The 72,089-nt window shown below is 41.0% G+C and overlaps 2 long non-coding RNA genes across 4 annotated transcripts; both read left to right on the forward strand.

The window, feature by feature from the left end:
* The first annotated feature begins 31,726 nt into the window (after positions 1–31,726).
* On the forward strand, positions 31,727–42,050 carry LOC116749970. Of its 3 annotated transcripts, none has more exons than XR_004348764.1 (3): positions 31,727–31,770; positions 37,144–37,196; positions 38,794–42,050. It is a non-coding gene; the product is annotated as an uncharacterized LOC116749970 (long non-coding RNA). The 3 variants fall into 3 exon arrangements; XR_004348763.1 differs by lacking the exon at positions 31,727–31,770 and adding an exon at positions 36,467–36,600 and having other exon boundaries at positions 37,144–40,146; positions 40,259–42,050; XR_004348762.1 differs by lacking the exon at positions 31,727–31,770 and adding an exon at positions 36,467–36,600.
* A 1,862-nt stretch (positions 42,051–43,912) lies between these two features.
* LOC116749263 lies at positions 43,913–58,480 on the forward strand. Its single transcript, XR_004348553.1, has 4 exons — positions 43,913–43,975; positions 44,744–44,842; positions 49,053–49,158; positions 58,445–58,480. It is a non-coding gene; the product is annotated as an uncharacterized LOC116749263 (long non-coding RNA).
* The last annotated feature ends 13,609 nt before the right edge of the window (positions 58,481–72,089 follow it).

A 72,089-nucleotide genomic window follows, 5' to 3' on the forward strand; every position in this document is an offset into this window, starting at 1 on the left:
CAATCTTGGGTGATTAGGAGAAGCTGATTCCAGGATCCAAAATAGGGAACATAGGAATTAGCAAGTACAGAAGGGAAGAGCATGGCACCTATCTCAGGTAGGTTCAGTCTGAGGTCGGACGTCTTAATCCACAGACAATTGGAAATGAGAGAAGTCAAACAGAGAAGGCATGACACCCATTCCCATGGAGTGAACTGCTGAGTTCCTGAAATGGAATGAGGTTACCAAAGAAGAGTGGAGAGAAAGAGGCAGAGGACAGAACTTCAACTAGGGGTAAGAATAACAACAAGGAAGGACAGTAGAACGAAAACAAGGTTCACTAAACTTAGAGTTAAAGAACAGGTCCCAGTCCCAGCATCATCGGCTAGACAAATGCAGTGGCTGATTACACTGGTGGTCCCCAGTGAGCCTCACTTCCCTTCCCCTTGAGCATGGCCTGGGTCCGTGACTGCTCTAACCAATGGAATATGGTGGAAGGCATACTGTGCCAGTTCTGGACTTAAACCTTAAGAAGGCTTTTGTTCTCTGGGGTGCTCTGAGCCACCATATAAGAAATCCAGTTACCCTTCTGGAGAACCCATAGAGAGAGTAGCCCTGAGACTACATGGGGAGAGAGAGAGAGACCCAGCTATTTCAGCATCCCAGCTGAGCCCAGCCTTTTAACTCTCCCCAGCCAGGTGCCAGACATGCAAGCGAGCCATCTAAGACGTTCCAGCCCCCATCTGATGCAGCTTCATGAGAAATCCCAAGAGAGACCAAAAAAAGAGCTGTCCAGCTGAGCCCCCATCCACGCACATAACTGTTTGAAATAATAAATTGGTTGTTTCATACCACTAAGTTTGAAATGGTTTGTTATACAGCCCTAGATAACTGAAACCACAAGTTAATCAAAACTTACCCTACCCTAAGTTTTCTTGCCTGCAAAACCAGTTAATAACTCTTATCACTCTGCTAATATGTTTACCATAATGGTCAAATGAGATAATGTGTCCAGTGATTCTAAAGTGTTTCCATTAAAGCACCCCGGTGGCAGAGGACAGCGAATGGCACACGTCTGGGATCTGGAAGGCGTGGCTGTTTCTTGAAAGATTTATGGTTTCATATTAAACATCATAGCCAGTTTTGCATTCTCCATGTATTTTCTCCAGTTCCATGCACCCTGGTTATCCTATGTCTTCACATCCTCCTACTGCATCATGGCGAAGTCTCGGGGTAAGAAAACCCAGTTTGAAAGATGTAGGTGCATGTGAGCTGTGAATGTGCAATGAAGGAGAATCACTGGTGAGGAGACAGACAAGGAGTGGCCAAGCAAGGCAGAGGAGAACCAAGAAATTCCCAGGCCTTGGAACGTGGAGGAGGTTTGTTTAACAATCAAATGCTGTTAAAAAGCTATCGGATTTGGCGACTGGTAAATTAATGATCTTCAAAACAATGGTTTCTTTGGTAAGGAGGTAGGAGCTGGGGGTAGAATAAAAGTAGACAGAATGGGTTCTTTGAGAACATTGGGAGGGACAGGAAGAGTATATAAGTTCAGGAAGGAGTGGGGATCTAGAGAGGAATTTTGTTCTGTTACGTCTTGTTTTGAAACACAAGAATGCTGCACATGCTTTTAATGATGGGGAGAAAAGCAATGAAGAGAGGAAGAACTTGAAGGCTACAGGGAGAGGACTGATAAATACGAGATAAGGTTCAAGAAGAGGCAGGAGGCTTAGGATGGCTAAATACAAGTAGAGGTAGAGGAGTCGACCTCAGGGAGGAGAAGGAAGAACCATCTCTGTAATGGGAGCAAAGGAGCAGAGGGCGGCAGGAGAAACAGACACTTAGACGTGGAAGAGAGAGGGAAAAAGTTCACGTTATGCGGCTTCAGTAGGACACCAGGTCACTTGCAGAGAAGGGAAGCCTGGAGGCTCGAAGAGAGTGGGAAAGATTTAATGTATTGGAGGAAAGACAGAGGGAATCAGTTGGAGACAAGTAAAACCCCAAGCAGCAGTGAGAGTCTGGCTCAGGGTAGAGAAAATGAATTTATTGTGGCATCAATCATTGACCTCATTCAATGAGAGAGAGAGAGAGAGAGAGTATTTGCAGCAGCGGGGATTGAAAAGTCAGCTGTCGGGAGGAAGTGTCAGAGAGAGGATGCCTGTGCTACCAGAGCACCAGTGGCCAGGTGGAGAGTGATCCAGGCTGAATGTGTATTTGGGGGACTAGGGCCCAGGGTTGGGACATGATGGACATGGAGAACATGCTCAGCTGAAGCGAGGGGTAGGCATTTCATATTTACAGTGGTACATTTTACAACTGTTAAAATTTGAACAGTTGCCAATAATGATGTGTTCCATCATTACTGTATAGCTGTTAAGTCTGAGGAACTGAAGTAAAGAGTACAGTGAATGGGTTGAGGAAATTAAGACTAGTGGATTTGATGTGTTGTCTTATTGCTAGTGTCACGGTCAGTTTTATGTGTGAACTTGGCTTGGCTACAGTCCCCAGTTACTCAGTCAAGCACTGATCTAGGTGGTGTTGTGAAGGTACTTTGTAGCTGTGATTAAAGTCCACAGTCAGTTAACTTTAACTGAGTAAGATTATCCTAGATGATCAGACGGGCTGGATTCAATCCGCTGAGAGGCCTGGAGCTGTTCTGTGCATTCACCCTTCCAGTGTTAAGGAGGATGTAAAGACCTGCTCCAGTGGAAATGTTTCTCTTTTGTTTAGTAGATATGAGAATGGTGGATTTGATTCAGGACTTGAGCTGGGATAAAGGAAACAAGAATACTTCCTACCTCTCTCCCTATCCCTTTCTCTCTTCCATGGGGCAATAAAATAGAACTCCGTTTGAGAAGCAAATGTTTCCTGAGTGGTTCCTGTGAGCAGTTGGGCCTGAGCGGTAATAGAAGGACTTGAAATACCTCACAGGAAAGGTGGAAATTGTTCCCCAGCATTCCATTGACCAAACCCTGGTTTGATCCTTGCCTTTAGGAGTGTTAAGGAAGCTTTTAAATTTTCAATTCAAAACTGTGCACGACCTTTCTGGAATTAGAAATATATTGCTTCCATCAGCACTTCTCTGATGGCCAAAGATGTGACAGGTCAGAGAAAGCAAATAACCATGAGAGAGATGGTCCTATGTTGTGTGTTGGGCCCCTGCCCCGGAGCCTCATGCAACATCCTCTCTGAGCATATGGTAGCACTTTCCTATATGAATATAAGAGGGAGCCTGATCCAGCCTCATATCTGCCCACTGCCAGTGCTCTGATTTGTCTGGGAATGACTGACTTCGTGCAGGATGACAAGGCAGAAGCTCTGTGCATGTGAGCTAGGGAGCCTCTTTGGAGAGAACTTATCCAAAGGGAAGAGGGAGCCAGGCATGCTGACGTGAGCCAGTAACATGACCAATTGGGGAGTGCAGTGACTCCAAGGACACGGTATTGTGTGTTGCTGGATTCTGATACCCTCAGAACCTAAGCAGAGAGGGAATTGTTGGTAAGAACTAGAACTGTTATATTAAAACTATAACTATTCAGATGTCAGAAAGTGTGGCTTTAGCAAACGTTACTGAAGTGGGAGGGAAGTTGTCCAGTTCAATTTGTCATAAACCACCCAACACACAGGCATCGTGGAAGGTCGGGGTGCTGGTGGTGGTGCAGTGAGTGGTGGCAGCAGACTCCGTGGAGTCCAGCTCTGAGCAGAGCAAGTGCAGGCCCAGCAGAAGGGAGCTTGTTCATGGGCACAGAACAGGCATTCCTGGGGACTCCCGGTGGTACTTGGAAGCTCTCTGCAGGGGAGTAGAGAACAGCCTGTGACACGTGAAGCATCACTAGTTCTATGACCCCAGCTCTACCCAGAGGTGGGTTGGGATGGGGAAGGTAAGGTCACATAAGGACTCAGAGAACCCAATGCTTGCATCTGATGATGGATTCTTCTGCCACGTAAAGCTTAGAGTGCCAACCAAGGATCAGAAGCATCACATTGTCCATCATAATTCTTGTGCTCAGACTCTCTGTTAATCCTATGTATTTGTAGGTATGGTTCAGTTAAGTGCCAGCCTTCCTGGATACACTTCTTACTGTAAGCTTGTCTTTTTGACCAGGAAACTGAGGCACAGCCACTTCCACTTTATTCTGCTGTTGGGTTGACTACATTCTGGTGACCTTAAATGCCCCTGTCTTTTTTCTTCCAAGTTTCTTGCTTATTATATTTATAATAACAGAGTTCATTGGGTATCACTCTGCTCTATGAAAGCCAATGCATCAATAATGCTCTTATGACCTGCTCTTATTATTATAAACATTGGCATTAAATGGGTGATGCCAACAGACGAGTGGAGAGGCAGGGAAGGAGGAGGTACTGTCACCATGCACAGGAAGGACTCATCATGCCTTTCAGCTTGACATCTACGAAGAAGCATCAGTTCCTTTCCCTTGTTCCAATGTATTCTCCACTTGCACGTAAGAAGTTATTCAGGGCTTCCCTGGTGGCGCAGTGGTTGAGAGTCTGCAGGGGACACGGGTTCGTACCCTGGTCCAGGAAGATCCCACATGCCGCGGAGCGGCTGGGCCCATAAGCCATGGCCGCTGAGCCTGCGCGTCCGGAGCCTGTGCTCTGCAACGGGAGAGGCCACAACAGTGAGAGGCCCGCGTAACGCAAAAAAAAAAAAAGTTATTCAAAGATGGTGACAGATTTCCCATGTGACCTTTACAGCTGCTAGTTTGATATGACTTTTGGCTGCTTGCTGGAAAAAAAAAAAAATTTCAGAGATGAATTGTCAGGACATTAGCTCCTCTTCCCAGCAGCTTTAGGAACATTCTGTACTTGATGTATGTGAGTGTGTAATACTGAAGAAATACAGTGTGAATATGCAGGAAAAAGTAATACACTTTGCTGGCTGTCACAGCTCAAGGCTGCTGTCACTGGTCATAATGATTGAGGAGCAGTTTCCTATTTCCTAACTCCTCAGACTCTGAGAGATATCCCTGCAAAGAAAGCACCTGGGGAAGATTTTCTCTGACGATGTTTTTCCATAATAAGGAGTAAAATGTTTTCCATGAAGGGCAGGAGTTGAAGAAGCAGTGCATTTGAAGACCTCCTGAAAGCAACGTGTGGTTGCTCTCTCTTCTCTGAGCTCTTGGGAATTGGGAATTGGGGGAACAAGTTCCGCTAGGGAACTTGTCCTCCTCCCATCCATCCAGGGACGTTGGCCCTTTGGTTCTAGGAGAGCAGGGCAGTGAGGGTAGAACCAAAACAGTGCTAAATGTTCACAGGAAAGGAACTCTTTCGAGGTAAGAGCTTTCAGGTTATTGCAGATGGTGGGGGGTAGTGCAGGTATGGTAACCAGAAGCTACTGAATTCCAACCTGCTGCCAGAACTTTCTCAGGGACTCTGACAAACTTAAAATCTAAATAACATATTGTGTTCTTTGCAACTGGAACGTTTTGATGACTTCTCCTCAGCTCACACAGGAAAAGAGTCTATCACTACTGGGTCTTTTGTAAAAAGAGATTCTTCTAGAGAGAGAATTCGTTAACTGGCCAGATTTTGGTGTTTTTTTTAAAAAAAAAGCCTGACACTGACACTGATCCTGGTTTGCTGAGAAACAAGAAATTCTGTCTGCATTCTTTTCAGTGGGAGCTGAAATGTTTAACCACCTACATAACTCTCTTTCACATAAAAATGTTAAAGTTGAGCAAATAAACAGTGATTTCTTTTATTATTATTTACAGAGAAGAATATGGCCACCAGGAAGCATATCTGCTAATGTGTTTGGCCAAGTTCTCCATAGAGACAGTGATTAATAGGAGAAATGAGTGGAAAATTAGTGTACACAAATAGCTATTGAGAAATGGGGTGAAATGCTAATGCAGTGACCTTTAAATCTTCATTTTTCTTTATTTCTCTGAATGCTAATTAACGGACGTGTTCGGCACCAGGGGATTTCGCGTCCAAGTCCATATCCCTGCTAAGTGGTATTCTGAGAATTTCTGGAGCTGAGTCTCAGAGGAGAGCTGACCCGAGGAGGCTCCCATCCCTGCTGGCGCACTGTGGCTTTTGCTCTGAGAGCAAAAAAATGCCATCGTCCAGCAGCTCATTAGCATGGCTGTACAGCCTCTGCAGTTAGCAAGGTAATTAGTTTCAGAGGTTAGTGGAGGCTGGGGAGGTTGGAGGCACAGCATGTTTATTGACTGCTGTCCCTGGACAGCAGAACCACTGCCTGCTTGTTAAAGAGACCTGAATTATTGCCTGCCTAGAGCTCTAGGACCTTAGGAAGAAGCAGTGTGGTAACTGGGGCCTTCCATGAAGCAAAGGACAAAGGTAAATTTGTAATTCAGGCAATAACCTTTAGAGTGATGCCAAGGGATGCTTTCTGGAAAACACTGCTGTCATGTAGAGAGGGCAATAGACTAAAAGTGTGTGCTGAGTTTGGGTTGGGAATTCTTATCATCTGGGAGGAAGAAGAAATAGCTCAGATTGAATGAAAATGAGTTGGAGTTGTTAGCAAAGAAGATCTTCGAGATTAACTTTTATAAGGAGAACTTTAAATTTCTGCAAGTACAGCCCTTCCATAATGGAACTGTCAGACAGTAAAAGTTCAAGCAGAGGGCTTCCCTGGTGGAGCAGTGGTTGAGAGTCCGCCTGCCGATGCAGAGGACATGGGTTCGTGCCCTGGTCCGGGAAGATCCCATGTGCTGTGGAGCGGCTAGGCCCGTGAGCCATGGCCACTGAGCCTGCGTGTCCAGAGCCTGTGCTCCTCAGCAGGAGAGGCCACAACAGTGAGAGGCCCGTGTACCGCAAAAAAAAAAAAAAAAGTTCAAGCAGAGGTTGGATGGTCATCTGTGCCTCGCTCTGTCTTTAGTTTTCCTCATATGTAAAATAGGACTATACTACTACTTACCTCACAAGGTTACTATGAAGATTAAGTAAATTAATATTAGAAAACACATATTAAACTCCACATAAGTGTTTGACATTATTATCACTGTTATTACTTATCTATAAAGGATATAATAGTAGGTTTGGGTAGGATATTGAACTAAGTGATCTCAAGATTTCTCCAAGCTCTTGGGTCCTATGACTCAGTGGTTTAGTGGTAGAAGTATTTTGCACCCCACCAATAGCTCCAGTAAGTTTTAATCTGGGGCACACTAATCCAATAGATGAGTCCCAATAGATGTCTTTAGAACAGTGATGATCCTTCTGTATGACTTTCTTGACCTATTTAGAGCCATATGTACTTATTTTTTATTTATTTATACCCTGCTTTGTTCCTAAAAGATTATAGGCAAGACATTTAAAGTAATTTTGAATGTGCTTTGGAAGATGTACTGAATTAAATTTTCTAGACTTGTCTCTTGTTAAAGCATAGCTTTAAAAAAAGAATTTAAAACCATCAAGTAAATTGGTAGACTGTGGGGACTAAATCTAATATTTTTTAAAGCATACCATATGGATGCACTGGGGACAGACAGTGGAATAGGAGGAGAGAGCGGTAGGAAGAGGAGAAGGGCATCAAAAATGTGACTTACAGTAGTTTCAAATTGTAGAAGAAAACAAAGGTCAAAGACAAGTGTCCAGCGGACAGAGGTTACCCAAGAGTCCCCAGAGCACCATTTCACTGATTTGTGTCCAAGCATGGACCTCCTGATCAGAGTCTAATTATTCTCCATTGGAACCATCAGATGCTACCATATGAGTGACATTTAAAAGATGACAGAGCTCCTGATGGAGAGGATGACAAAGAGAAGCCCTGCTGTGTGCCAGATGCTTTACAAACATCATCTTTTTAAATTGTCACTAGAATCCTGATGAGAAAAGTGAGATTCATAAAGATAGAGCAACTTGCCCCAAAGCTATCGATAGTTCATAAGTGATGGAGGTGGAATCCCTAACTCCAAAATCCATGTTCTTTCTAATACTCTCTTCCTCTCTGATGTAGACCTGTGAACAACCAAGATCCAGTAATACTGAAATTTGGGAGACAGAGGGCTCCTCCATGTCTGTAATTTATGAAGTTGTGTATCATTTAATCTTTCTAAACTCTCTCAACTCACATATAATCTGGGACAATTAAGGAAACCTGATCATATAGTTTCCATCTCTGGATCCAGAAACCTGTTGTCAAGGGTGATTTACATTTGAGAAGAAATTACTTTAGAAGGCTATAACTTGATACCAAATTGGAAAAGGGTCTCGTTTTTTTCATAGATGAGCCAGACCCTAAGTCTTTAGGAAATAATTTTATCATAATTGTATTACTAATATAAACCACGTAGAAAAGAATCTTTTTTTCAAAAAGCCTGGGATGGGATCTGGGATCACTTTTTGAAATCAAGTTGCAACCTAATAGTAGTAAGGCTTTTTCTATCCAATGTATTACTAATTTCTAGTGTGATGTCTAACTATGAATTGGGTTGTTTAAACCACAACTCAGGGAGTTAAAAAACCTCAGGTGCCAGCATACTATTCCAAATGCCCCATGATATTAGACTCCTCGAATTCCCCTAGTGTCAGGCCATTTTTCCAAAATTCTGCCTGATTCCAGAGGGAGATTTCATAGAACAGTAAGATTCTTTGGCTCTTCTTAGTAAAGGGATGGAGAAGGATATAAAAAATCAGTTAAGGACACATTGCATTAGCCAAGCAGTGACTGTGGTGACATCTGAGTGGATGGTGTTATTGTCAAACTCAAGCCTGTATTCCACAGGAATTCCATTTACTAGTCCTGAAAACTTATCCCCCTTGATAAGCCAGCCCTCTTCTCTGTTGATTCCTTCCTTCATGCATCTCATTCATCTACTTCCTGGAGTCATCAGATGATGCCACCAGCACTAGCAGCACTGGAGACTGGCCCAGAAGGGGGCTTTCAGGGTGGGGGCTTTGTGACAGCTCTTTCCTACTCAGATATAGAAGGGAAAGAAGTGAGCAATACCTCATTTTACCACATAGGGTTATTGGCCGCTGTCTCTGACAGCTTCTACCAGAGATGATATTCTAGATTCCTTACAGATCCCACTTTGTTTTGTGTTTTGACCTGGCTCTTTCCTGATGCCTGAACTTAAGGAGTTATTAACATTCTCAATCTGATAAAGGGAATCTACAAAAATATCTATAAACAATACTTAATAGTGAAAGACTGAATGCTTTCCCTTCAGAGCAGGAACAAGGCAAGGATGTCCACCTTCACCACTTTCATTCAAGATCATACTGGAGGTTGTAGTCAGTGCAATAAGAAAAAGGAATTAAAGGTAAACAAATTGGAAAAGAAGTAAAACTGTCTTTTTTTACAGACAAATGATCATGTATACAGAAGCTTCTAAAAAATCTATAAAACAACTACTGGAGCTAATAAGAAAGCTTAGGAAGTTTGCAGGATATGAAATTAACACAAAAATACCCATGTATTTTCATATACTCTCATTGAAAAATCTGAAAATGGAATTAAAGAAATAATTCCATTCAAAATGACATCAGAAATAGCAAGAATAAGTTTAACAAAAGAACCCGAAACCTCCATAACATAACATTTACAATGTTCAGAATACCATCTAAAATTATTTGACATATAAAGTGTGATCCAGTCTCAAGTAAAAAGGCAATCAATGGAAGATGGCCTAGATGTTGGAATTCTCAGACAAGGAGCTATTATAGCTATGCACTATAATGTAATGGAAAATATACTTGTAATAAATGAGATAGGAAAGCTCAGCAAAGAAAAATAAAATATTTTTAAAAATCAAACGAAAATTCTAGAATTGAATATTATGATAGCTAAAACAAAACAAAACATATACTGGATGGATTTAAGAGCAGAATAGACACAATGGAGAAGGATCAATGAACTTGAAGATAGATGAAGAGAGAGAAAAAAGATTGAAAGAATGAACAGAGCCTCAGAAATGTGAATTAATAGCAAAGGGTCTAATATATGTATAATTGGAGTCTCAGAAGGAGAGGAGAGAAAAAATAAGGCAGAAAAAAATGTTTGAAGAAATAATAGCCAAAAACTTCTCAGAATTGGTTAAAAAAACATAAATTTACAGGTCTAAGAAACTCAATGATCCCCAAGCAGGATATATAAGAAAATCATGATTAGACACATATTAAACGAGGCAGCCAGGGAAAACTGATATATTATATACAAGGGAACACTGCAGACTACAAAGGTCAGAAGATAGCAGAACAACATCCTTGCCATGCTTAAAAAATAAAGAAAAAACCTGTCAACCCTGAATTTTACATCCAGCAAAAATATTCTTCTAGAATGAATATACATTAAAGATATTTTGGGATAAAAGAAAGCTAAGAGAATTCATCATCAGCAGTCCTGCACTAAAGAAATGATGAAGGAAGTTCTCCCTGAGATAAAAGGAAATGATACTGGAGAGAAACTTGAAACTGGAGGGAACTTGAATCTTCAGGAAGGAGTGAGGCATGCTTAAGGTAGTAAATATATTGGTAAATATAAAAGACTAATTTACCTCTTAATTTCCTTAAAACAGAACTGTTTAAAACAAAACCTATAATGTTTACTGTAGAGCTTTTGATATATATATATATATATATATATATATATATATACATATATATATATATATGTAGATGAAATTCACGTGACAACTACAGAATAAAGGAATAGGGTATAGAATAAAGGAAAAGGGTTGGGGGAATATGTTCCAAGATCTCCAGTGGATGCCTGAAACTGAAGATTGTACCTAACCCTATACATACTGTGTTTATTTTCCTATACAGACATACCTATGATAAAGTTTAATTTATAAATTAGACACTAAGGGATTAACAACTAATAATAAAATAGAACAATATACTGTAATAAAAATTATGTGAATGTGGTCTTTCTCTCTCTCAGAATATCTTATTGTACCGTACTCACCTTTCTTCTTGGGAGATGTGAGATGATACAGTGCCTACATGATGAGATGAAGTGAGGTGAATGACACAAGCATTATGACATAGCATTAGGCTCTTCACCTTTTCACTTAAAGGAAGCACTTTACGGCTTCTATTTGGCATATGTGAATTGCCAGCATCACTACTCTTGTTCTTGGAGGCCATTATTAAGTAAAATAAGGGTTACTTGAATACAAGCAGGGCAATACCACGACAGCGGATCTGATAGCTGAGAGAGCTACTAAGTGACTAATGGGCAGGTAGGTAGCATATACAGCATGGATATTCTAGACAAAAAGACGATTCATGTCCCAGGTGGGATGGAGCAGGATGGCTCTTGCTACTCAGAATGGTGTGCAATTGAAAACGTATGAATTGTTTACAGGCATACCTCAGAGAATTGTGGGTTTGGTTCCAGACCACCACAATAATCACAATAAAGTGAGTCACATGAATTTTTTGGTTTCCCAGTACATACAAAAGTTATGTTTACACTATACTATAGTCTGTTAAGTGTGCAATAGCATTATGTCTTGAAAAAGTACGCATCTTAATTAAGAAATACTTTTTTTGCTAAAACATGCTAACCATCATCTGAGACTTAAGCAAGTCATAATCATTTTGCAATAGTAACATCAAAGATCACTGATCACAGATCACCATAACAAATGTAATAATAATGAACAAGTTTGAAATATTGCAAGGATTACCAAAATGTGACACAGTGACATGAAATGAGCAAATGCTATTGGAAAAATGGTGCCAGTAGACTTGCTCAATGTAGGGTTGCCACAGACCTTCATTTTGTAAAAAATGCAATATCTGCGAAACGCAATAAAGCAAAGCACAATAAAATGAGGTATGCCTGTATTTCTGGAATTTTCCATTTAATGTTTTTGGACCGTGATTGACCTTGGGTAATGGAAACCATGGAAAGCGAAACTGTGGATAATGGGGGAGTGGAAGGGGTGGGCAGGGAGACTACTGTAGTTGAATAAGTAGAACTACGAGAATTGCAAGATTCTTATATTTTATGTAAAGTGGTATAATAATAACTCTAACTAGAATGAAAACTTAGAGATGGATATCTTAATCACTGGAGCAAACATTAACAAGCAATGCAAAAGAGTACAGCTAAAGTGCCAATAAATAAAGCTAAAATGGAATTCGAAAACATGTTAAGATAATTCCAAAGAAGTCAGGAGAGAGAGAGAGAGCAGAACAAAAAACAAAACAGGGCTTCCCTGGTGGCGCAGTGGTTGAGAGTCCGCCTGCCGATGCAGGGGACACGGGTTCGTGCCCCGGTCTGGGAAGATCCCACATGCCGCGGAGCGGCTGGGCCTGTGAGCCATGGCCGCTGAGCCTGCGCGTCCGGAGCCTGTGCTCCGCAACGGGAGAGGCCACAACAGTGAGAGGCCCGTGTAACCAAAAAAAAAAAAAAAAAAAAAAAAAAAAAAAACAAAACAAACCAAAACCAAAACAAAACAAACAGAGGGGGCAAACAAGAAACAAATCATGAAAATGGTAAGCCTAAATCAAAACATATGAATAACTATGTTACATGTTAATGAATTAAACAGTTCAGTTCCAAGGCAAAGGTTATCAATATGGATTTTAAGAAGCAAGACCATACTTTAAAATTATGGATTTAAAAATGCTGTCTATAAGAGTTAAACTTTAAAAATAGACATGGAGGGACTTCCCTGGTGGGCCAGTGGTAAAGAATCCTTCCAATACAGGGGACATGGGTTCGATCCCTCGTCGGGGAACTAAGATCCCACATGCCACGGGGCAACTAAGCCTGCGCGTGCCACAACTATTGAGCTCTCACGCCTCAACGAGAGACCCCGCGTGCTGCAAACTGCAGAGCCCACTCACCCTGGAGCCCGTGCACCACAACTAGAAAGAGAAAATCCGCACGCCACGACAAGAGAGAAGCCCAAGCGCCACAAAGAAGAGACCAGAAGAGTCTGTGCGCCAGATCAAAAGATCCAGCATGCCTCAATGATTATCCTGTGTGCGGCAACTAAGACCCAATGCAGCCAAAAAAGAAAAAAGGGGAAAGAAGAAAATAATATAATAAATAAATATATAAAAAAAACAGACGTGGATAGGTTCAGAGTAAAAGACTGGATAACAGATACACCATGCAAACAGAAAGCATAAGAAGACTGGAGTGGCTATATTCATATCAGAAAAAATAGATAAAAAAGGACATTTCCAAATGATAAAAGGATCAGTTCATCAGGAAAACATAGTCATAAATGTGTATACGCCAAATAATAGAGCTTCAAAATACGTGAGGCAGAAAAGGGACAGAATTAAATGGATAAATGTCTCTACGTAACATTATAGCATTACGTAGATATGTTTCAGACTCCAAGTTTACAATTCAGGTTAGAAAGCATTTATATTAATAACATTTATATTAATGCTTACTATATATTGGCTTTAGGGAATACAGAATAATATGAAAAGGTCCGTATCTTCAATGAGTTTACAATCTTACTGGGACATGAAACTTGTGTTTAGAATACAATGGAAGAATAGGAAGTTTTAGAAATAGGAAAATAAGACTTTGTCTTCTGTTCCCTTAGTATTGATACATGGTACAAAATAGCCACATTGATGCATTGATACTAAACAGCCACTTCCGTGAAGGTGACAGCAAGTACGAACAGAACACACAAGGGAAGAACACAGATCTAGGACCTGGATCCTAGACTAAAAGTAAAGCAGAGTGTAATGGATATTGAGTTGACTTCCCAGTCATTCCTCTGTACTTCTAATGAAATGCCACATTTTTTGGTCAGATGGCATCGACACCATTCCCAGATTCAGAATGAGATTTGATTAGTCAGTGAGTATAATCTCATTGCCATTGCCACAGCAATGGTGTTGAGGTGACTACTGCCTGGCAGTGGCAGGGAAAATGCTTTTATTTCCTGCTGCCTGTGGTCAAGGGATTGTGCAGTTCTAATTGCTTTTATTGTGCCTCTGGATGAAACTTAGTAAACACATTTAAAGCACTTTAAACAGTTCCTGGTTTAAATGGTGCAAAGTAAATGCTTAACATGTTATCTGTCGTTGTTGCTGTACTTGTGTTAATTTTCATGGAAGGTAGAGCAGAGAGACAAAAAAGAATCACTGAATTTTGGTGGTGGCATGGTTGATTCTCCGGGTCATACCAGTCTTAAAGCCCTTCCAAACTCTCTAACCAGTTAGAGTTAGGTTTTGTTATTTATTTATTTATTTTTAATTGGAGTATGGTTACTTACAATGTTGTGTTAGTTTTCGGGTGTACAGCAAAGTGAATCAGTTATACATATACATATATCCACTCTAAATTTTTAGATTCTTTTCCCATAGAGTTAGGTTTCTTGATTTTTTTTTTTTTTTTCCACCTTGGGAGTTCCTAACTGGTACTCAGTCAGTGTGATTTAACTCTGTGTGAAGAAGGACAGTTTTATTTTTGCGGTACGCGGGCCTCTCACTGTTGTGGCCTCTCCCGTTGCGGAGCACAGGCTCTGGACGCGCAGGCTCAGCGGCCATGGCTCACGAGCCCAGCCGCTCCGCGGCATGTGGGATCTTCCCGGACCGGGGCACGGACCCGTGTCCCCTGCATCGGCAGGCGGGCTCTCAACCACTGCGCCACCAGGGAAGCCCAAGAAGGACAGTTTTAAAGGGATAATCTTCAGCATTCCCATGGTGATTGAATTTATTCCCCATATAATTGTATATACAAAGTGAAATTATAGACTAAACAGGACAGGTGACTCTCCCCAACTTCCACCGTCCTTTATCTTTTGCTAATTGGTTTTGCAACAGGCGCCTAACCAAAGTCTCAGGCTCCAGGCTTGTCCTGTCCCTTCTAATCCATCCTTCACACAGCTGCCAGAGCTATCTTTAAAATACAAATCTGATCGTTTTACACATTCACAGGCACTCACATCCATGCATTATCTGCTTAAAATCTTTCTGTAGTTCCTGATTGCCTACTGGATTTCGTTCAAACGTCTTAGCATGGCCCACGTGGTCCTTAAGACCTATTCAGCCTCCCTTTTCAGTTTTGTCTCCTAGCACCCTCTCTCACAAACTTGATGGTCACTATATCATGAACATATGATGCTCTTGAATGTCTTCAAGCCTTTGCATGTGCTATTTTCCACGCCTTCAAGGTCTTTCTCCTGTTTGCTGTATTGGGGAACTCTTCCTTATCTTTGAAGACCCTCAAGTCAAATAACATCTGGTTAAGGCTCATTTCTTTTTTTTTTTTTTTTTGCGGTACACGGGCCTCTCACTGTTGTGGCCTCTCCCGTTGCGGAGCACAGGCTCCGGACGCGCAGGCTCAGCGGCCATGGCTCACGGGCCCAGCCGCTCCGCGGCATGTGGGATCTTCCCGGACTGGGGCACGAACCCGTGTGCCCTGCATCGGCAGGCGGACTCTCAACCACTGCCCCACCAGGGAAGCCCAAGGCTCATTTCTTGATAACCCTGGCAGAACCATTAGGATATGACTTTTTATAGGAATTTGACTTTAAACAATTGTGGAAGCCAGTTGACTGGTAAAACAGCCTATGGGTGGTTGTCATGTGTGCCTTCAGGGCAGGCAGTTGGAAAGGGAAATGGGGAAGAAGGACAAATTGGAACCTGGATGGGACCTATGAGGGTGAATTGGAACCTGTGTTGTTGGTCTTTTGCCATCTTGAGGCCTCCAACTTTGATGCTGTAGGTGTCCGCTGCAGGAGAAGCCACTGCACTTTGTCATGATACTTGATATGTACTGAGCCAGGAGTCAGAGATGCTGAAGGAGGATGTAGCAGGAGTTGGAGTTGCTGTGAGCCCAGCTGCTGCCTGTCCCCCTTCCCTGACCAGGTAAGCCAGCAATAAGCAGCCACATCTGCTCCAAACCTCAGAGTGTAATAAGAATAAGGCTATTTCATTTTTCTGTCTTCCAAATTTCCCGTAAAATAGCTTTCATGGTCCATGCTAACCTGGAGCTTTAGAGTGAAGGGAATTCTGAGAAACATGTATCCAGCAAAACTTATCTGACACAGTATGAATCCATTACACCCCCATATCTTCCTTTTATTAGAGTAATGTTTTTTTTCAGATATGTTTCCACCATCAGCGTCTAAATTCTTTTGAGCAAGTAACAGGTCTTATTTATATTTGTATCTGAAGCACCTAGCTTAAGTGGAAGGTACTTAATCAATGTTCAATAAAATAAGTAATAAAAATATATTCTTACACATAACAACTTAACACAGTAAAATGCTTGTTTCATTAATATTATTTCTTATATGTGTTTCTTGGTGGTTGAAAAACCAGTGTTTGGCATTTGTTTGTATGACCACCTGAGTAGTATTCTGGAGAAGAGAGGTTTCTTAATATCCATGCCAGAATTGAATTCCAGAGGGGAATAAACCTACTTCATTGGTAAATTTTGGTGGGGTACTGACTGCCTCAAAGGATGACGGCAAAGTATTCCCTTTGGAATATATTGCAAAGCTTTCCAAAGAGGTGGGAAAGGTTAATTATTTTAAGCATTTGGAACTTGGCAGTAAGTAAGATGGAACAAGCATACTGACTAGACATATGCTATAGAATATTCCGTAAAGCTCTCTCTGGCTGTAGTGATTTACACAGAGAGCTGAACATATGGCAGGCTTTGTTTGGCTTTTTCTCTGGAATTATCTGTCAGGACATGAGCTGCCACCTAATTACCCACTCACATTATACTCAGCATTTCCATAATTTGGGTTGATTTCTCAAAGCCTTCAAACACTCAGTTTTTGAATTTATTTTTTAAAAATTAATTTTATCTGACCTACTAAAGAGTTGTGGGTGTTTCTGGGAGACATTTTTCGAGTGCAAGGAACGTGGACTCCATCTCCTGGCTCTTTGAGTCTACATCCTATCAAAGCCACTGTGTCTTAGAGAGGTAGTGATTTATCATCCTACAAAGAGAAGGGGCTCGGGGGGAATAGTGGGAATAACTAGGATCAAGCTTTTACGTTTTCTTCAGCACCTACTGTGTGTAAATATGTCTCAGCAGAGCAATGCTACTTTAAGTTCTTAAGGGTGAGTTGAAAACCAGTTCAAAATTACAAATGTTTCCTTCGGATCGTACATGTGAATGATGCATAAATTTATATTTTCATTTTTACTTATAACTAATGACCACTGTCTAGCATTCTATAAAACAAATTATTAAGGCTTATTGAAATTTGATATTTATAAATTGACACATTAAGAAACCTGACTAGGCATAATAGATATTCTACTAAAATGTCTTGATTTTAAAAAGTTTTTATTGAGCATATACCCTATAGATGATTAGAATTCTCGTCAATTTTGAGAAAGAATACATCTTTATCAGTACAGAGTGCGTGTTGCTTTGGGAGGGTCATGGCTTTCCATTGCCATTCTAGTAGTAATCAACTTTTATCTGTAGCTCTTACTTCTGTTAAAAGCTTATTTGTGTGAGTGTGTAATACTGCACAGTTAGTTTTTTGGTTTCTGTTTAGTTGCTCTCCAATTTGTGTGATCATCCAGTTCTTTCTCTACTGAAAAGTAGGGATACGTGGTGTTGGTGTCCAGCACAGATTTTTGTCCTGCTTAAGAAGGCCTCACTCCAGTAAGTTAGTTGTCCACTGGTACAGAGAGACAACGACGTTACAGAATAATCAGAGGATGGAGAGCCGGAGACTTAGCGCTGTCAGTTTACTTTCATGGTAATCATCTGTGCTGATGCTTTTCCATCTAGTTGTTATTTTTAAAACCAACATTGGTAACAAAATTGTTTTCCCGATGAGGCAGTATTCAGCATCCACACTCAGCTCTGGGGGAAGCAGGGAATGGACTGGCCTTCAGTGTCTTGTCTCACACCCGCAGAGAGAGCTGAGTGAGTGGCCCAGAGCAATAAATGCTCTGTCACGCCTTGCTGCTGAAACATTTTATAACTTTTAAACTCTATTAAAGGAAGTGATGTCAAGAGTATTTAGTGGAGATAGCTTCTAGCGATGGCTTTTTATTAAGAAAGATGACACCAATCATCCAGCTAATGATGGAGTGAGAAAAGATATTACCCCGATGAAGATGGGCTCATTATCTCCATCCCTGGAATGGTTGACTGTTGTTAGAAATGGTTGGGCCAAAGAGGGCAGGAAAATTGACTGGCTTGACTCAACCAAAATGCTTGTGTCTGGGTTTCTTTAGTGGAGAGACATGGTTGTAGGAAATGATCTGTGACTAACACAGTTTTTATTTTAGTAAATGCTCATCTTTACTGTGTCTAAAGAGGATTCACTACTCAGAGAACAAAGTGCATTCTCTGCCCTCCCTCCTCAACTATTTTGTGTGTTGGCTAAGGGTGAGAACATCTTCACAGTTTTTCAGTGTCCTTTCCATGATTGCCTTCCATGCCTTGAATCTGTCACATGCAGGACTGACTTATGGGCCCACAAGACGTTTAGGGCCCTTGAAAATATTTTGATTTCATTGAAATCAGAAGAAAAAAATGAACTTTTGGGTCAAAGAAAATGTTTTAATATTAATATATTCATATTTATACCAACACAGTTGTTAAATATAATTTTTAAATAATTTTTTATGAAGGAGTAGGCCCACAAAGACAGAAGTGCTTGGGACCCCCATGAAAGTCACAATGCATTCCTAAGTGGGCACGCCATAAACGCTTATTGATTAATTGAAAAATAATGTTTGGATGCTTCAGTGTATCTCTCTGAGAACTCGATTATGTTCATGCTACTCTGCAAGAAGGTTGATGTAGCAGGCAAGAGCACTGGACGGTGATCCAGGAAACCTGAACTTGGACTCACTTCTGTCATGTCTATTTTTTTAACATTGGGAAAGTCACTTAGGATCCTGGACTGTTTTTCCTCACGCCTAAAAAAGGGTTTAAATTCTAATTCTAGGCTCTCTCTAGTTTAGAAATACTATTATGCTAACCTAGAACAAGTAGCTGAGGTTCCTTCATGAAAAATTCTAGACAGATAGTAAGAGTAACATTTTTTGGTTATTTCCTGAGCTCATAGTAGGTGCTCAATAAACAGTTATTGAATAAAGGACTTTGATGCTGCTGGGTTCCTGTGAAAACGTCTGCTCTCTCAGTCTCTGACCGTAGGGTAGGTAGATACTTAATTGTCTAGGAAGAGATGTGGAAGGTGATAATCAGGCCATGAATCCCCTGATGCTCGTTTCCAAACCTGTGATTCCTTCCTGGCCGGGCTTAAAGATGTCTGTAAAATGACAGCATGTGTCTTTAGATTCAAAATTGAATTGGCAACAGGATGGACTGTCCAAGAGCCCCCTGGGTTCAGGTTGGCCTCCCTCAGATGACAATATCCAAAGTAGAGGTGCTCACCTGCTCATCTCACTCTCCCTTTGCCTGCATATGCTTACAAGCCTGAGCCCCAGTGAACCTTCTGCTAGTGGGAGTTGTGGCTTGGGTAGGGCTGAAGGTCAGCTGATCCACTGAAGGGAAGATGGCCACAGTGAGTGACAGAAGCTCCCCTATTCCCAGCAGCTCTCTAGCCACCTTTGCCACCCACTGAGGCTATAAAAAATGATTGCCAATAGAACCTCAGATACCCTTCCTTCCACATTCCTGAAAATGAATCTTAAAGAACCTAAGAATGAGCAGGAGTTGTTAAATTATTGTCTTTATTACCTAGCAATGATGAGTGCATGGTGAGTGAAATGGACATAGACCCTGCTATCTAAGGCCATAAAAATCCCAAAGGAAAACACCAACTAGGAAAGAAAGCTAATGAGCAGTATTTCATTAAAATATTGTTCTAATGTTGCCTTAGAAGAAAGTAACAGCATGGAAACTCTGGACCTTCTTCAGAAAACATTTTGCAGAATCATGACCCATGTGGGCTCAGCCCCAAGGCATGCTGGGACCTCAAAGGGGAGCAGACAGAGTAAGGAGTGAACCTGGAACAGGGTGACCCAGCGGTAAAGACAGATTCTAGGGCTTTTCTCTTCAGGTAGGGTTGCCTGATTGTTTCAGCAATTTTAAAGTTATACTCTCTCAATCTGTAAAAGCTGCCATTTGTGTGAGAACTCTGGGCCATGTATTAGTCTGTGTAATCCATACAAGTAGAGAAGAGATTGTATTCTCTCCATTTTACACAGTAAGGGCAGAGTTGAGGATCAAACTTCAGTGCACAGAACTCCACTCTGGGGACTTCCCTGGTGGCACAGTGATTAAGAATCCACCTGCCAGTGCAGGGGACATGGGTTTGAGCCCAGGAAGATCCCCCATGCCGCGGAGTAACTAAGCCCGTGTGCCACAACTACTGAGCTGGTGCTCTAGAGCCCGCGAACCACAACTACTGAGCCTGCACACCACAACTACTGCAGCCCACACACCTAGAGCCCGTGCTCTGCAACAAGTGAAGCCACAGCAATGGGAAGCCCATGCACCGCAATGAAGAGTAGCCCCTGCTCGCCGGAACTACAGAAAGCCACGCGCAGCAACAAAGACCCAACGCAGCCAAAAAAAAAAAAAGAACTCCACTCTGCTCACAGTGTAACTCCACTCTCTGGAAGAGTGCCTATGAACTTGCCTTGTGGTTTAGTATTAGATCTGTTTTGACAAGAGCAGATATAGACAAAGGTTGGTCTACTGGGGAGGGAGCTGCCTAGTTCCAAATTTTACATCTTGATTGATTACCCAGAGAAGATTCAGAAAATGCTAGAAGTAACTTTCTTTTCAATCTCAAGGTTGTTTTACATGGAAAATAAATTATCCTGCCTTTTCAGAGCACACAGAGGAAAAACTCATAAATGATGCGTCTGCTTTTCTTTCATGGTCATAATTCTTGTTTTTATTTTGAGCTTTTTTTTAACACCTCTTAATATGGTATAATATAAACAAATGCTTTTGTGCTATCATCTGTTAGCAGATATGCTTTTAATCGTGTGATTGATCCTGAAAAATATAAAGCCAAATTGGATATTAATGACAGGAAGCTGAACCCTTTTATCTGCAAATGCAAACATTTTCAAAAATTACTCTTCATCTCTGAACTTTTGCATCTTAAACTTCTGATTTTAAACACTTTGCTGTTTCTTTTAAGCCCTGATCAGGCACAGTGGCATTCTGAGTTCCGTGGTTGTATTCAGTGAATATTTGTACAGTTTTCTACTTCACTATCTCCTATTCTCAGAAAGTTCTTTAAATAATGGGCAGTTCAGCTTTTTACCAATGATTTCTGTCCGACTCTGATCAAAGCAAAGCTCTTGTTTACTGTTTGTACTATAATATACAGATTTGCAGAGAGGGCAGAGTAAGAGGAAGCAAGGCATACAATGTAATGGGAAATGAAAACAGGGAGTAAAACACTACAGCCTTAATAACAACAGGCATACTGGAAATTTATATTATAAATGAGAATGCCAAATGGCTATGATATCTGAAAAACTTGACATATATATAAAGATGGTCTTATTGTTGTTTCTGGTTCTCCATTCCTCCTTGATCTTTAGTGAATGCCAACACTGGGAATGGGAAGGAGCCTGAACTTATTGATCAAGTGCCAGGTACTGTGCCGGGCACGTTACTTCCTATATTTTGTCTATTTTCATGATTACTTCAAGAGCCAGGTATTTTTATTATCACTTTCCAGATATAAAAACAGATTCAGAGATATTAAGTGACTAATTATAATCACACAGGAATTGAAAAAACTATTTTCTCAAGTCAGTTTAATACAGAAACCTATGCTCTTTTGCCTGTCTCTCTTTGCTTCTTTCAGGAGAGAAATGGGCCAAGATACGGACAAGGATGAAAATATGCATATTCATTCAGTAATGAATGCATTGGCTCCCTGAATTATTATATTAATACTGTTACTGTTGTAATTTTACTATATTATACAGAGTATGATATATAAATTACATAAATTATAATAATTTTGTTGCTTATTAATAGGTAAATAATTATTTATTATCAGGTGCTTATTTGAGTGCCGGGGTCAATCAGGCATGGGTCCTATTGTTAATGAAATGTCTCTAGCTCTAGGAGCAACATGATATTGGTATACATAACTACAATATAAGGTAAAAACATATGCACAGAAAGTCTCTACCTGGGAAAATCAGAGAAGGCTTCTGGGAGAAGGTGAGTTTTTAAGATGGGCTTTACAATACGGCTTGGATCTGAACTTACGGAAATGAGGGAGAGGGCATTCCAGGCAAAGGGAATGGTTTAACAAATAGAAAAGAAAACCACACTTCAGTTGGTGTCTAAGCCTATTCAGGCTGCTGTAGCAAAATATCACAGACTGGGTAGTTTAAACAACAGACATTTTTCACAGTTCTGGAGGCTGGGAAGTCCAGGATCTAGGTGCTAGCAGATTCTGATCTTGGTGAGACTCCTGGCTTGTAGACGGCCACCTTCTCACTGTGTGCTCACAGAGCATTTCCTCAGTGCAAGCGAGCAGAGACAGAAAACTCTGGTATCTCTTCTTCATCATATAAGGACACTGATCCCATCACACGAGCAACACTCTTATGACCTAATCTAAACCTAATCACCTCCCAAAGGCCCCACCTCCAAATGCCATCATTTTGGGAATTAGGGTTTTAACATATGAATTTGGGGAGGACCCAAACATGCAGTCCATAACAGTGGGTATCCACTGGGTACCAGGAACTTTGTATATGTCATTTCATCTAACTCTTGAAGAACTCTATTGGGTGGTATTGTCTGTTCCATAAGCACATAAAACACAAAATTTTCAAGCTGAACTCAACACTTCGTTCTCCCTCCGCCCATCCAGCTCCCTCATTTCCTGCGTGTAAATGGCATCACTGTCCATTCTATTCCCTGTGCCTGGCTCCTGCTCAGAATCCTTGACTCCTCCCCCTCTGCCCCTCAGCCTCATCAACACCTGTTCATTCCACCCTCTGAACATCTCTGGAATCCCCCCACTTTTCTGGACTCTAGCTGCCACTGCCTTGCTCCAGGCTATCACCATCTCTCAGGCACCATCGCACCCACCTTCCACCAGTTGATCTTGCTGCTTCCAGTCTTCTCTCTACCCACCCCTCGAATCCTCTTTCAGTCCATTCTCCACATTGCATCCACACGGATCACTGTGAAATGCATATTTGGTCACATTCTTCCCTTGATTATAACCCTGTGAATGTTCTTCATTTTTCTTAGACAAAAGGATTCCTGAACAAAGCTTAAAGAGCCTTCACGAGCTAGCCTCTGCTTCCTTCCTCAGCTTCATCTTGGGACACTCTTCCATCCTACACATCCATCCTCCAGTCACTCCAAATGTCTTTCAGTTCCCTCTTCTGCACCTCCTTTTTGACTGCCCCCCCCCTTAACTGCACCAAAGTTGAGTTCCCACCTCCCATTCCTGCCACAGGGTGGGCTCTAGAATAGAAAGGACCATGTCTGTTTGCTCACCAATAAATGTATTTCAAGTGGATACAGTGATTTTTAAAGACAGGCTCATGGGAATTCCCTGGCAGTCCAGTGGTTAGGACTTGGCGCTTTCGCTGCTGGGGCCCAGGTTCAATCCCTGGTTGGGGAACTACGATCCCACAAGCAGCGCAGCATGGCCAAACAAACAAACAACAACAACAGAAAAAACTGAGGCTCAGTTCCTTTCTCAAATTCAAATAGCTGGCTAATGGTAGACTTGGGAATCTGAAAAAAATCTGTATCTAAATCTAGTGCTTTTCTTATAGCAACAAGGTATCTCTCATAGATGGGTGAGTGTGAGGCACTCAGTAATTCATTTCGGCTGGATCACAGCATGCACACAAGAGACAAAATGGGAAAAGAAGTCGTTAATCATAGTGCATAGGCTTTAATCGTGGCCTTGTGCCCTAGGTTAAGGAATTAGGATTTTATTCTACAGACAATGGGGAATCATAGATGGGCACAGAACTGACAACAGCAGAGTATTTAGGTTTTCTTATGCCTTACAAAAATGAAAGTGAGGGCAGAGGAACACAAGAAGAATCGGGGGCCTTTTGCCACAATCTTCATGCATAAAATAACAGTATCTACTTCCTATGAGTTTTGTGAAAATGAAAATAAATAATGCATGTAGAAATGCTGTGTAGCCATATACCTCTTTATAAATGTCATTATGGTCTTTTTTTTCTCTTAATGTTTGTTCAAGGGCTGTTCAGCTTTGTAGCTACTTCTAGAAGACTCCAAGTGAACCCTCTGAGGAGCCATTCTCTAAAGGTGGTGTTGAGACTATAAATGAAGTTTTCGAGCTACTGGGAAGTTACAGACCTGCTCCCAGAGGCAAGAGAGGCCACTGACCAGAGCAGCTGGAAATTTCCCAGGTGACAAACTGAGGTAGGGGACAGGAAAGGTGGAAGGGACTGCTGCTGATGGGAGATCCCAACTAGGAACAGCTGGCAACACACTGCCAGCAACTCCTTTGAGGAAGAGCAGCTGGAAACCAGCATGGGAGCAGCATGGAATATCATGAAGAGGGGACCTGATTGCTTGAAGGCCTCTGGCCTATGCTGTTTCCCCAGTCTGATTTACCATGAAGAGAGGGGGGAGTGTACTAAGCTCATTTCGAAGCGGGCAACTGGAAATAAGTGTTTTGATGTGAATGATAATATAACTATTATAATAATTATTATTATCACATTGATTGAAGAGAGTAAAAGACCAAATTCAAGGCCCAGAAAGTCTGTTTACAAAATCGCACCTGGAAAGAGGACTGCCTGTAAGAAGAGCTCCTCTGGCTCAGGGAGTTGAGAGTTTGGCTGGTGGCTGTGAGAGTGAACTTGGGACTTGGCCTTCTGAGGAAGCCCACTGAAAGGATTGTTTTTATGCACTCCTCTTTGGATCCACTGTTTGGAAAAAGGAATAGTAGAATGGCCCAGGTAGAAGTTGTTCTAGAGGCCCTGGTGGACTGGATCAAGCCCTGGACTTGAGAGAAAGACTTGCAGGATTTCTGTAACCTTGACTTGTTTCCTATTGACATTAACTGCACGCCAGTTTAGAGAAGCCAGCTTTCAGGAACAGATCAGTCTGCTCCTACTGCATTCCCTAGCACAAGAACACATTCTGCAAATACCTGGTGAATTAGCCGGAATCCCCTACACTGCTTCCCCTATGACTCAACTCTGGACTGTAGGTCTCCCTGGCACAGTATTAAGCAGGTGAGGTAGGAAGGCACTGGAGTACAAGCCAAATATTCTGAGTTCTATTCCCAGCTCTTTTAAGAATAAACTGACACGAATGATGTCTACAACCAACTGATTTTCCGGAAGGTACCCGGGGATTTTTTTTTTAGCATCTTGGAAATGAATATGACTCATCGTCTTGTCTAACAGGTCCTCAGTAAAAGCTCAATATATGATTGTGACCAAAACTTTTAAACATAATTTTTCAAAGAATTAAGTTTAAACACATTGTCTAGGAGGAAATGTTGTACAGATGTCACAGGCAAGATTTCCCTATGCTACTTATTGAAAGAAGATATAAATGGAGCTGATTCAAAATTACCCCCATTAGAGGTAATCCCAAACCAACATGGCTTACATGATTACTTCTTTCAGTCAAATTGGCTTACATGATTACTTCTTTCAGTCAAATTGAACTTCTTTGCAAATACGACTGAGAAAACTGCCCTTTAGTTTAGATCTAGCTTAAATTATTTAATGAATCCCCTTTCTCAGTTAGTTGGACATTAGGTTTAAGAATGAATAAAAGTGCCTCATGTGCCCCATAATAGCTAAACAGTGTCTGTGGAAAAAGCAGCAAAACCAGCTGACATTCATGAAGAGATGGACCAGTGGTCTGGTCTCAACCTCAGGTCTGGGAAAACCATTAAGCACACAACTTGAGTTTCATTTTTAATTTGATACACTGTGTTTAATGCAAAATGTATGGGCATTTTGAGAGGCGGTGTGCTCAATTATGGGGAATGGCTGTAATCCCGGTGGGTTTATTTTGCAGGCTTGGGAGGTTGCTGTTTTTCCCTGGTGGGTGTCTAAGGGAGTAGGCAGGAGAATGCAGAGAATCCACGCAAATGAAGCCTTATGAAGCAGCTCTTTGATTAGGTTAGAACAGGCTTCTTTATCCCTGAGGGAGGCTGTGAGTTGGGCTATGGGTAAAGTGCCAAATCAGTCCTTGCCTGCTTTGTGACTCTGGGGTCACAGCAGGCATCCAGGAGGCAGGAGTTTAAAAAAAACCCTGGCTGGAGGTGGTAAAGTTATGGAATTCCGCACCCGCCTCCCCCCACCCCGAGGAAGGGGGAAGGGCACAGGTGTTCGACGGAAACCCACCTCTTGACGCTCACCTGGCCACTTCTCACATTCTCCTCCTTCATTCAGCAAACAGTTCTTGCGTGCCTACTATGTGCCAAGCATGTGGCTAAGATAAGGTCTCTGACCTGGAAAAACTCAGTTTTGGTAGGTGTGATTCCCATCCAGATAATTGAGGCACAAAATAAAAATTGTGATGCTTAAGATATGGTGAGAATCCAGTGAGAATGTGAAGGACAGTGTGACTAAATAATCGGGGACATCAATTTAACTCATTGCAGCAAACACGTACTGCATGCTTGTGCTGTGCCATGCTCTGTGCTAGGTCCCAGTGAAGGGCAAGACAGGAGTGGTCTTGCCTGCATGCAGTTTCCAGTCTAGTGAGCCAGGAAGGATTTTGAGAGATGAGTTGGGTCTCATTGGGTGAAGAAGAAAGAAAAAGAGAAAAGGAGAGGAAATGAGCAAAGACACAGAAACCTGGAAAAGCATGCAGTGCTGAGATAATTATAAGAATGTGTGTGTGTCAGGGGGTGAGGGAAGAATAGATAGATATTAGAAAGTTTCAAGAAACGAGGCTGGAAAAGTAAGGATGTTTGAAGCCATCTTTGAAGGCTTTTGCATGACATGCCATTGAGTTTTTAGCCGGTAGGAACTGGAAGTCAAAGAAAGATTTAAACAGGGAAACTTGAGCATGTCCACATTCTAGAACAAGTCCTCTAGCAGTCAGAGAGAAAGGAGGAAGAATCTAACATAAGGCTGCTGTAGCCAGTGGAGGATAAAGGCCAGGGAGGTGGGTATTGTCTGCCCCAGAGAGGTCAAGAAGCACAATAACTGAATACAGGCCACTGGATGTAGCTATTAGGAGGTCAGTGAGGACCTTCCAGAACGGTGCTCTGGGTGCAACTGGTTGGCCCTGGTTTAAAGAGTAATTTACAGGAGAGCAAAGCAGAGGCTCTAATTGTCCAGAGCACAGTCACCTTTTAGTGGTTGTTCAGTCCAGCGAGTGTGGTTTGCTTTGTAAGGAAGACATCCCAAGGATAAAGGAATCCCAGTGGGCTTCAGCGACTGTAATGGTCCCTGAGAATTGTATTTGATGTGCAGTTGTGTTGGCGTGAGGTTTGTCCTTTAACTGTGAGGACCCAGGCTGACTCCAGGGCAACCTTCATTCAGCTCTGCTTGGGTTGCCAGCTCTCTTGAATTTGCAGGGAGTATCCCGACTTTAGAGTTTTCAGGATGCCATTTGCAAATAATTCCTGTGTCCTCAGTTACATTTCGCATCTTCTGAGGATGAAGTGGGGAACACCTTCCCTGAGTTCTAATGGGTCAGGGAGGAGTTCTGACGTGTTGCACCAAATCCCTGAAAATCCACTGGAAAGTCTGTAAAGGTGGAGTTACACTCCAGGGATCCTATCCTGTAATTGCCAGTTCTGTTTCCCCACCCAGTGACAGAGCCAGCCTGTTTTTCTGACACTGTGACCCAGCTAGCTCTTTGCCATAATCAATGTTTCCATTCTTTTCCAAAATAAACATGTTGACGGTCATTTGCAAACAGAGGAATGAAAGTTTTCCATCCCTAGGTGCCGTGCATGTAGTTTTGAAAATGAAGAATTTAGCAAAGGCTTTTAATCTAATCTCTGGTTACTTTGTAATTTGTCTGGGGCACTAGACCTTAGAAGGCAATTTTTTTTTTCTTTTAGATTCAGTTAAATTCTACACCCCACCCCCTCCCCCTTCTAGCTTTGTTCAGAATTATCAAGCAGAATAGTTTGAAGAGAATAGGACCTTATTGTATCACATTTCAGGAATGAGCCCTGAGGAAACAGGAGCCAAGCCTGGAAATGAGAACGTCCTTGTAAATGACCAACAGAAAACAGGAGTTAAAATACACAACTGTTGTCATGCCAGAAAATTGTCTGCCCTCTCTGAACGAACTGGGAGTGCTGGTTTGCATTTATACCAGGTTTTAAAAACAATAAATGCCGTTCTCCCTGTTCAAATGAAATATAATTTCATAACTGCTTTGAAGATAACCCTGCCTTTTTTTATCCATAGAAACGAAGAGCTTAATACCCCTGAAAATCCCAGATATTGTACCTGTTTAATACAGAGTTTGTTTAGTCTGCGTGATTAGTAATTTTATTTCAGAAAGAAATGACTGATTAAGAGTTAGGCAGATATCATGATCAAAGCTTACTTCTTGCTCACCGAGGGTGTCAGAAACAGCCAAGCTGTTGATGTATCCACTGGGCTAAATTAGTACCATTATCACTTCAGTAAGCCTAGATATTACTGTGTTCTCTGCTAAAGAAACCAATTATAGTATCTGCTGGATGGTATATTAAATGACACCATTTAATTAAAGCCTAATCTCTCTCTGAATGAACAATATTTTAAATTATTCTACATTATTTCATCCAATTACTGCAAACCTCTGTCCATTTTTAAACACAGAAAAAAGTCATTTGGCACCGTGACTGCCAGGAAGAATAATTGCCGTTCTGTGCTGTGTCTGGTGCTCGTGCCCAGTAACAGTCAATCCAGGACACACATCAGTTCAGGAGCTCTTTTAGTTTTAAAATATTTCAGATTTGTTTCTCAAGCCTCTAGGCAGCAGAGAGCCCTACTCTACAATTGCCAGTGGTTCCCTCCGAGGACTGGGGGGATAATGGAGACCTCGAAAAAGAATTATGTTTAGAGGAATAAAGCCATTAAAGAAATACAATTCCCATGCCGGGAGCAGAGCTATGTAACTGACAGAATAGCAGTTCTTTTTGAATGACTAGCTCATAATGGAATGCAAGAATTAAAATGGACTCGACAGTGAACTTAAGAGATAACCTCTAATAGAAAGAAAAATCCACTTGTTACAAGGAGAGATGAGTTAAAAAGAGGTGACTTTTTTAGAAAAGATGGGGATGAACCAAATGTGAATGGACTTTCATTCCTTAGAGTCATTAACTATGGGGAAATGTTGGCACACATTTGGGTAGCAGAAAGCAAGAGCCACATATGAACAGTATGCTGCTTCTGTAGCTGTATAATGTCGAGGAATATGGGGCGAGGATATTGTGTGTTTATTGGGCCATCAGTAAGATCCTAGGGAAGGAGAATAGCAGTGATGCACCCCAGATACTGTAGGAATGTACTCCGAGACCTAGACTGTGGGTGGGAAAGTTGGAACTCAACCTTAGGACCTAGCACCAAGCCTTGCTCACAGTAAATCCTCTGCAAATTTAATTCCCCGAGGTCATAATCCTAATGTGTGAAATTAATGGTCCAAAGCCAAGCCGATCCATGTCTTTTAGCCACTCCTTGGCAAGTGTAGCCTAAGTCCTGATTTTGACCTGAGGAATGGTGGTGGTCAATGGCAGTGATAAAGATGACCAGAGTTCAGTTCAGGTTTTCTCCACATGTGAATCACCTTGGTCTATTTTGTTTCCCTTGCTATTACTTTTTTTTTTTAAGACTGTTTATTTAGAACAATTATAAGTTCACAGTAAAATAGAGAGGAAGGTACAGAGATTTCCCATATACTCCCTGTCCCCAAACATTCATAGCCTCCCCTATTATCAGCGTCCCTCAGCGTCGTAGTACATTTGTTACAACTGATGAACCTATATTAACACATCATTATCACTCAAAGTCCATAGTTTACTTCAAGGTTCACTCTTGGTGTTGTACGTTATGTGTGTTTGGACAAGTGTATAATGACACGTGTCCATCATTATAGTATCATAAACGGTGTTTTCACTGCCCTAAAAACCCTCTGTGTTCTGCCTGTTGCCTATTCATCTCTCTCCACCCCAACCCCTGGTAACCACTGATCTTTTTACTTGTCTCCACAGTTTAGCTTTTTCCAGAACGTCATATGTGTAGTTGGAATCGTACAGTATGTAGCCTTTTCAGATTGGCCTATTTCACTTAGTAATATGTATTTAAGATTCCTTCATGTCTTTTCCTTTTCATGGCTTGATAGCTCATTTCATTTTGCTGAATAATATTCCGCTATCTGAGTGTACTACAGTTTACCCATTCTGGTGTTACATTTTTTGAAGGCGACTCAATTTTATGCCATTGTCAACCATCTACATCTAGGGAACATATGGAAGTCCAAGGGCTTTGGGTTTATTATTGTGGCTATAAATTGGTCCAATATAACATAGAGGTTAAAGGTGTGAGTTTTAGAGTCCCTCATTCATGCACTCATTAACACTGATTCCTAATAATAGTCAAGGTAGAAAAGACATCTGGCCTGGGAAAATTCAAATTCAAATCTGAGTTTGAGTTCCAGCCCACCTTTGCTAACCGTAGAGCGTTAAGCATGTGACTTAACTTTCTTCACCTGTAATGTGAGTTAATGACACACCCCTCATGGGATTCCTGTGAAAATTAAGAGAGTAATTTCAGTACCTACCATATAATAATTACTCAGAAAATAGTAAATATATCATGATGTTGCTGTACATAAGTAGGGGCCACTTCTAAGGATTATAGTTTGGCTCAGAGGCTGGAGATACCTAAATGTAGCAATAATGACTTATCAAAAGCAATACTTACGAACCAGCAAGAGTTAATGCCAGCTTGTGTGGGACAGTACAGTACACCTTATCCTGTACACACACACACAAACACACACATACATACAAATATAATTTTTTTAGTGAAAGCATACTTCCTGTTGAGGATGCTTCATCATTGGAAATGGCAGTAGGAGCGCTCTCTGCACTGTCAGAGTCTCCAGGATCAGGCCTGGAATTATTAGATGTAATCATCAGGTTGAGTTACTTATACAAAGCCAGTTATTTGCCATCTGCCACTTGGAGAGGTGTCCTTACGCCCTGCTTGGATGCCAGCCCGTTGCAATGCAGCAGGGGAAACGTTTCTGTCCAAATAACTCATCTTGGTTTCAAATTCTAATGTGAGAAAGGACTGTCAAGTAGATGCTCTGTCTTGATGATAAAGGGGACAGTCGGTGTTCATGGTCCTTCTTATGGGCAGAAACATTGGATAAGACATGCATTTCAAGGATTTTAAGTTAGATAGCTGGAGAATAAAATATTTAGAAAACTTAAAGTCGGGTCAAAGATAAATTCGGTAGAAGCTTGGCCAGGTGGCAGAAGAAAGTCTTTTTGACATGTTTCCACCCTGAGGCAGGGGTAGTCAGCAATGCGGAGCGTGTGGGTGTTGGAATTATCAAACGACATTAACATAGTATGTGAAGTATGTCGTGCACAAGTCATATTTACTGTGGTCTAGCTGAAATAAACATGGGTGTCAACATGTAGAGCCCTGGGCATGCTCCGTGGAGAGACTGAGGTGCACTTGGGGCCAGGTAGCTGATGGGACAAACTCGTTTCCAGGCAGTGGTGTAACTCAGAATGACTGATCAGGAAACTGCATGTCCTTATAGGATGTGCAAGAGAAGAGAGCCAACTGTGGACTCTATGCCCATAGTCAGTGCTGCTTTTGCTATTGCTTAACTCCAGTGTATAAGTGAGGAGGCTGAGGCCAAGGTCACTCGGGCAGCAGGGGGAGGAGCCGAAAGGTCTGGGTTTCTTCTCTGACTCTCTGTTGTTTTGACAGGTAAGTGACATTAATCTCATCTCATCTGCTCCTACTTCCAGGAAGTTGATTCCCTAACTGCTGTCTTCTCTCCCCTGACTCTGAACCAAACTTCCAATGGCCCTTTGAAGACTTCCACCTGCATGTCTCTCCAGCGTCACGAACGTGGCACGTCTAAAACAGCTTATTTCCCGCTCCACTCTCCATCCTGCCCCTCACTCCCAGTCAGCGTTCCTTCCTCCCACCTTCTTACTTCTAATGGCACCTTTCCTCAGTCTTCCAGCCTCAAATCTTCATGGACAATTTTCTTCCTTAACTCATTCTTCTCTGCCTTCCTCAACCAGTGCATTTCCGTACACGTTTTCTTTTCATTTCCACGAATACCTCAGGTGTAGGGTTTGTAACCTCATTCTATACAAATACTATTGCAGTAGACTCTAAACTGGCCCCCACCTTCCCGTCTTTTCCTACTCTGACTCATCCATACGTATTGCTGAATAATTCTTCCTAAACCACTGCTTTGACTCTATCACTATCCTGGTTAAAAACCTTCAGTGGCTCCCTAGGGCCCCTGGATCTTAGCGTGGGAGTTTATATTTATCCTTATTGACTTTCATCTGGCTAGATGTGACCATCATTTCAGTCTGCCTGGAACTGTTCATATTATTGATCTCCCCCTTTATGAACTTGTACTGCTTATGAACCTACATAAGCAGAATAATTCTGGGGTTTTTTACCCAGCTAGATTATAAACTCCTTGAGGATAAAGGTCTAGTCTCAGAGATGTCTTATTTTCCCCACAGAATTCAGAGTGTTTCATACATACTTACTGACCCATTTGTTATTCAGTTAAGGGATGTGGATGCAACAGCAAGGAAATGTGGCAAAGGGATGAGGCAACTTGGATGGTGAAATTCAGAGGTTTTCATAAAACCCAGAAGACAAGAAGGAGTCAGCAAGGAGACATTTTAGAGGTTGGAGTTGAATAGATACACAGTGGGCATTGGTTGTTTTTGGCATATGATAGCCATCCTTCCTTCTGTTGGCAATAGCACTGCTCCCACCTACCCCACCCGCCACCCTAGATGTTCTCAATCAGAAGTCGGCCTGTGCTCCAAGCCAATGAATGAGCACATTTCCTGTCCTGTTGCTGTGATTGGTTCAGATATGAGCATGTCTCACCCTTATTTGTGCCAATAACAGTCAATCCCAGGACTAAATACCTCTTGGGGGGAACTTTTTCTCCTGTGGTCCTAAGATAGGAGTGAGATGGAGAGCTGCTGGCAGCCTTCTTGCCACCAGAAGGGCAGGACTTTCTGAGATGAAGGCAGCAGAGAAAGACATGGAGCTGAGTGAGGGGTGCAGAGAAACGTGGTCCTGATGGTATCACTTGGCCCCTAGACCCAGCCACAATTGAAGGTAATCTAGATGGGGATTTTATTTTCCATTTTCCAAGTCAATATGTCACCCTTTTCCTTTAACCCAGTTCATGTTTGATGTTTCATTACTTGTAACTGAAAGAGATTTAAGGAACTCAGTATCAAGTCCATCGACTTTTAGAAAACAAACAAACAAACAAACCTGATTGAACTGCCAGGGCCCCATCTCTTTGGATTTCCAGTTTCCACATCTTGACATTTTAGGTGTTTGGGTTTGAATTCAAGATTCCTTGACTAAAACCCTCCCCCTCAAAGACTCATTTATTTAAACCCCTTTATTTAACAGATGAGGGAGCTCAAGTTCAGAACCATTAAGTGACTTTCTCAAGATCACACAACTAGCTAGCAGCAGAGCTAGGGCTGAAACCAGGGTCTCAGAATTCTTAGTCCCATGCTATTTCTTCTTAAAAACAGAAAAGGTAAGACAAACAAAAGTGATAAAGATGGCCAACATTTTATTGCATGCCTTGTTGTTCATTGTGCTAACAGCTTCACATGTATTTACATATTTGAGTCTCCACAAGGCCATAAGAAGTGAGTGCTATCACCATCTCCATGTTAAAGGATTTGAGACCTGGAGAGGTTAAGTCAGCCTCTGGTTACATAACTAGGAAGGGACAGAGGTCAATTCTTCCCCAAGGCAACTTGGTCAAGAACTCCTGAAGCATATTTGAGAAGAGAGAGGTAGGGGCATGCGAAAAGCAGTTGCCCTGCCCCATATCCCCCAGCCAACCTGAATCTACCTGCAGCTGCTGGGGAAGGCAGTTACCTGCACACCAGCTGCTTTCCCCCTCAAGCCCCTGCAGCTTACTTCTCTGCTGGAGGACTTTCTCCTGCTCGTTGCCCACCCTCCATGAGTACACTGGTGTCAACAGGAAGTGAAGAGGAGCTCATGTCCCTGGGCCACCCTCTACCAGTGGGGAATGGGAGTTGGTGGATAATGCCCAGGGGGATGATTATGAGGTGTGTTCCACATGGCTTCTCAGAGGGTCCCCAGGTTCCTCAGGTGCCCTCAGGAGTAACCTCCTCATTGATGTATGAGTTATCGGTTTTCTCCCTCCCTTATGTTCCCGCTGCTTCAAGTCTGCTCCCAAGGATTATCACCAAGAAAACTGCTTGTACTCAAGTTTTTGTCTCAGGACCTCTTTTGGGAGGAATCCAAGCTAAGACACTAGTTCAGAGGGACGTATTTAGAGCCCTTGAACATTCTGCCTAGAAAGGGAGCACTATAGGAATTCTGCCTTGACTCTCCTAGAGGGAAGAGGACAAAAATGTGAAAAGAGATGTTTATAAAGGTGAATGTTTTCAATGTAAGAGCTGGAAGTGAAGTTAAAAAAGAAGTCTTTAAATGTCGTTTGCCACACCTTGAGAGCAGCGCCTGTTGGCCCTTAGACCTATCTCTAGAGGGTTAAGGTAGACAGGTGTACCCTAAAGCCTCTGGATGAAGGGAGGAGGGGTCAGAAAACACAAAAGGAGGATTCCTTCTTGGTCTTGCAGTGTGATTCAGTCCTTCCCTCATTTTGTGCGTTCAACTCAGAAATAAGATGACGCTTCTCGTTTCACAATATTTCAAAAGGCTCTTGCGATGGAAGGTAACACAGCACCTTTTTGTATTCCCAAGGAGCTGGCTTTCTGAAGCTCTAATCCTTAAGCATTGGTTCTACTAAGTTTCCCCAAGGAACTGGTTTAATCAATTTTTATATTCACAGGCCAGGTATAAGATTTTGGTGCCTTCCTATATGCTTTAGAGGCATAGTCCCCACTATTGGGGGATTTAGACATTCCATTTTATTTAGTTTGATTTTATTGAATGCCTCTTCTAACTAAAAGTGATGGATAGCATACATTTGTTTCTTAAAAAAATAAATACCTTGAGGTTAATTTGCTTAGACACTTTTGGAGAAAATATTCTATGTCTCTTGAGATATCTCGAGATAATATTAGACATCCCTCTCTGTGTCTCAGTTAGGATTGAGGGTGGATACTCTAGGATGGATACATCTCTATTTTATGGAGATGTTGGGAGGACTAAATGAGATGAAGTACTTAGCACAATTCTTCATATGTGGTGAGTGGCGAATAAATATGATGATGACGATGATAATCAATAGTGTTTTCATGTAAAGCAAAAATTTTCTTCCCTGGATTCCTAAAACAATTCTTATTTAACGTCTATGTAAAATTATCTATGAGGAAATCATTGGTCTCTGGAATTTTCTGTTCTGTTTCCTATTGTGTTCTTGTTGTGGTTGAATTACGTTAAACTTGATTTCAGTTTCTCTTGAAACCTTGGTTGCTGGGAATTTACCCAGTGGCTGAACATGATAGTAACAACTGCTACAAGAATATCCCTACAGACTATCAGGCAGCAAGATCTCTTAATAAATCTTGAGCCTGGTCTGAAGTTTAATGACTTTGAAGGCAGCCATAGTTGGCCAGTCAACCAAAGCCACATCAACTTTATTAATAAGATTTTGTGGAGTCCTTATCTATTTATGCATCAGTGGGCATCCTAGCAACAGAGCCCTTCTCTGGACTGCCCATGAACATTTTCAGTTTCTGGTTTCTGCAATACTTTCCGAGTACAGATGGATTTGTGTCCTCAACTTGCAGGCAACCTAAGTGATTTTCATCACTTAGGGCTGAAATGCCTTTCCTTATGAAAAAAAAATCACTTAATAAATATACTTGGCTTTAGACACCTTATATGTTTTCTTGGGAGAAACCGTGAAGTCATTAAGACAGCTTAATGTGTATTGTAAATTCACCAAATCTGAAGGACAAATCCCAGCAACCCAGATGTCAGTGTGCCCTGCATACCCGTGAAAGCTACCTCTGATTCAGAGCAGGAGGTGTGGAGAAGGTACAGGAGCCTGGGTACTTCCAATAGCGATGTACGCAAAGCCACTCCCTTAGCCTGACACAGCTTTGCCCTGCCCGCCCCCCCACTCATCAGCCTGTGAGCCCCCTTCACTCAGCTCAGGTGCTCTAACTAGAGACCCAGCAATAGGTAAATATAGACCTCTGAGTTGTTTCCAAAATCTCAGTTATTTACTTGGGTCAAGAGAGTAATTTGGTGTTTGGGGAAATAATTTTCTCAGCAGGCTCATGCAGCTACAAACCAAGAAGGTGCAGAGATTGGTTAAAACCATGGATTTAGGGTCAGTCAGACACGAGTTAGATTCCTGTTAGGACATTCACTACTTTATGACACTAGACAAGCTACTGAGTCTCTGTGATCCTCAATTTCTCTATTTCTAAAATAGGGTTAATGATGGCAAAGATGATGGTAATTACACCCTGTGTTGAGCACTCACAATGCCCTGGAAACTGTACTAGGTGCTTCCTGTACATCGTTTTGATCATCTTCACAACTCTTTGGGACGTATACCATCACAACAGATAGTGCCCTGTAAGTAGTCGTTACCGTAATGTCCACTACAAATGCCACCACCCCTGTTACTCCAGAGTAACATTCCCAGTCCCAGACACTGCTGCTAGGATGTCACAGATATTCTCACCTGCTTTCTTGAAGCACCAAAGCCTTTCCCTTTTTGTTCTACTGCTAGATATATCCAAGATGCACTGATATAAGGAGATTTTGTTCCATCATTTATTTTTCTGAGAGTTGTGGAGTGCATGTAATTTTGTCTTACATTATTTAGGGATGTTGAGCTTCTCTACTCCAGGTTTACTTAATGAAAAGGCCTAGATCAAGAATTTTTCTATAGAATCAGGCTGCTTTAAAACTGAACAAAAATTTTAAAGACATAAACAAAAATAAGAGCATCAATGATAAAAATCATCTTCCCAATAATCCTGTAAAAGTCCCTCTGACTCAGGTATTGAATTTTCTTTGACATTGTCGGGAGGCAGTGTAATTCAAGCTGTTCTGTAACAGCGGTCCTTTGTGACTCTAGCTCTGTTTTACCAGTGATCTGTTCTATTAATGCAGATGCCAGAGGAGCAGCAGTCCTGATCAAGACAAGGCCGTCAGCCTCCAGGAAGGTAAAATTTCTACTGCCAAAGACAATATAATATCCATTTCTACCTCTGGCTGTAATTTATTTGTAGTGTTTGGGTGGTAATTTAACCCATAATGCATTGCTTTCCAAATTACAGTATGCTAAACATCTAGTAAGCTATCTTACACAATTAAACAGGCTGAAGAAACCCTGGAGTGCTCGTTACTGATGTAGAGAAGCATTTTACCACAGGTAGAGTCCTGTACTGCATTACACTCTAAACCCCTGAACCCATCCCAAGAAACATCACAGACACAGAATTACTCATCCTTTCCTTAAAGTGGCGCAATTATTTTAGTTGGAAATTGTAATTTTCTACAACCTGAAGTTGAGACTTCTTTTTAATCAGGCACAGTTGCGTGTACGTATATGCAGTGCACAACTGTCTTAACTTCCATGGAGAGGTGAGAAGGAAAGTAAATAACCTAACTTCAGAAACTGCACTGCTTTTGGAATACAGACTCGACTGCAGTATTGCTTGGCTCACGTGGGAGCTTTGGGGGAGGGGAGCTCGTTTGCTCACTTTGGGGAGATTGGGCTTTGAGCTGCCATTTGGAAATGTCCCCTGTCGAGGACGGTGAGTCGGAAGCCCACTCGGGAGCCTTTTTCAAGGAGAATCTGGAACTTTCTACTGCATGCACTAAGACTAGGCAGAACCCAGGGAGCAGATTTATACCTGGGATTGACCTGTGTGGCCTTACAAGGTTTCTTCTAGTTTAATGGAGTCTCTACTGAGAGACTGTGACACCACCACTCACTCCAAAAGCCAAGGTTGATACAGAGAGCACTGAAGGGAGCCATGGCTGCAGTATTCTCAGCCAGCTCAGTAAAATGGTAATCAGATGATCTGCAAACTTAGCGAAAATCAGAATCACCTGTTGGGCCTGTTAAACACACTGATGCCCTGGGCCCAGCCTACAGAGATTTTGATTCAGGAGTTTTGTCACAGGGCCTGGAACCTTTTTTTTTTTTTGTCAACCTTATTGAGATATAATTTACAAACAATAAGGTGGACTCATTTTAAGCACAAAGTTCAGTCAGTTCTGATGAAAGCATACATCCCTGTAACCACCAAGATCTACATTTCCATCACCCAGAAACGTTTCCTCATGCCCTTTGCACTCAATGCCCCTACCCCCCCAAACTCCTGGCCCCAGCCATCCATTGATGTGCTGTCACTATAATTAATGTCTTTTCTAGAATTTCATAAAATAGAAGCATGCAGTATGTATTATTTTGTGTCTGGCTTATTTCTCTGAGCATAATATTTTAAGATTTATCTATTTTGTTGCATATATCTTTGAATCATTCCTTTTAATTGGTATATAGTATTCCTTTGTGTGGCTCTACCACAGTTTGTTTATCCATCCACTTTTCGATAGATATTTGGGTTGTTACAGGGTTTTAATATTGAGGATAAAACTCTATGAACAATCATGTAAAAGTCTGTGTGGAAGTGCTGGCCACATGACAAGTTTATGTTTAATTTTATAAGAAACTGCCAAGTTGTTCTCCAAAATGGGTGTGAAATGGTGAGTAATTCTTAGTCAAATCCCTTTCTCCTGCCTTCCCTAATCAAGGTGGTTTTAAGACGTGCAGGTCCTCCACGCAGCATGTAGCTTAAACGGTAAGATGCTTGCCTGAGTTGTTTTCAGGAACTTGGAGTCAGCTGTGTCTACTTGGAGCTGAGCTGGTTAAGACTGGATAGGACCACTGACCCTCCAACTGGACATGCGTGAGTGACCTCTCTGTGACCTTTAGACGTCACAGGGCTGAAAACTCCACCCTCTGATCCTGCCAGGTGCCTGCACATTTGAGTGCAGAGGCCCTGTATCTTAGTTACACCTGGGCAGAAAGATGACCATTACCACATCTTTTACCAATCACCTTTCTCCACGCTGCCCACTCCCTCCACACCTCAGACGCCCTGCTGCTTTATTCCTTATCCCATAAATACCCGGAGCCCCTTGCCTTAGGGAGGCAGATCTGGATTCTGGATCTGAGATTCCACCCCTTCCACTCCCAGCTCTCTTGGCTGCCTTGCACACATACCTTATCTTTGCTGCAAACCTCAAGGTCTCAGAGTTTTGGCTTGCTGTGCTTGGGGCAAAATAACCCTGATTTGGTAACAGCTGCACCATTTTTAGATTCTCACCAGCACTGTTTGAGAGCTGTAGTTATTCCATGTCCTCACCAACACTTGGTATTGTCAGTCTTTTTAATTTCAGCCACTCTAATTGGATACCAGTGTTTTAAAAAATCACCTAGGTGATTCTGATGCACACCAAAGTTTGAGAACTCCAGCTCTTATAAAATCAATAGCTTCTGACAGCCTGAAAACAGCTCAAGCCCTGAGTCCCAACCTCAGCTCTGAGCCTGCCAATGCTGTCTTACCCCTATGCTCGCCCCTAATAAACAGGATCCTGGGTCTCGATCTTTTCCATATCCAGGCTTCCCACCTCTCTACCCAGTGCTATGTGCTATCCTCACTTCTGCCAGCTACAAAACTAGTGACACTGGAACTGAATTGTATTGCATGAGTAGATGCTGCAGGGTGGTAGGGCTCACATGGCAGGCAGAGGGACCAGCAAGAACAAAGACTTGGAGGCATGAAATAGCCTGGCCCGTTTGGGAAACTGAAGGTTGTTAGGTGTCCTTAGAGTGTGGCACTGAAAGGAGGACTTGGGGAGCGATGGCTAAAGAAGAATCAGACCACACAGGGCCTTTATGCATGGCTAAGTGTTTGGACTTTTTTCTAGGGGAGGCTGAAATATGGTGCATGGAGTACTCTCTTCTACTGTGTTGGAGAAAAATTACCCTAGTATCTGCACAGGAAAGAAATTGGAGGGGACGGAAAGAGACAGAGACACTAGTTAGAAGACCAGTGTTATACCCCAAATGTATCCTGGGGATCTGCCCAGTTCCATCTCATTGTAGGTGACTCATAATTATTTTTAAATAAGAGAATGAAAAAAACGAGTCTTTCTGTGTCACTCATATCTTGCTCTCTGGTGTCTTTTCCCCTCCTCTCCTGCCCCACTAAAGGTGGTGGAATATATTGGGGCCAGGGGGCACTGGGTCCCAGATCTGAAGATCACCCTGCCAAGATAAACTGCTACTTTGTCAACCTCTGGGGCAAGTTTGTCATCATTCCAGTTTATTATGACTGTTTCCACCTGGTCCTCACTTGTTCCTCCACCGAGAACTCTTGGAGCATTTATTATGAGGCAGGCGTGAGCTGGGCGTACAGAGAGGGGAAAACACCATGTCTGCCCTCAAGAAGCCTATACCCTCTCCTCATCTTCAAGCCTTAGGCCGGGGCTCTGCAAACTTTGCCTATAAAAGGCCAGATGGTAAAAAGTTTTGGCTTTGGGAGCCATGTGGTCTGTTGTAACTATTCAACTCTTCCACTGTGATGGTAAAGCAGCCATAGACAATAGCAAATAAACAGGCATGACTGTGCAACAATAAAACTTTATTTATGAACACAAAAATTTGAATGTCATGTAATTTTCATGTGCCATTAAATATTCTTTTTTTTTTTGGCTGCACCGCATGCGGGATCTTAGTTCCCTAACCAGGGATCCTGCAGTTGAAGCACAATGTCTTAACGGCTGGACCACCAGGGAAGTCCTCAGTATTATTCTTCTTTTGACTTTTTTCAATCATTTAAAAAAATGTGAAGATTATTGTTAGCTCGGGGCTGTGCAAAACCAGGTAAGGGCCAGGATTTGGCCCATGGGCTACAGTTTGCTCATCCCTACCTTAGGCTGTCTCCTCATAATGTATGAACAAAAGCTCTTTCTTTTAGTAATAATTATGGTCACCACAACTTTCTCCTACCTACATCCCCTATTTCATGTCCCTCCTCCACCCACGTACACACTCACCTAGTCCTGCATTTCTGCTCTTACAATGTAAACACGATGGACTGTGACCTCCCCCTGCTCAGCAGCCGCTTCCAGGTGCCCAGAGCTGTGCCCTGGCGTACATCCCAACCTCTGGGGCCTGGCTGCCTCTGCTCCTCAGGACCCCTCTCTGCTCTCCTTGTCAGTTTCCTCCACTGCCCTTTCTCACCTCCAATAGCTCATGTTCTAGCCCCTCCAAACCGTTGACAGCTGCTCTTTCCAGGCTCTGCTCCTTGGCCCATTACATTGCCCCAGCTTTGGATTCTTAATCTCCTTTCTCTCTGGCTAACTCCTGCTTGTTTCTAAGGCTCAGCCTGCATTTCAGCTCCGTGTCATCTTGAACCACATACCTGCAGGCAGAATTCACAGACCCCCTCTGGGTTCCCAGCACTCCGTGCGTCCTGGCAAACCCGGAGTACCTTGAGGGTTGTGTCTTGTCCTCTTTCAAGCACCTGCTGCAGTGTAGAGCACATAGTGGATGCTCTGTGGATATTTTAATGAATTCTCAAATGTCAAGACCCCTTTTTATATACTTTATAAAACTGTAGGTATTGTATGTACACTCTTTTATTGGTTTCCTTTTCCTGGTTTCATGTGTTATTGCTACTATTAAATTTTAAGTTTGTAAGTGCAGACATAGTCTATTTTGTAGTAGACTTCCTTCCAAATACATAAAATAACATTCTGTGGCTCGTGGGTTCTCCTCTGGGGCCTCTAGGTGACCATGGTGGACTTTCATTAGAGTATCTCTAACCAACTTGCCTAATACGGGCCACAGAATGTTACCGAGGCCCTGATAGGTCTCTTTTTTTTGACAGATGAGGAAAGTACAGCCTTATAAAGATAAAGCAGCTGACCTGAGGACGCTGGTCAATGACAAAAACAGAAGAAGTGTCAGAAACAAGGCCTTGGTATTACCAGAATTTGAGTTTTTGATCCAGTTTGCAAGGTTAAAGTATTGAGCTCTGAATGTGGATTTGTAATTTATGAGAGAGTAGGTGTAGGGAGGGTGGGGGGATGGGGGCGTGCCTGGGAAGCTGGGCAGTGGTGACCTTTAGCGCCTCACTTCTTCTGAATAGGATTCCTTGTTTGCTAGTCCTCCCAGCCCCTTTCTCGCTTCTCCACTATATCAGTCATTCCCTTAAAACAGTGACACTTATTATGGCTGGCAAACAAATGGTCGGGAACTAGGCAACTCCAATTATTGAACTCAGCATGTGAAATCATTTAATCAGAGCTCACAGGACTGAGGGGCAGTATTAAAAAGAAATAGGCACCCTGTCTGGTCCCCAGAATGAACTCTTTTCAGGAGAGAAGAGAGCTTATACTATTTATTGTGGCAGAAAGAAGATATACTGTAGTATTTAAATGAGAAAAGGGCTAGATGATAAGGGCTAGGAGACCAGGATTCCACTTGAACTCCATTCCTGATTTCTTTTTTTCAGTTTAATTTTGGAACAATTATTTAATTAGAGTGTAACTCAGTTTCCCCACAATAACATAGAACCACTGCTATTTGTATCTTTTAAGATCTCTTAACGATACTGCCCTGGAACCTGGGGCAGAGCTCTCTGCCTCATCTTGCATTCATCCAAGGGGTTGTAGTTACTCAAAGGCCAATAGAACCTCATTTTAAAGTGGCTTCAGCTGCAAGATGTGTGCCATGGTGCTGGTTGCACTGTGTACACAGATATATTTGTAAATGCTTAGAAGCCATAAGCACACATTTAAAAAGTAATTTTGTGTTCACCACCGTTTGCCTTTTTTTATGGTATAAGCAGCCTTTTGTTAAATGTGAGGTTATAGGGGATAAATGTTGTTCTGGGAAATGTAATAATTGGAAAATACATTGAAGACTGATCCAGACAGAGATGCTGAAGGTGGCAACAGTCCTTCCTTCACATCATTTCCAGCTTCTTTTGGTCGCCTCTTGGGAAGGAGCTTCCCAGGGCTGAGCTGCACGGGGGCAAGAGGCCGCCAGGGGACAGCCGGCCTTCTCACCAGCCCCGTCACTTGGAACAAGTGTGCACATGGTGGACACACATGCCCTCTCCCAAGGCATGGAAAACACTTGCTCTATTTGTCCTCAAGAATCTTTCATATTCTTTTCTGAGAAAAACAAATTAAAACTCTCCTCCTGACTGACAGAATTTAAAGAATAAATACACAATCATGGGAAGTAGGATACAACTTCCAAATGACCACATAGAATGTGCTTTCCTCACAACATACAGAGGCATATGTCATTAAGAAGTCCACAAACAATAAATGCTGACCATGTGGGGAAAAGGGAACCCTCCTTCACTGTTGGTGGGGATATAAATTGGTGCAGCCACTGTGGAGAACAGTATGGAGGTTCCTTTAAAAATAGAGTTATCGGGCTTCCCTGGTGGCGCAGTGGTTGAGAGTCTGCCTGCCGATGCAGGGGACATGGGTTCGTGCCCCGGTCTGGGAAGATCCCACATGCCATGGAGCGGCTGGGCCCGTGAGCCATGGCCGCTGAGCCTGCGCGTCTGGAGCCTGTGCTCCGCAACGGGAGAGGCCACAACAGTGGGAGGCCTGCGTACCGCAAAAAAAAAAAAAAATAGAGTTATCATATGATCTAGCAGTCCCACTCCTGGGCATATATTCAGAGAAAATTATAATCTAAAAAGATACATGCAGCCCTGTGTTCATAGCAGCACTGTTTATAATAGCCAAGACATGGAAGCAACCTAAATGTCCATCCACAGAGGAATGGATAAAGAAGATGTGGTACATATATACAATGGAATATTACTCAGCCATAAAAAAGAATGAAATAATGCCATTTGCAGCAACATGGATGGACCTAGAGTTTATCATACTAAGTGAGGTAAGTCAGAGAAAGACAAATACTACATGATATCACTTATGTGTGGAATCTAAAATATGATACAAGCGAACTTATTTACAAAACAGAGCTAGACTCACAGAGAGAACAAACATAGTTACCAAAGGGGAAAGGGGCAGGGAGAAAGAAATTAGAAGTTCGGGATTAGCAGATATAAACTACTGTATATAAAATAAACAACAAGGTCCTACTGTATAGCACAGGGAACTATATTAAATATCTTATAACCTATAATGAAAAAGAATATGAAAAGTAATATATATATATATATATATATATATATATAAGACTGAATCACCTTGCTGTACACCGGAAACTAACACATTGTAAATCAAGTATACTTCAACGCCCACCCCACCCCGAACCATACAGAAGCATGAGCTAAAACCTAATAATCCATTAAATAAAATTAATTTTACTTAAACACTGCCTATATATATACACATATATGGCATATACAGATAGATTTTTTTTTTTGGCATCTTTTTGTTTCAGTTCTTGTTGTGTTTCAGAGTTGTCCTCTTATATCAGGTAGCTTCAAGAGGCTACATACTAGCCACATGTTGCATAGACAGCCAAGGTGGGTAGTGTGCAGTGTGGATGTTGCAGGAATTACTGGGGATTCGACACACTTTTTTGGTTCATGCAGGCTTCATGAAGCCTAGACTCTTTGAAGTGGGCTTGATGAGGATTTTAATATGCACTGTTTCTCATTTCATTTGAACTGAACTCTCTGGGGTCCGATGTCAGTGGAGGAAACTAGATTCATTTGCCTTAAGCAAAACGTCATATTCTTCCTGCTTGGATAGTGAAACCTGGAGGGAAAGAAGGGCTAACAGGAGGCCAAGGGTGAGTAGTGAACAGGCCTACGTTGATCACTTTAATTTGATCGATCAAACAGACTCACAGAACGCTGTCACTTTTTTTTTTTTAGTCTTCATACAAGTTTTTTTTTCTGATATTTTTCTTTCTGTTTCTTTTGTTTTTTAATCTCTATTTTTTTCTTTATTCCCCCCCCCCAGAAACAAACAAAAATATTCAAAAGACAGGTTTTGAGAACTATAACCAAGAAAAGTCATTCCCAGGAGAAAACATACGGAAGCACAAGTTGGCTTTGGGCCTAATGCAGCCAAGAAATGATCTTTCAAAATATTCTGATCAGGGGCTTGGAAAACAGAAGGTTTAAGACTTCAGCTCAGAAGAGTATGATTATCTTGAAGCGGATGTGGTAGTTCCAGCCACGTAATTTTAGACATTCTAATTGGCAGTTTAAAAATAGCAGAGTTGCAGCCTCATCTTCTGGGCTATTCCCTTTGTTTTGTCCTTGACTGTGCTTTGTATTTAGGGAGTCTTCTGATGGCTGGGGCAGGTCTGGGAACCATGCATCCCTGGCTTCTCATCTACCATCTCCCAGGCCTGCCTGCCTCTGCCCGGAAATACCACAAAGGTAATAAAACTTACATTTTCTTAGGAATGCTCCCAGCCTCTGACTCACAGACATATTCCCCTTCCTTCCCTATTAACTAGGTGCTTAAATGTTGCCCTTCGATGATGCTATTGAATCAAAGCCATCTCTGGGCACCTTAAGCTTCCAGCTGAACTGCATCATTTTCTTGCCAGGTAACAAGTACTTTAGGATGTGATCAAGAAAAGGAAAACACTGATTTCAAATAACCAATTATTTGCCATCTTCTTTTCCATATTTGTGTGAGGCAGTGTCCATATGCTGAAACACGTTTGTTCTTCTTTGCTACTGTTTCAATTGGCAGCAAGATAACATATCAACGTAGATACCTACAACCAAGCTACCTCTTTCCCTTTCGCATTTTCAAGGAGCCCTAGGCGTCCCGTCTGGCCGGGCATGAAGTTGCTCATCTTCACCCAGTTTCACTCTCTTGAGTTTCCCTTCTTGAGACACTGGCCGCATCACTGAGGGAGGAGCGGGGCTGGGGTAAGAATTGCCTGGAACTGTCTTATCCAGGCAGAGGGTTTGGTGGGACCTGTGCAGGGAGATTCTCAAACCCTGTAGGATGTGGTTTATTATCCCTGCTTTAAGTTTTATTGCCAAGGAATCTTATACTTTCCCAACCAATGAGTCCACCAAAGCATAAACTATATTAAGTCTATAAATCCCAGAGTGCCAAATCTCTGGAGTAGCAAGCAGCTGCTCTCTAACCTGCAGTGAGTAATAAATCTCCCTGTCCATTTGCATGGAGGGCTTTCAGTGCAGAGAGAGCACTGATGTTCTCTGGGCATCCTTTCTTCCTGCTCTTTTCCTCAAGGGGCCTTGAATTCACTGCTCTCTTACAACTTAAACACTCTTATAATGCACCGTTTTTAAAAAATAGGAAAACAAGAAAAAAAAAGTTGTCTTTACGTGGCTGGTTAGACGCAGGAGGTGAAGCCTGCTGATATGAGGCTTGTCTTTCATCCTAAACTCTCGGAAACAAATGAGGAATATTAACCGAGGTGTGTGTCCCTCTCCACACCACTCAGTGTCTTCTCCAAGCCTCCTCCCGCGAGCCAGTAAGGAGAATACTATTCACATGAGAACGGGGTCCAGTCTCTCTCTCACTTTTCCCAGGAGTCTTGGTAAGAAAGGCAGCCTTGCTGCCCGGCAGGGGTGAAGGACAATGTGCGCTCTCCTTTCAAAGGCACCCTTGTGAGTTTCAGGCATTGGCAGTCATCCAGGGGACCTTGCAGACTCCTCTGGAGAAGGGAGACAGGTCTGCCCTCTCAAAGTGGTGATGCCTTCTCTCAACATGAGGAAAGGTTAAGAATACACTCAGATGGTTCTCAGTGGGGCGAGACTGGGTGTGGTGGACAGAAATCATTATTTAAGTTACTTGGCCCATTTTCCTTTCATTATATACCCATCGTAAAGGAATGGGACACCAAAGGTCCTGCATCCCTGAAGAGCAAAAGTACAGTCACGCCCATTTTTCCGTGGACTCATGGAATTGAGCCTTCTTTTCCTGGTCCCTTATTGCTTCACATAGTACAGTCTTCCTTCTGTGCTTTGAAAAGCATCCTTATTACTCTTCTAATCCTATCTCTCCTTTACATCTTGCTAACAAGGCCTTCCACATATTTGCAGGTATTGGGTTGTGAGCCATTTTCCCTCTACTTTTTTTTATTTGTAAATTACTTGATTTATTTGTAAATTACTTTTTAAAAAATTAATTGATTTTATTTTTAGAACAGTTTTCAGTTTATAGAAAAATGAGCAGAAAGTACAGAGTTCCCATATACTCCCTCACTCCCCCAGTTTCCCTATTATTAATAACCTTTCCTTTTAATTAACATTATGAACAGCAGTACCAGACAACGATAGTTTTTGTGAAGAGGAAGGACTTTCACCTACAGTGTCTCATTTAACAGACTGTTCAGGAAACAGGAGTGTCACATGATTGCTGATTGTGGACATAGGACCTCGGAACATGAGTGTAGTCTAGTGGTGGAGGTGACGGTGGCAGCAGCTGGGAAACCCCCCAGCTGGTGTTCTCAGTGACCTAACCCACATCCGCGGAATGCATTCAAGGAGTGGGGATCAAGTCGGGGCTCCCAGGGCAGAAGAAGGAAATGAGGCTGTTTCCTTTGGCTGCTACAACTACAACAATCACCACAAAATTGGTAACTTAAAACAAGACAAATTTGTTATCTTACTGCTCTTAATGTCAGAAGTCTGAAATGGGTCTCACTGGACAAAAATTAAAGTGTCCACAGGGCTGTGTTCCTTCTGGAGGCTCTAAGGGAGAGTCTGGGTCCTTACCTTTCCTATTTTCTAGAGGCCACTCACGTTCCTTGGCTCACAACCTCCCTTTCCATCTGCAAAACCAGCAATGGCTGGTGGAGTCTTTCTCATGTGGCCTCTCTCTGACGCTGACTCTCCAGCCTCTCTCTTTCACTTGTAAGGACTTTTGTAGTTAAATTAGGCCCACCTGGATAAACCAGCATACGCTCTCCATTTCAAGGTGAGCTGATTAGCAATCTTAATTCCGTCTACAACCTTAATTCCCCCTTGTCAGGTAAAGTGACATATTCACAACTTCTGGAGATCAGGAAGTGGACATCTTTGGGGGTCATTATTCTGCCAACCACACAGGGTATTATCCTAGAGAAGTAGAGCCTGGGCTCAAAGTCACCAGTGAATCACAATCTCATCCTTCTCAGGAGTAACTAGACATAGGGCCCAACCTCCTCCTTTAGCTCAAATGCCACTTCCTCCAGGAAGCTTTCCGTATCTGCTGATCAATATAGGAGATACTAGACCTACGGGGCACTTGAAATGTGGCTAGTCTGAACTGAGACGTGTTCTAAGTATAAAATACACACCAGATTTCAAAGACTTAGTACAAAAAAAAGAATGTAAAATATTTTTATGGTAATGATTTTTAAAATGTTATACATTGAAATGATAATATTTTGGTATATTATGAAATTGATTTCTCCATATTTTTCACTTCTTAAATTTGGCTTCAAGAAACTCTAAAATTGAGTATCTGGCTTGTACTATATTTTTTCTGGACAGTGCTGCTCTATAAGAACTCCAGGCTGAACCCAAGTGCTTCCTCTGTGTGCTCTTATGGTCCCTTATTCAGACCTCGAATATTTACCTATAGCAAATTATCAATTTGCATGACAATTTTTCCCACCACACAGTGAGTTGTTAAAGGACAGAGTCTGTATTTTTTTGATCATTGTATCTCTAGTGCTAGTATAGCGCCTGGAATGTTAGAGTAATGATCATTATCATAATCATAATTAACACTTATATTGTATTAACTGTGTACCCGGTTTTATTCCAAGTGCTTTACACAATAACTCAATCCTTACAACACTCTCTAGTTGTATGCGTTTAGGGAAGTTATTTTTAACATTTTATGCCTCAGTCTCCTCATCCATAATATGAGGCTAGTATCTACCTCAAAGCTGCTAATTATATGAGAATTAACTGGTTATTTTATATATACACATATTTACATACATACATACATATTGCTAGGGATAGGTTTGACCTCAGGCAAAACCTCAAAGGTGGAATTTTCTTTTGCTTAAGGTCAGATGAACTCAGCGAACAGACTGGAATTGGCCACGACTGGGAAGTGTGAAGCCCTGCTCAGCGTGCTCTGAGCCACCTGGAAGAGTACAGCCTGCAGAAGTGGGTAAGAGGAAATTGCTGCTGCTGTTTCCAGGCCGCGAGCACCCCCCTGCTTAGGGAGAAGCTCCCCATTCACTTTGCTGTTCCTCACCTGATACATTGATTCTAGACAATCAGGGACAGATGAGGGTATCCGCGAACCCACCCAGGGTCTTCTGCACATGACCTGCCAAGGGGATGTATGAAGACCTAGTGGTGAGATGGAGTTTGCTAATGATTTCTCACTGAACGTAGCAGCTTTACACATAAAGTTATTCAGTTCCTGAAGCTTGGTATATATGTTACCGATCAAGGCAAAGTATATATGTTACAAATCATTATTTTAAAAAGAAAAACTAATTTTAGACCATGACTCCAAAGCCAGTTGTCCACATAGTCACCTCAAGGAGTTTATTGGAGCCACCAATAAATTGTTGACTTCTAGCATTTGGTGTGAGGGTCTTCTCTAGATGCAGCTTTGTCTGTCTCGAAGACCTGCAGCCCTGATGAATCCCCACTTGCAGTCTCTCTGGTTCCTTCTCAAGCTACTAAAAAGTCGAGGTCACTCTGCAAGGCTTGGCTTGTAAATTTCAAACTCCCAGCCTAAACGTGCACAAAGTGTATGAGTGGGTCTCCAGCAGATTTCACTGCCACAGGAGGTGAGGGAATCAAAGGCAGGGGGTTGGTCTCTAAAAGGCCTGGAGAAATTTATGACTCAATTTAAAACCACTTGTAGTTTATCAAAGCAAAGGAAAATGTAATCGCAAGCTTTGGGGCAGGAGTAGATTTTCTGTAAGAGTGAAAGGGGAGCCTGTCTTTCTACCCAGTCTTCCATAACAGCAGAATCTTTCCCCAAATCCCACAAATTTGGCAACAAAGCAGTCTCTTTTTGACATGACCAATGATGAAACAGAATTTATAAATGTCAACACCGCCTTTCTAATCCTTGACTAATTGGGGAGGCCAAGATCCTCGTGGGATGGCTCAGTGAAGACACACAGCAGTAGAAATACAGAGCACAGGCAGATATAAACCTGTGGGTTTGGTCTCAAACTTGACCATATACCTGCAAGACTTTTGCCAAGAAAACTAACTGCTATTCCTGAGAGGAGTGAAATAGAGGATCCCTCAGCCGAGTGTTTATTAGTTCTTTGATGGTGTTTAGGAATCCAACTTGCAAGCCACACATGCAAGTACATTGAAGCACGTTTGTGGTTTTCTCTATGTATAATATCTAGGCTCTGGGAGATAGATGTTGCACATTTTCTGTTAGGTGGTAGTTAGTAGGAACAGAAACCTGGCTAAAGAGGCTTAAACACACAGTTGCCATGCAGAAGGTTATTTCTACCATGTATTAAAAAGTCTGGAGGTAAGTAGAGACTGTCCTTAGTTCAGTGGCACAGAGATGTCAGAGCTAAGGTCTCTGTGATTTGCTTGGCTGCTGGAGCTCCAGTCATCACTTCTGAACCTCAGGCGGTAGAAAGGGCAGAAAGGGAAACAAGGGTTTTATTGAAAGCCTCAGCCAATGACTTCTGCTAACATCACATCAGCCACACTTAAATATAAAGGAGGCTGGAAATTTTAAGTTTTTTCCCCCACTGGGCACTTTTTCGTCTCCAGTAACCGGGAAAAGAGGGTGAGGGTGGATTTGGGATAGGAAACTAGAAGTTACTTTCTAAATTTACAGCCAGCAATTCAGTAGTGTGGGAAGATATGAATCCAGCTTCAAGGTTCATGTGAACTGAAGTTGTTTGCGGGCTGATCAAACTCTTCTCAGTGTATATGCATTTATTACCTACTACTCTTCTCTCTTTCTCCTTATATTATCTATCTACAAAGCCCTTTGCTCTCCTTAAGATCAAGGGTCATTTCTTATTTGCTTTCTTATTTGGTCTAAAAGTGATATTTGGTCCAAGAAGAGATATTTATCGAGTTGAATTGTTTGATGAATAGGGATTAAATTGGATGCTGGGTGGTAGAAATATTTACACCAATACTGTATAAAACAATCTTTGATGTATTCAATAGTTTTAGGTTGAGAAAAAAATTACTAGGGAAATATGTCTTCTGTTTTTGTTCGAGGAGTTTAGATTTTAAGAGTGACAAGAAACGTTGGAAGAATTTTGTTTTTGTTTCCCAAACTTATTTAGAAATAATTTACAAATATAATTGTATATATTTAAAGTGTACAATGTGATGATCTGATATACATCTACATTGTAGAGTAATTACTACGATCGAGATTATTAACATATGCAGCATTTCACATAGTTCACTCTTTTTGGTGTGTGGTGAGAATGTTTAAGAGCTACTCTCAGCAACTTTTAAGCATATAATACCATATTATTAGCTATAGTCACCATGTTGTGCATTAAATCCTCAGAGCTTATTCTTCATATAATGAAAATATAATGTACCTACATCTCCCATTTCCCTCTCCCCACCAGCTTCTAGCAAACACCATTCTATTCTCTGTTTCTATGAAATTGGCTTAAAAAAAGTACTATATGTAAATGCTACCACACAGTATTTTTCTTTCTCTGACTTATTTCACATAGTACAGTGCCCTCAAGATCCATCCATGTTGTTGCAATTGGCAGGATTTTCTTTTTTAAGTCTGAATGATATTCTAACATATAAATTTTCTTTATCCATTCATCCATTGAAAGACATTTAGATTGTTTCCATATCTTGGCTATTGTGAATAATGCTGCAATGAACATGGGAGTGTAGATATTCCTTTGAGATACTGATTTTGTTTCCTTCAGATATTTACCCAGGAGTGGAATTGCTGGATCACATGGTAGTTCTACTTTTAATTTTTTGAGGAACCACCATACTGTTTTCTGAAATGATTATACCAAGGAGAAATGTCTTCTTTAACACTTCTGCAAGATATACTGCCCATAGGACTGAGCTTGAATGAGGGAATAAAACACAGGCTTCATAAGCATTCTTCCCCACCCATCTTATTTCTATATTATTATTCTGTAGAACTCCTCCCTCCCTCTTTTATCTGAAAAGAGATTACTCTACCAGTCAACAATAGCATCTACAACATACCATGCAAGTCAAGAAGTTGGATCTACCGGTGATTCCTCATCCTGGCTGCAAATCAGAATCATCTGGGCAACTATTTTAAAATACAGATTCCCAGGGATTCATTCAGAGATTCTGATTCAGAAAGTCTGGGGTGGTGTTCCAGGGTCTGTAACTTTACAGAGCACTCCAGATAATTCTGATGTGCCACCAGATATAGAAATCCTTGGGGCAGAGCCCTTTCTTCTTTGTACCACTGTCATGGCTTCTCTGGAGAGCACTTATAGGATGCTACAGAAGCTTGTTCATGTGTCTAATCCTGCCGAACTCTTAAGGTGGAGACTGTCTTTTCTCGTAGCATCCCTTCTGAGCCCAGTGTCTAGTGCATAGTAGGTGCACCATAATTATCTGTTACATTGTTTAAACAAATGGAATGTATAATTATTCACCTCCACAGAGTGCTTCTGAGAACACTAGCACAAAGAAGCTTGTCTTATTACTGAGCAACCTGCTTAACTTAGTGCTCGGGGGCAGAATGAGCTATGGAAGTGACCACAAAGGGATTTCTAATGAACTTGGTGGTAAGTCACCTTGACAGCCCTGAGATTCTTGAACTTTTTTAAAAAAACAAAATAGCATATTTACAAATAATTGTGGTGCCAGTTACCTATGGTGATTATAAGACTTATTTGAAAGAATTCATGTAAAGTGCTTAGTGCAGTGCCAGGAGCAAAATGATAAATGTTAGATGATGATAATGACAATAACAATTATAAGAGAAAAGGCTTCTTATTAAAAAACTTAGAATGTATAGAAAAATATAAGAAAGAAACCAAAAATTTACCCTTAATCTTGCCAGCAGAATCAGTAACCTTGAATTTATGATTTTTTTCAGTTTTTTCCCCAAGCATCTATATTAGCATGTACTTTTAAAGTATATAAAGTATATATTCAAAGTGTATATTATATGTTTTTGAATGGCCAGTAAGCACATGAAAAGATGCTCAACATCACTAATCATTAGGGAAATGCAAATCAAAATCACAATGAGATACCACCTCACACACATTAGTATGACTACTATCAAAAAAACAGAAAATCACAAGTGTTGATGAGGATATGGGGAAATTGGAAAATTTGTGCATTGTTGGTAGGGATGTAAAATGGGACGGCCACTGTGAAAAACAGAATGGCAGTTCCTCAAAAAATTAAAAATAGAATTACCATATGACCAGAAATTCCACTTCTGGGTATATACCCAGAATAATTGAAAGCAGGGTCTTGAAGAGGTATTTGTATAGTGCTATGTACTGAATTATGTCCCCTCAAAATTTATATACTGAAGCCCTAACCCCCAATAAGATGGCATTTAGAGATGAGGCCTTTGGGAAATAATTAAGTTTTTAAAAAATTTTTATTTTATATTGGAGTATAGTTGATTAACAATGTTGTGTTAATTTCAAGTGTACAGCAAAGTGATTCAGTTATACATATATCTATTCTTTTTCAAATTCTTTTCCCATTTAGGTTATTATAGAATACTGAACAGAGTTCCCTGTGCTATACAGTAGGTCCTTGTTGGTTATCTATTTTAAATATAGCAGTGTGTACATGTCAATCCCAAACTCCCAACTTATTCCTCTCCCCCCAACCCTTCCCCCCGGTAACCATTAGTTCATTCTCTAAGTCTATTTCTGTTTTGTAAATAAGTCCATTTGTATCATTGTTTTTAGATTCTGCATATAAGTGATATCATATGATATTTGTCTTTCTCTGTCTGACTGACTTCACTTAGTATGATGATCTCAAGGGAAATAATTATGGTTAGATTAGGTCATGAGAGTGGGGCCCTCATGATAGGATTGGTGCCCTTATAAGAAGAGACATCATTATAAGAAGATACCACTTATGAGATACCTAGAGTAGTCAAAATCATTAAGACAGAAAGTAAAATGGTAGTTTCCCTGGGCTGGGGAGAAAGGGGAATAGGGAGTTATTGTTTAATTGGTACAGAGTTTTTGTTTGCAAGATGAAAAGACTTCTGGAAATGGGTGGTGGTGATGGTTACACAACAATATAGATGTACTTCATACCACTGAACTGCACACTTAAAAATGGTTAAGATGATAAATTTTATGTCATGTGTATTTTAACACAATAAAAAAATTAAAAAGATATATGTTTTAATATATTTAATATTTTATTTTAAACATATTAATTTAAATATATAAGGTAATATAGTTTAAATATACCTTATGTTACATATAAATAAAAAATATATATTTAGAAATAAGCATATCCAGCTTTGTATCAAGCAAAGTTTGAGATGGCTATTTATGCCTCACCCATTGCACCAGCTTCGTTGGTCTGAGCTCCGTTGGCCACCCCTCTCTCTTCCTTTCTGTAGAGAACCCAGCCCACCACTCTGCACAGGCCAGCCTGGGGTGGCAAGCCCAAACTGTTCTCACAGGGATGGTGGTTGGTGTGAGCAGAGCCTGAACAGCCTGGTCCTGTCGTGGGGCTCTGCTGAGCTCTGGGTCACCATATTGCCAACAAGGGGAGCTTTGTCCCCCTCAAGCTGTTAGCATGTTCATTACCAGCCCTCCCTCTGCTGCCAATCGGAAAGATGACACGCGGCCGTCTCTTGGTTGCCACACGTTAAGCCTCATCTCACAATGGGCACTTGGTCTGGAGCTATCCCGGGTGTTTGAAAGCGACATTGCTGTTTCCTACAAGCTGAGACCCATGAGTCATTTCCAGCCAAAGGTAAAAATTTACATTTCAATGATCAGCAAGTTTGAGTGCATTTAAGAAACTGGCCAGAGTTGCTGGGCCCCTATACACAGGTTTTGTTAATGAATTTTGGCAGAGGGGAGTTGCATTCGTAGGCTAAGTATTAGAACAAAAAGGACCTGTTTTCCCATGTAATGAATTGCTGAGAAATTATTCAAAATGTGGCTTAAAAAGCCTCTTGCCAGCAAGCTCAATTCTCTGAGTCATGAATTAGATAATGGGCTTTTATAAACCCACAGAGGGAAACCCTCTGAGGATTTTGTGGGTGAGCAGAGAATGTCTGTCCAGGACTACCACCTTCTCCCAAGTGCTTCTGCATGATGCAGAGGCCCAGGGACCTTGTCTACAAATGTCAAGGCCAACTGGACCACCGTCAAGGGTGTAATCAGTGGTGCTCACCCTGAACGTTTGCCCAGCACACAGCTGTAGGTCTCACCAGAACACAGCAGAGTGCTGCGCTGCCCGGCCCCAGGAAACAGAGGCCGCTGGGGGAAGAATGGTCTGGTGGACAAGGCAGGCCTCCTCCCCAGCACCATCACCTTCCTAAAGATGTGGTCCCTAAAAAAAAAAAAAAAAAAAAAAAAAGATGTGGTCCCTGACCCCACCCACAGCCCTAATTCAAATAAGACCCCAGCCTCCCATAAGACTAAGGCTTAGACCTCCCAGGGGTATAAGAGGGACACTGTGAAGGTGATTCCTTAGAAACTAAGCTCCACATAACAGGAACAGAGTCCCTTTCACAAGCAGAGCTCCAAGAATGAAGGAGGTAGTCACCAACCAAGAGCGTCTCAGACTGTGACAGTAGAACTTCATGATGTCCTCTAACCAAGCTCTCCCTAAGGTCAAGGGCACTCATGGGCACACAGAGCTGTTCAATGTATTTTTTTCCTTTTTCCCCCCACCTGAATGTTCTCTGCTATAAAAGATACAAACTGTTTCTACCCCCACAGGGAACCTTGCCTTGTGTAACTTTGATTACCTCTCAGGCTAGCTGCCTGCCTTGACCCAAGTATAGCTCAGATTCAACTATGCCTCTTACCCGCTGCCCACTTTGGCTGCGTGTGCCCTTGGACCACCAGCTTGGAACTCTGGCCTGGCTCCCAATAATCACTTGGGCATGAGGACAACCTGGATGAGACATCTGTCAGCCCAATGATGGCCAAGATAATCTGGCAACACCTACTTTTTCTGATTCCTAAGACATTCCAAAAGCTACTTAGCAGTCTCATATAACTAGTGGCCATAGAAGCCATGAAGGATTGCCTCTGTAAACTTTACACGTTGTTTGAGAGGGAAATAAGCACAGAGAGGCAAGAGGGGTTTTTCTTATATTAGAGCCAGAAAGATACAATGGGTGAGAATGCCCTCAAATCACCCCAGGATAAAAGTTTAAGAAGGACAGAATTCCCTTCTTAGATAGTACTGGGCCTGGAGATGTCATTATTCTGGGAGTGACAACTCCCATGTTTCTACTTCCAATGGCTTGCACTACTCTCTCCCAAAACTTCAAGGTTCAATGAAGTGTAGACCTAGGAACTCACATCTACTCCTGGGAACTAAAAGGGCAGGTTGATATTAACAAGAGTTTTGGTGGATTCTGGAGGTGTGGGCTCGAAGCTGTTTGGCTTGTGTGGTTAGAACACTGCAATAAGCAGACTAAGTTCATATAGCCAGACGGCCCAGCCAGCATTCTTCCCATCTGTGGCTATACTTGTCACCCCTAGTTTTATGTATGGTCACATTGGGATGATGAGTGTGTGTTTATGTCATTCCTCCTTTAATTCAGTAAGTCTGTATTGAGTACAATGCCCAGCATTTTAGTAGAAGCTTCGAGATATAAAAATAAGTGTAAGTTATGAACTAGTTGAGAATTTCCTCAAATTTATCTTTTTCCTCTTCATCGGAAGGGTCTCAGCTGATAACTTTAACTGGAAAACTCAGCCTCGAGTTCTCAGTCATTGTGATTCAAATCAGCAAGGTATTAGCAGCTACAGCCCCTCCAGAGGTTGTAATCTGGGATTTTTCTGGCAATGGCGAGCCCCAGATCAAAGCCAGCACCCCGGTCCTCATGAGTGTGCTCTGATTACCTTTGTTTCTTGATTGATACCTGAGGTTCCCTGCGGGATGTGAAGTTTTGGCTAGCTTTTGCCAGTATGTATTCTTGAGGGAGGAATACAGATCTCTCAGTAACCAGCATTGCTGAGTGGAACCCTGTACTCAGGGCTCCACTCAGCCCTCAGGACTTTGACACGTTCACCCCTTGACTTGCATATTGTCTGCTGCCTTATGCCACTTACCACCAGAGGATCACGTGGCTCTTGATGCCATTTGGTCAAAGCCAAGGGCACCATTTGCATTTGGACGACTGGCCAACAATCCTTCTTGATCCACCCTTGGTTCTATTATGTCCTGGCCTTCTCGCTCTCCCTGGCTTACACTGAGGTCCCTACATGAATTGGAGCTGAAATCCCCAAGAAATAAAAACCTGTGATAGACAAACTCCACCATCCTATTTATGCCAGTTGTCAGTGTTATTCCTTTCCCATGTAGTTAGCACCCAGTATCATGATCTCTCAAAGAGCTTCCAAAATGAGGGTTCTTTCACCCTCTAACTGACTATCCCTCCAAATGCTTAAACCCAACCATTCCATCTGTTTAAGGAAAAGAATTTTAAGTCCCCATTTCTACACAGCCTTGTTCTTCTTAATCATGTACCTCTAGGTTGAAAACCCAGAAGTTTAGAAGGGAAGATGGAGGAGTGAGAAACCTGTATGAACAATAAGTATTAGCTGAACTACAAGTGAGTTAGCGGTAAAATATAATGAGATGTAAAATATAGTAAGATGAAAAGGATGAGACCTAGAGAGCATTTAAAGATGTTGAAAGTAACACATGATTTATCCTTATTTTTAAAGTTATTGAATTGCCCTGTGGTGCACATCTGCAGTCTTTTCTTGCTATCTATGCTCCTTTTTGTTTGTTTGTTTGTTTGTTTGTTTATGGTACGCGGGCCTCTCACTGTTGTGGCCTCCCCCGTTGCGGAGCACAGGCTCCGGACGCGCAGGCTCAGCGGCCATGGCTCACGGGCCCAGCCGCTCCGCGGCACGAGGGATCTTCCCGGACCGGGGCACGAACCCGCGTCCCCCGCATCGGCAGGCGGACTCTCAACCACTGCGCCACCAGGGAGGCCCCTAACTATGCTCTTTTATGTGGATAAAATTCCTCTTCTTTTTTTTCAATCTATTCTCATGCTCTGCTCATGCAGCACCTCTGGCTACAAGGGTCCATGTGGACTGGTCTTGCTAATCAGAAGACTGCACCCCCAGCTATGGGATTAGACTAGGGTGAGCACGTGTCTTAAGCCAGACAAATGAGAGGCAGCCCATTTTGGGGTAGTAATGCTAATATTAAAGATTATGGGGGAAAAAAAAGACTATGGGAACATTTAATTGCTGGGAATTATTTTGTCCACCATGCAGAGACATCCTGCACAGAGGAGAGCAAGGCCTTAGAATATAATGAAATAGATTCCTGATGACACCAGTTGACCCAGCCATGCCAGAAGCCAGAAGACTTATGTTCCATGGACTATTCAGTGGTGTGAACAAATAAATTATGCTTTCATTAAGCCAGATCGAATGAAATTTCTCTCATTTTAAATCAAAAAATTTCTGACAAGTATCTGCCTTATCTTTAGGATGATGAGAACTTAGCCTAGGACACAGTGAAAATTAGGAAGGAATCAAGTGGTGGGTGTTAATATAGCCAATAAATGAAGAACACACTTGTAGTGAGGAACACCTAAGGCAATTGCACAGCAATTAACGGGGTCTAGCTTTCAAAAGCATTTCTTCTTTTTCATAGGGAGCTTGACATTTGAAAATGAAAAGATTTTACTGTCGAGGACCAGATAGTTATGACATGAAAAACACAGTTTTCAAACATGTTGGCTAAAGTCATTGGAAAGCGCTGCATGATCAAGCAAACTTGAGGGAAACCCAACTGTTTTTCAAGCATTTGGAACTAAAGTGGAATGAATCAAATGACAAATCTCTCTGCCCTTTCACTTTGTCATGAAAATACTAAGTGCTGAGCCTTATCATCAAAATGAACGTGTCATGATACAAAATTTACTTTAGCAATGGAATAATTTGCAGGCACTATGAATTGGTTACACAGAACAGAAAAAGAAAAGTATACAGAAAATGCTAAAGATGCCACCAGAAAACTACTACAGCTAGCTAATCAATGAATATGGTAAAGTTGCAGGATAACATTATTGCACAGAAATCTCTTTCATTGCTATACACTAATAACAAAAGATCAGAAAGAGAAATTAAGGAAACAATCCCATTTACCATAGCAACAAAAAGAATAAAATACCTAGGAATAAACCTACCTAAGGAGGTAAAAGACCTGTACTCCGAAAACTATAAGACACTGATGAAAGAAATCAAAGGTGACACAAACAGATGGAGAGATATATCACGTTCTTAGATTGGAAGAATCAATATTGTGAAAATGACTATACTACCCCAAGCAACCTACAGATTCAATGCAATCCCTATCAAATTACCAATGGCATTTTTCACAAAACTAGGATAAAAAAACTTAAAATTTGTGTAGAGACACAAAACACCCTGATAGCCAAAGCAATCTTGAGAAAGAAAAACGGAGCTGGAGGAATCAGGCTCCCTGACTTCAGACTATACTACAAAGCTACAGTCCTCAAGACAGTATGGTACTGGCACAAAAACAGAAATATAGATCAATGGAACAGGATAGAAAGCCCACATATAAACCCACACACCTATGGTCACCTAATTTATGACAAAGGAGGCAAGAATATGCAATGGAGAAAAGACAGCCTCTTCAATAAGTGGTGCTAGGAAAATTGGACAGCTACATGTAAAAGAATGAAATTAGAACACTCCCTAACACCATACACAAAAATAAACTCAAATGGATTAAAGACCTAAATGTAAGACTGGACACTATAAAACCCTTAGAGAAAAGCATAGAACATTCTATGACATAAATCACAGCAAGATCTTTTTTGACCCACCTGCTAGAGTAACAAAAATAAAAACAAAAATAAATGGGACCTAATTAAAAGCTTTTTCACAGTAAAGAAAACCATAAATTAGATGAAGAGACAACCCTCAGAATGGGAGAAAATATTTGCAAATGAAGAAACTGACATGGGATTAATCTCCAAAATATACAAACAGCTCACACAGCTCAATATCAAAAAGACAAACAATCCAATCCAAAAATGGGCAGAAGACCTAAATAGACATTTCTCCAAAGAAGACATACAGATGGCCAAGAAGCACATGAAAAGATACTCAACATCACTAATTATTAGAGAAATACACATCAAAACTACAATGAGTTATCAACTCACAGTGGTCAGAAGGGCCATCATCAAAAAATCTACAAACAATAAATGCTGGAGAGGGTGTGGAGAAAAGGGAGCCCTCTTGTGCCATTGGTGGGAATGTAAATTGATACAGCCACTATGGAGAACAGTATGGAGGTTCCTTAAAAAACTAAAAATAGAACTACAATATGACCCAGCAATCCCACTACTGGGCATATACTCAGAGAAAACCATAATTCAAAAAGACACATTGGGCTTCCTTGGTGGCGCAGTGGTTAAGAATCTACCTGCCAGTGCAGGGGACACAGGTTCAAGCCCTGGTCCAGGAAGATCCCACATGCCACGGAGCAACTAACCCTGTGCACCACAACTACTGAGCCTGTGCTCTAGAGCCTGCGAGCCACAACTACTGAAGCCCGCGCACCTAGAGCCTGTGCTCTGCAACAAGAGAAGCCACTGCAATGAGAAGCCTGTGCACCGCAAGGAAGAGTAGCCCCTGCTTGCCACAACTAGAGGATGCCTGTGCAGCAGTGAAGACCCAGTGCGGCCAAAAATAAAATAAAATAAATACATAAAAAAAAAAAGACACATGCATCCCAATGTTCATTGCAGCACTATTTACAATAGCCAGGACATGGAAGCCATCTACAGAAGAATGGATAAAGAAGAAGTACATGCATACAATGGAATATTACTCATCCATAAAAAGGAACGAAATTGGATCATTTGTAGAGACATGGATGGACCTAGAGTCTGTCATACAGAGTGAAGTAAGTCAGAAAGAGAAAAACAAATATTGTATATGAATGCATATATGTGGAATCTAGAAAAATGGTATAGATGAACTTATCTGCAGGACAGGGATACAGACTCAGACATAGAGAATGAACATATGGACATGGGGTGGGGGGAAAGGAGGAGTAGGATGAATTGGGAGCTTAGGATTGACATACATACACTACCATGTGTAAAACAGATAGCTAGTGGGAACATGCTATATAGCACAAGCTCAGTTCGGTGCTCTGTGTTGACCTACATGTGTGGAATGGGCGGGAGGGGGGTGGGAGGGAGAGCCAAGAGGGAGGGGATATATGTATACATATAGCTGATTCACTTCGTTGTACAGCAGAAACTAACACAACATTGTAAAGCAACTATACCCCAATTTAAAAAAAAAAGAAAAATAACAGTGGCTTGAACAGGACAGGAGCTTATGTCTGTTTCAAATAAAAGAAGTCTAGAAGCAAAGAACCGGAGCTTCTCTGGGGGCTCCACTAAGTCAGTAGAGACCCAGGGCCCCCAACCCCGGCTCTCTGCTCTGCCCGCCCTCATGCTCTAAGATAGCTTTTGAACTCCAGCCATCAAATCGTTGCTGCAGGCAGCCACATGAATGTAGAGACAAAGAACATACCTCTCCCTTAAAGATACTTCGCAGAAGTCAAATGTGATTCTATGGCCAATATTTGGTCACATGGTGTCTCTACTACTTGTGTAGCCTGGTGAAGGTAGTCTTTCAATTGGGTGGCAATCTGCCCAGATGCAGAGCGGGGATTATGTTAGAAGAGGGGTGAATGGATATTTGTGGGGAGGAGCCTGTGACAGGGTAGGGCAGGAATTCAGAGATACTGAATCTTTTAAGGCTAAAAGATGTCAATGCCTCTTAAATTCAATATGTTTGAAAGGAAGCTATTGAATGGTTCACGATGATGGATATCTGGGCTCTTCTTTGAAAAACTTCTTGTTTCACTTTTCTCTGTCTTGTTTTTCACAAAAATCAAGTCCTCAAAATGCACACACACAAACTAGACACGGTTCCGTTACCCATGGCTTTTTTTTTAGCATCTTTATTGGAGTATTATTGCTTTACAATGTTGTGTTAGTTTCTGCTGTATAACAAAGTGAATCAGCTATACGTATACATATGTCCCCATATGTCCTCCCTCTTGCGTCTCCCTCCCACCCTCCCTAATCCCACCCTTCTAGGTGGACACAGAAAGCCGAGCTGATCTCCCTGTGCTATGCGGCTGCTTCCCACTAGCTATCTATTTTATATTTGGTACTGTATATATGTCCATGCCACTCTCTCACTTCATCCCAGCTTACCCTTCCCCCTCCCCATGTCCTCAAGTCCCTTCTCTATGTCTGTATCTCTATTCCCGTCCTGCCCCTAGGTTCTTCAGAACCTTTTTTTTTTTTAGATTCCATATATATGTATTAGCATACGGTAGTTGTTTTTCTCTTTCTGACTTAACTTCACACTGTAATCCACCTCACTACAAATAACTCAATTTCTTTCTTTTTATGGCTGAGTAATATTCCATTGTATATATGTGCCACATCTTCTTTATCCATTCATCTATTGATGGAAACTTAGGTTGCTTCCATATCCTGACAATTGTAAATACAGCTGCAATGAATATTGTGGTACGTGACTCTTTTTGAACTATGGTTTTCTCGGGGTATATGCCCAGTAGTGGGATTGCTGTGTCGTATGGTAGTTCTATTTTTAATTTTTAAGGAACCTCCATACTGTTCTCCATAGTGGCTGCATCAATTTACATTCCCACCAACACTGCAAAAGGGTTCCGTTTTCCCCACAACCTCTCCAGCATTTACTGTTTGTAGACTTTTTCATGATGGCCATTCTGACTGGTGTGAGGTGATACCTCATTGTAGTTTTGATTTGCATTTCTCTAATGTTTAGTGATGTTGAGCATCCTTTCATGTGTTTGCTGGCAATCTGCATATCTTCTCTGGAGAAATGACTATTTAGGTCTTCTGCCCATTTTTGGATTGGGTTGTTTGTTTTTTGATATTGAGCTGCATGAGCTGCTTGTAAATTTTAGAGATTAATCCTTTGTCAGTTGCTTCATTTGCAAATATTTCCTCCCATTCTTAGGGTTGTCTTTTTAATGGTTTCCTTTGTTGTGCAGAAGATTTTAAGTTTCACTGGGTCCCATTTGTTTATTTTTGTTTTTATTTCCATTTCTCTAGGAGGTGGGTCAAAAAGGATCTTGCTGTGATTTATGTCATAGAGTGTTCTGCCTATGTTTTCCTCTAAGAGTTTGATAGTGTCTGGCCTTACATTTAGGTCTTTAATCCATCTGAGTTTATTTTTGTGTATGGTGTTAGGGAGTGTTCTAATTTCATTCTTTTACATGTAGCTGTCCAGTTTTCCCAGCACCACTTATTGAAGAGGCTGTCTTTTCTCCACTGTATATTCTTGCCTCCTTTAGCAAGGATAAGGTGACCATATGTGCGTGGCTTTATCTCTGTTCCATTGATCTGTATTTCTGTTTTTGTACCAGTAACATACTGTCTTGATTACAGTAGCTTTGTATTATAGTCTGAAGTCAGCGAGCCTGATTACTCCAGCTCCAGTTTTCTTTTGCAAGATTGCTTTGGCTATTCGGGGTCTCTTATGTTTCCACACAAATTGTGAAGTTTTTTGTTCTAGTTCTGTGAAAAATGCCAGTGGTAGTTTGATAGGGATTGAATTGAATCTGTAGATTGCTTTGGGTAGTATAGTCATTTTCACAATGGTTCTTCTTCCAGTCCAAGAACATGGTATATCTCTCCATCTGTCTGTATCATCTTTAATTTCTTTCATCAGTGTCTTATAGTTTTCTGCATACAGGTCTTTTGTCTCCTTAGGTAGGTTTATTCCTAGGTATTTTATTCTTTTTGTTGCAAAGGTAAGTGGGAGTGTTTCCTTAATTTCTCTTTCAGATTTTTCATCATTAGTGTATAAGAATGCAAGAGATTTCTGTGCATTAATTTTGTATCCTGCAACTTTACTAAATTCAGTCATTAGCTCTAGTCGTTTTCTGGTAGTATCTTTAGGATTCTCTATGTATAATATCATGTCATCCACAAACAGTGACAGCAACTTCTTCTTTTCAGATCTGGATTCTTTTATTTCTTTTTCTTCTGTGATTGCTGTGGCTAAAACTTCCAAAACTATGTTGAATAATAGTGGTGATAGTGGGCAACCTTGTCTTATTCCTGATCTTAGTGGAAATGGTTTCAGTTTTTCACCATTGAGGATGATGTTGGCTGTGGGTTTGTAATATATGGCCTTTATTATATTGAGGTAAGTTCCCTCTGTGCCTACTTTCTGGAGGGTTTTTATCATAAATGGGTGTTGTATTTTGTCGAAAGCTTTTTCTGCATCTGTTGAGATGATCATATATGATTTTTGTCCTTCAGTCTGTTAATATGGTTTATCACATTGATTGATTTGAATACATTGAAGAATCCTTGCATTCCTGGGATAAACCCCGCTTGATCATGGTGTATGACCTATTTAATGTGCTGTTGGATTCTTTGTGCTAGTATTTTGTTGAGGATTTTTGCATCTATGTTCATCAGTGATATTGGCCTGTAGTTTTCTTTCTTTGTGACATCCTTGTCTGGTTTTGGTATCAAGGTGATGGTGGCCTCATAGAAGGAATTTGGGAGTGTTCCTCCCTCTGTTATATTTTGGAAGAGTTCGAGAAGGATAGGTGTTAGCTCTTCTCTAAACGTTTGATAGAATTCACCTGTGAAGCCATCTGGTCCTGGGCTTTTGTTTGTTGGAAGATTTTTAATCACAGTTTCAATTTCAGTGCTTGAGATTGGCCTGTTTATATTTTCTATTTCTCCCTGGTTCAGTCTCGGAAGGTTGTGCTTTTCTAAGAATTTGTCCATTTCTTCCAGGTTGTCCATTTTACTGGCATATAGTTGCTTGTAGTAATCTCTCATTAGCCTTTGTATTTCTACAGTGTCACTTGTTACTTCTCCTATTTCATTTCTAATTCTATTGATTTGAGTCTTCTCCCTTTTTTTCTTGATGAATCTGGCTAATGGTTTATCAATTTTGTTTATCTTCTTAAAGAACAAGCTTTTAGTTTTATTGATCTTTGCTATCATTTCCTTCATTTCTTCTTCATTTGTTTCTGATCTGATCATTATGGTTTATTTCCTTCTAACTTTGGGGCGTTTTTGTTCTTCTTTCTCTAATTGCTTTAGGTGTAAGGTTAGGTTGTTTATTTGACATGTTTCTTGTTTCTTGAGGTAGGATTGTATTGCTCTAAACTTCCCTCTTAGAACTGCTTTTGTTGCATCCCATAGGTTTTGGGTCTTCGTGTTTTCATTGTCATTTCTCTAGGTATTTTTTGATTTCCTCTTTGATTTCTTCAGTAATCTCTTGGTTATTAACAGTGTATTGTTTAGCCTGCAAGTGTTTGTGTTCTTTACAGATTTTTTTCCCCTGTAATTGATATCTAGTCACATAGTGTTGTGGTCAGAAATGATACTTGATATGATGTCAGTTTTCTTAAATTTACCAAGGCTTGATTTGTGACCAAAGATATGATCTATCCTGGAGAATGTTCCATGAGCACTTGAGAAAAATGTGTATTCTGTTGTTTTTGGATGGAGTGTCCTATAAATATCAATTAAGTCCATCTTATTTAATGTGTCATTTAAAGCTTGTGTTTCCTTATTTATTTTCATTTTGGATGATCTGTCCATTGGTGCAAGTGGGGTGTTAAAGTCCCCTACTATGATTGTGTTACTGTCGATTTCCCCTTTTATGGCTGTTAGCATTTGCCTTATGTATTGAGGTGCTCCTATGTTGGGTGCATGAATATTTACAATTGTTATATCTTCTTCTTGGATCGATCCCTTGATCATTATGTAGTGTCCTTCTTTGTCTCTTCTTATAGTCTTTATTTTAAAGTGTATTTTGTCTGATATGAGAATTGCTACTCCAGCTTTCTTTTGATTTTCATTTGCATGGAATATCTTTTTCCATCCCCTCACTTTCAGTCTGTATGTGTCTCTAGGTCTGAAGTGGGTCTCTTGTAGACAGCATATATATGGGTCCTGTTTCTGTATCCATTCAGCCAGTCTATGTCTTTTGGTTGGAGCATTTAATCCATTTACATTTAAGGTAATTATCGATATGTATGTTCTTATTACCATTTTCTTAATTGTTTTAGGTTTGTTTTTATAGGTCTTTTCCTTCTCTTGTGTTTCCTGCCTAGAGAAGTTCCTTTAGCATTTGTTGTAAAGCTGGTTTGGTGGTGCTGAATTCTCTTAACTTTTGCTTCTCTGTAAAGATTTTAATTTCTCCTTCAAATCTGAATGAGATCCTTGCTGGGTAGAGTAATCTTGGTTGTAGGTTCTCCCCTTTCATCACTTTCAGTATGTCCTGCCAATCCCTTCTGGTCTGCGGAATTTCTGCTGAAAGGTCAGCTGTTAACCATATGGGGATTCCATTGTGTGTTATTTGTTGCATTTCCCTTGTTGCTTTTAATATTTTTTCTTTGTATTTAATTTTTGATAGTTTGATAATATATGTCTCGGCATGATTCTCCTTGGATTTATCCTGTATGGCACTCTCTGTGCTTCCTGGACTTGATTGATGATTTCCTTTCCCATCCCAGGGAAGTTTTCAACTATAATCTCTTCAAATATTTACTCAGACCCTTTCTTTTTCCCTTTTTCTGGGACCCCTACAATTCAAATGTTGGTGCATTTAATGTTGTCCCAGAGGTCTCTGAGTCTGTCATCAATTCTTTTCATTCTTTTTCTTTATTCTGCTCTGTGGTAGTTATTTCCACTATTTTATCTTCCATGTCACTTATCCGTTCTTCTGACTCAGTTTTTCTGTTATTGATTCCTTCTAGAGAATTCTTAATTTCATTTATTGTGTTGGTCATCATTGTTTGTTTGGTCTTTAATTCTTCTAGGTCCTTGTTAAACGTTTCTTGTATTTTCTCCATTCTATTTCCAAGATTTTGGATCATCTTTACTATCATTACTGTAAATTCTTTTTCAGGTAGAATGCCTATAGCCTCTTCATTTGTTAGGTCTGGTGGGGTTTTACCTTGCTCCTTCATCTGCTGCATATTTCTCTGTCTTCTCATTTTGCTTATCTTACCGTGTTTAGGGTCTCCTTTTCTCAGGCTGCAGGTTCGTAGTTCCCATTGTTTTTGGTGTCTACCTCTTTGCTTAAGGTTGGTTCAGTGAGATGTGTAGGCTTCCGGGTGGAGGAGACTGGTTCCTGTGTTCTGGTGGATGAGGCTGGATCTTGTCTTTCTGGTGGGCATTACCACATCGGTGGTGGGTTTGAGGGTGTCTGTGAACTTAGTATGATTTTAGGCAGCCTCTGTGCTAGTGGGCGGGCTTGTGCTCCTGTCTTGCTAGTTTTTTGGCATGGGGTGTCCAGCACTGGAGCTTGCTGGTATTGAGTGGAGTTGCATGTTAGCCTTGAGACGGAGATCTCTGGGAGAGCTCTCATCAATTGATATTACGTGGGGCTGGGAGGTCTCTGATGGAGCAATGTCCTGAACTCGGCTCTCCCACCTCAGAGGCTCAGGCCTGACACCCAGCCGGAGCACCAAGACCCTGTCGGCCACACGGCTTCCTGTGCTCCTTTCTGCACCAGGAGAAAAGCATGCCCCTGTGCCATTGCTCTTCCACCTGGGCCTTCTGATCAAGGTGTTGGAAGGGCCATGCTCACTCTGAAGGCTCTTAGTATTTTTCGGTGTGTCTTCACTTGTTTCTTCCTCTGTACCTTCAAAGAGGCACAGATTTCTCTTTCACATCACTTTCTGGAGGTGGGCAGGTGATTCGGAGTGGGTGAGTGGCTCTACTCCATGAAATCATCCAGGGGCTCTGATACCTTCTGCCTCATTCTGACATCCCTCAGGACCCATGGCTTTTTATTCATTGCATAAGCAAGGCTATTCATATGTTTGCTGATAATGGGTATAATTCAAGATTTTAAGGTTAAAAATAAAATATAAATATGTTATTTCCTCCCTTACTATGCATATTTTCTAGTGTTTCCCCCTTTGCCAAATGAAAAATACCAACCATAGCTCTTAGACTCAATGCAGTTTAATTTGGCTTAAACTTTTGGATGATGGCAGAAAGAAATAATGCCATTTGGAGGAGGTAGACAAAGTTTTTTCTCAATCATTCATTGTTTATCAACCTCCCACTACCACTTCCCTCCCTCTCTACAGCCTTCCAAAGTCTGAAAGGCACTTTATGGGAGGAAAAATTCTCTGTGTGGAGCTGTGAGTTGATTCTGGTATTTGGCTGTTTGACTGGCTGACTGCTTGGGAAGAGAAAGAAAGATCAAAGACTTATAAAGACCTCCAGTCAAGATGTCAAAAGAGGTTCATGCTTTGATGCATCCGAGTGTAAAACATGTAGCAAAAATGGATTTATTAATATTAACTATATAAAATTGCTAATATTTGCCCATTTTGCCAATAAACTGGCAATTTCATATGGTTCAGTCAAATAATATAAAAAGAGAGAGAGAAAATGCAAATGACATAAGCCAAGATCAAAAATAAGATAATCATAGCTTAAGACCAGATTTGGAAAAGAATCACAGAGTAATGAAAGGGGCTGAAGTCGCTAGGCTATATGGGTTCCTGGACTCATACAGTGGCATATAAAAGTTTGGCTCTTGTGGGGTAATGGGGATTTAAAGTTCTCCAAGCATGATCCTTAAAGCTCACTCCTTGAATTAGCGGAGCTACCTTGATCCTGAGAGTGGTCTGAAAAAAGCTACTTTCAATTGCTGTTTAGGGCAATGGCTCCTGATAAGCTACAGGTCTAAGAAGATAGGAAGACCTAGAGACAGTCTCCCAACCTAGAGCCGAACTAAGCCACTGGCTGGCTAAGTAAATCTGCATATTGTCAATATCACGTCAGGGCAAGAAAACTGAATTGTTATCATATGACCAGATCTGGGAGCTGAGTAATGTTATCCACAAAACCACTGCACAAGGAAAACTGAGCACAGAAGGAGAAAGAGAAAGACGATGACTAAAAATTGACTTCAAAGTCAAATTCCAAAATACAAAAAGAAATTTAATGCTAACAGAGATAGCCAACTGTAAATCTTTAATATGAATTTATTCTAGAGGAAATTGATTTTTTAAATAAAAGCTTGATCAAAGACTTCAAACCATGAAACAAAACAAAGGATAAATTAAATAAGAATGGGAAAAGAAATTATCAGAAAATTTCAAAATTAAAAAAATAGTCATTGAAATAAAAACTTAACAGATGCAATGCAGTTTACTATAGATTGGAAAAGCTGAAGAAACAATGCCCTGGCAATTCATCCAGAACACAGCACATTAGAGACAGAAGTTGTGACAAACAGTTAAAGACTATAGGATAAACTGAAATTCTCCAGCATACATTTAATAGAAGTTCTAGAAAAAGAAAAGAGAAAGAATAATGGAGAGTAATTGTTTAAACAGATAGTAAATTTGACTTCCAGTTAAAAATGCATTTACTGCTACTTCTTAAGACTTTACTAAAATGACAGTAAAGCATTAAAAGGATGTAAATCTGCAAAGTTATAGATAGGAGAAAAGAAAAAGACAAAATTTCAGAAGTTGAAAAGTAAATGAATAAATTATAACAGCTGGAAGATGGGAGTTTATTAAATCTAATCTCAAAAGGGAGTAGTCAACAATAACCAAGCTAATTTGCACCTCAAAATAAAAGAATGATTTAGAAATTTGAGGATTGGTTAACTCTAAAAGGAGAATTGGTTGAAAGTCTTCATAAGAAGATCCCTCTCTCACCAGGTACAGCCAGGTTACCACCTCTCCTCACTCCCTAGAAGAAGAGTGGAGTTTTTCTTTTTGAAGACATTTACTGAGAGATTCTGTAATCAAAGGAAAGAGGCACAGATGAAATAGTTCAAGTACAATTCCAAGTACTAAATAAAAAACGTTTCTAGATTGAAAAAAATCCACTAAATTTCACCTCCCTGCCAAAAGAAAAAGGCCCATGTCAATCTGTGCTACTTTCAAATTTCTGGGCCCTGGAGATTGAGATTCTAATATAATTCAAACACAATTTTTAAAAATTGAAGTATAAAGTATCAGGAATAAGAAGCTTTAAACTGCTCAACAGCAAATTCTAAGAAAATGATTTCCAGTTTAGAATTATATACCCAGTCAAACTATCAACAAAGTGTGAGAGAGCAATAAAGACCTTGAATTTAAAACATGCATGGTCTCAAAAAATTTACTTCCTTGTACCATTCCTCAGAAAGCTATTTGAGGATATGCTCCATCAACATCAGAGCATAAACCAAAAAGGAAGAAGGCATAGGATCCAGGAAACAGGAGATTCAATTAGAAAAGACAAAAAGGGAATCTGCAGGATGATTAGGGGAGATTCCTGGGTGACAGCTGCCAAGCTGGGAAGCAACCAGTTCAGCCCAGAAGAGGAGATTGAAGGGCTCTAGGAGAGATATCTGTAAGAAATAAATGAAACTACAGACTACCTGATGTATCTGATCATATTTAATGATGCTTTACAGTAGGATAATTCTAAATACATAAAAATCTAAATGAATTAAAGAACAAAACAATACTCAAATAGGGAAAATAAAAACTTTTAAAAGAAAAAGTGTAATCACAGCATAACACATGGCTCAATTCTGAATAATATTTTAAAAGTTATAATTGGGTAAATTCTCTGAATGGTTTAACAATGAATATAATAAAACTACATTGGAAAGAGATATTGCAAAATATGTGTTTGAGGGTGAGGGTTTAAGAGGGGTAAATTCTTACCTTTCATGTTAGAAAGTTAATAAATCTAAAACAAAAAAATCAATAAATCATAGTATGTGAATGTTATTTTCAATAATAGAAGTAAATTCTAAAAGAAACAGATAAAATATTTTAAAGTGGAAAGTAGCTGATTCCAAGGAGTAAAAATGTCAGGATTGGAGAGATGTGATGCAGGAAATTGCTGGTTTTCATTATAAGTCTTACACAAGTATTTTGCTTTTAAAATTATGTACATGTATTTTTTTTTAGTTAGGTAAAAATTGAACTTAAAAAAACAAAGACAGTCAGTAGCTGAGAATATTTCATACTTTCAGAAGACATATACTCCAAGTACTCAATAGGATCAATAAAAATAAATCCATTCCTAGACATGTTATGACAAAATAGCAGAATGTCTAGGATAAACAGAAAGCTACCAAACCAAAGGAATAAAAATTAAACTAACAGAAGACTTGTCTTCAGAAACATTAAACTCTTCAGAAACAATAACCAGAACACCCTGGAGATATAATTTCGAAGTATCAAGGGTGGAAAAGTACTGTCAAAATATAAGTCTATACCTATCTAAACTATCATTCAGGAAAAAGACTAAGACATTTTTGAACAAAGACTAATGGGATATGTCACCTACAGATACTCACTAAAAGAACAATTAGAGGAAGTACTTCAACAAAAAGAAACATGAACCCAGGGGAACAGAATGAAAAATTGATGATTGAAAATTGAATGAAAGATTAATTACTTATTTTAAAAGTAATTAATTTTTATGCTTTTAAAATAAAGTAAAACTAAAACTTCAGGGAAAAATAAGATGATGTGGGGGGAGTATTAATGGATAATTCAAACTTGCTAAGTTCCTTATGTCAGAAGTAGAAGAGAAATATTAACATAGGTTTACATTTTTAAAAATTCCAAGGTATCCACCAAAAGAATAGAAAGAGTAATGCTCATATTCTGCTGGAGTGTTAAGGTTGAGCAATAAGTTAGCAATACTTAATAAAGTTGAACCTGCACAAACTATAACACAGTAATTCCACTTCTTCATGTAGACCCCAGAGAAACTCAAAAACGTGTGCAGAAGGCATGTGCAAGAAGGTTCATTGCCACATCATGATGTGAGAAGCGAGAAGC

Source organism: Phocoena sinus, chromosome 2 (assembly GCF_008692025.1).
Source record: "Phocoena sinus isolate mPhoSin1 chromosome 2, mPhoSin1.pri, whole genome shotgun sequence".
NCBI lineage: Eukaryota > Metazoa > Chordata > Mammalia > Artiodactyla > Phocoenidae > Phocoena > Phocoena sinus.